Genomic DNA, 72,089 nt, shown 5'->3' on the forward strand with positions numbered 1-72,089 from the left:
TACTGATCCGTCCTGGTCCTGCTCTGCGCTGAACTATCTAGCCAACAGTAAACTGAACATCTGGGCTAAACTTCATCTTGCCAGCAAATCGATATTTTGCACTGGTGAATTTTCAAAAGCAAGACACGGGAGGGCTGAGCCTCCAATGGCAGGGGCTCATAAATGTCAGTTTGCCAAGAATCTCCCACAACCATCCCAGTGTGCATTGCTTGTATACATCATTGTCTATTCTTTTATATTGGAAAAGATCAGGCCTCTGCGTTTCTTGGTGGAATACAAATAAATACCATTGTTACGCATACGTCAGCCCAAACAGCTGAGAGCTGTGCAATTAAGGGGATGACTTAAGGGTGACTTTTGTACGGATTCAACAAACAAGATGCAGCATGTTAATTAGTGAACTCTGGAGGTGCTGGTCCGCAGGTTTTCCAGCTCCCTGTTTCCGCTTTTTATGCTAACCTCAGCTAACCATCTCTTGGCTCTAGATTCATATTTTATGAACAGACATGAGAGTCGTATCGATCTTCTTATGCAACTCTCAGCAAGAAAGCGAAAAAGTGTATGATGTACAATGTTATCTTGAACAAGGCTATATCTAAAATTGATATGGTGCAACATCTTTGAGAAAAACAACCGGAAAGAGGGCAGGATGTCAACATTTTCCGTCAGCAGCTATGGGTTCTGTCTCGTTAGAGTTTACATTTTTATCATTCAGAATGACGCTGAACTTTCCCCAAACCTCATCTGAGAGGCTTTAGTTGCCTAACCTTCACCAAACTTGAAGAATCTCTTCGTCCTTCTGCCGGTGTGATCTGAAGATCCATAAACCAAAAGTCTGTTGACAGGAAGCAGGTCGCAGTCAACAAGTGCCTGATTGTAATGTGGAGATGTTGTGGATGCACTGCACAGTGGGATGGATATGGAGGACTCAGGGCAACGCAGATGTCAGACCAGCCTTAATGAATCTCTGCCAACAACAGGATGCCAGCTGCTCTCAGAGTTCCTGTTGTCAGAGAGTTTTCTCTAAAGTTTGCAAAGTACAGCAATACTCATAAAAAAAAAAAGATCTGAATTTTTGATCTGTAAGGTGCCGGCATCATGTGGCATTGTGTCATATTAGAGCTCATAACCCTCCCTGATGCAAATGCATCAACCTACCTGAATATGAAACCCTGCTAAACAATGCCAGTGTGATTTAAATATCAGATGGCTCAGTCTAATAACAATACCTCTATTATGCAAACAGATGTTCCTTACAAAGATGGATCCAGATACGCGCAGCACTGTAAATGTAATGGTTATAAAATAAATGAAATAAATCCTCTTTTCCTTGTCCTCCCTTGCCTCCTTTCTCCTCTTGGGCCAATTACAGGCCGAGTGGAATTTGTTCTATCTCCGAGCATCTCTCTTCCTGTGACCCCTGGGCTCATTCTCATGCTAAACTACTTTTCATTTGCTAACGACGTGGCACGGCTTCAGTCGGCCCGTCTGAATATGTATGGGGAATGTGAGGAGAGAACAGGTTTTATGGAGATGCGGTTCCATCACTGTCGCTCTCGCTCCCATAGTCTGCTCCATTACTGATGACCCTGCACTCAGCACATACAGTAGACGACTGAGTGTGTTTGAGTTTGCTGCTGGTTGTGTGTGTGTATATGCCAGGGTCTATCTGCATGAGTACCTGTGTATGTGTGCATGTGTGTGTGCGTGGGCATGTGTTAACAGTAACCCCTCATTTAGTCGCCCCTCATTCGGTCATTACATCCACTAATGCAGAGTATGCATGGCTCTACTCATAATAGCACTTCTCTGATATGCAAAACAAGCTCTCCACTGCACCTGGCATCCAGACACACACTTCTCATCAGCAACAGTCTCCTCACCCTAATTTGCTTCCTGTTCAAATGTAATAGGAAACCACTCATACAGGAAAATGGTTTGTTTTGTCTGCCTTGATAATAATGTGTTGCGGGGTTTTGCTGAATGTGGCTGTGTGTGTTTGTGTGGAACAAAGGCTTTGTTAAGGTGCAGACAATGGAAAATTGGAAAATAGGGAACAGGCTACAGATGGGGATAATTCTGTTGCTACAGGTGTGTTAAATTTTGCACATTCTAACATTGGTATGATAATTTTTCTTTTGTTCTTGCCAATAATGAACAAATCAGTGTTACAATCATGCAAGCCAAGTTATACAGGAGGATCTAGATGACAACCCATTGCTCCGGTAAATGTATTAACTGAGCTAAATCATCTCCAATGCATGTGATAATTAATCATCCAGTGACGTTTCTATTACCCACCATGTCTTCAAGTGTTTTTGTGTGTACCTATTTGTGTGTGTGTGTCTCTGTGTGTGCATGTTTACGTGTTTGTGTGGGCAACTGATAGAACAGAAGGTGTGAAAAGCGGATGTGACCACAGGCTGTAGATAAGACAGTCAAGCCTGTCTATCCACACCTCTCTCTCCTCCCTTCTCCTCTCCCTCGGCTAAATCTAAATAAGATCAGTTGGGTGTTTAAAGTTTTGGCAGTGGCCAAGTCCTCATTTCTCCTCCTAATCGATTGCTAATGCCTGGCAATCAGAGTTATGCGCAGTTAAGTTGCACCTTAGGGGGTGGAGCGAGGTGGATTTATAAAAGAGGACAGGTCAAATGAGAAAAAATTTGAGTGAGGAAAGCCTATATTACTCAAAATAACTCAAAGGGAAATGTCATTTTAAAATTCAAATCCCTTCAAGATTTGCTTAGGTTTAACATTAGGTCTATCATAAGCCTGGGTATAAGTTTAGCTTGTCGCCATGAATTGAGGATAAATAAGTTTAGAATTTTGGTCCACAACGCTGCAAGCTGTCGACTTTTCCAATGAGTCTGTAATACGGTATATGTTCATGGTAGCTCTGCTGTATGTGTGTCAGATTGCAAAGGAGGAACAAACCCTGCATACCTATCTAAAAAAAGGTTGGGAAGGGACACATCACCATGACAACACTGGGAGGAGTAGGACGAACGCCATTAAAAAGATGGAAGCAATGTTGTGTATCCTGTTATCTCATCCCCACGCTGATGCAAAAACATACATTTGTGTGTATGGATAAAATGAAGTGTGCTCACGGAAAGGCACATACGGAATCACACGCACGTCACTCCTCCAACACACACCCACCGAGCACACACATTTCTGCTAATCCATTTATTCAGTCCTTGCCTAATTTGCCACAGCGATGACAAACTGAAGTAATTTCCTGCACATCTTTTTATTCCAGTTCAATGAACTCTTAAACAATTCAGCTTGAACTTTTATTACTTGCTGCTCATTTGCATACTCTTAGTTCAAGCCAATATGTCCTTACGCCAGCGAGGTGACCTTAGAGGAAATGTGAACAACACATGCACAAGTTGCACATTTATTCCTATAACAATTCCTTATGTCTTTAGGGGTGTTGGCAGAAATGCCAAAATCATAAGCTGCTTTGTAACCATTAAAACAATAGTTTACCTGAGGGGAGACTGTTGAAAACAACAGTGTAAAGCTGTGTGGCAAATTTGGCAACTGTTATCAGTGTGAGCCAAACAGCAAGGGCAAAGTGAGATTTAACATACAGATAATAGTGACATCTAGTGGTCACTCAGGAGAATTATGAGGCTGGTGTGTTATTTATGTGGATGACAGACAATAGCACTGCTTATTTCTCAGTTAAACTGTTTTCCAGGACTTTCTCTCCAGAACCTCAGCTGTGATTCTCCCTTGTCTTTTTTCCCTGGCAAGCCATGAGATCTTTTTCTTGTTCCTCTACATCTTACTCTCCTGTCTTTGATCACTGGATGTATGCACACACACACACACACACACACACACACACACACACACACACACACACACACACACACACACACACACACACACACACACACACAAAAAACACACACACACACACACACACACACACACACACACACACACACACACACACACACACACACACACACACACACTGTGTCTCTGGGAAGGCTGCTTTTCCTATGTGACATCAAATTTATTTAATCAATCCACCACAACCCCAGCTGTCCAACATGAAGTGTTTCCCAATTATCTTAATGTGATTTGCTCCCTGCTGTTGGCTGCTAGACTACTGATTACGACATAATAAGATGCTGAGTGTACACACACACACACAAGCACGCACATAAACATTTTTCTGTTTTCTGTACTCTCCTGTCATCGGATAGCTGGTGTGAGTAATGGTAGGACAAGCTGTGACAACGGGGGGGATGGGGAGACATAAACCCCAGGAGAGGAGGGATGGTGGGATGGAGGGACAGGATGGATGGAGGGATAAAAAGGCAGACAGACACAGAGCCCAGCGGGGCATTCAGCAGTGGTTCCACAGTCCTCGAATCCACAGTGCGCCCTGCAGAACGGCAGGGCAGACATCATCCTAACTATGTGGTGACAGGGCAGGCGAGACGTTAAAATACACATTAGGAGGCGCATCACAAGCCCTACAGGGAACAGGCAGAAGGAACAGAAGAAGACAGAAAGAGATGACAGACCGGTATATCAGTGCCTCGTCCTCAGAGGTCTTATGAATCCCAGGAGACAGCACTGATTCTCTCAGTCCCTCCCTTTGGTTTAATCCTGAAGGGTAGTATACAGGAGAGGTGACAGTTTTGCTGCCAAAGTGACTTTGTGATGACAGTGTGAACTCAGGTCAGATAAAAAAAATAGTACTGGGAAAAGGTGGGTCCGAGGTGTGGAGATGTGAACATACGGCACCTTGTGTGCAGAGGAGCACTCAGCTGACGGTGTGAGCAGTGCAGTGGGTTTGCTGTCAGCAGAGCAGCTCCCTGACAAACGAGGGGAAGGAGGGTTAAAAGAGGCAAAAGTTGTGGTTCTCCTGGGTATTCTTTGAAGACCAGGGCCCAGGAGATGATGTGACCCTTGGAGCAGCAACCACCCCTCCAACCCCCACTTGTAACCTGGGCACTGGAGAGAGGATGGAAATTTGTCATTGTGCTGTTTTTGGAGCCTTGAGGCTGCAGAGAGGAATAACATCTCTGAAGCCAAGAGCCTTAGATTAACAAGAGAACAGCAGGGAAAGGAAACATAAAGGATGAAAGAGTTCATCCATTATATATTAACTACTCTAGTGTATATGGTTATTATATAGACTTGGTTCAGCACAGTAGCATTAGTGCAGTACTATTATTTGATCACAGACAATATGCCTGGACTTTGTGTCTGTATTAAATTAAATTTCTAATTTTTTGTTTGTTTGTTTGTTGTCCACAGGATGCTGAACTTCTGCAACATTATGAGATCCCACTCTCGAGGTCTACTGAAATCCATGGGACACACTCCTTTGCTCTGTTTATTTCGGTTCCCCTCTGCCCTCTGTGCACAGGCCTGTAATCCTCCCCTAATTTCGTCAAAGAGCTCATTAGAAAAACCTTTTCAGTCTTTTTCTTGACTTTAATTATTTGTCTAATTAATTTCATGGCCCCTTTTCAGTCGAAACTGTGATTTGGTTAATTACTACTGCTACTCTGGCTCAGCAACTGCTTTTTCCCCTTATTCATATCAACCACTTGAATTTAAGCCCCACTGTTTGGAGCATTTGATGGGCAATTGCCTCTTCATTCAAGTAGCACATATTGTATCACTAAAAATGAGTTCTGCGGCAGCTACATTACTGAACTGTCCTAAACATTCACATTTCTACTATATATCTTACACCAGATGATGATTTCTTTATGTCACATCTATCAACATCAACTCTCAGCCAGAGAAAGCACTGACTCATCTCTTCATATGTGTCAAAAATGTTGATTTGGGACTGGTTGCCTGCACGAGGACTATCTGATCTTATGCCAAACTGCCTTTAAGAAGTTACAGCACTGACATTATAATGGTGTTCCTGTCCCTGTTTTCAATTTCACACTCAATGGCTTCCATGTGGTAGAACTTAATTGGGGCATCATCAGGGGAGTCTTTGAAACTGTATGTCTGTGTGTGTGCATATAGGTGTTGTGTGTGTGTGTGTGTGTGTGTGTGTGTGTGTGTGTGTGTGTGTGTGTGTGTGTGTGTGTGTGTATGCCACATACAGAGTCCTACTGTTTTATTGCCAGAGAAGCTTTGCTAACACACTTTTAAAGCAACCACAAAAGCAGGTCTTTTACAGAGTTTTACCCTTAGTGAGCACACTTAGCATGCTCCAAAAACATCAATGAGTTTCTGCATCAAAAACAGAAACCCTCTATAATGAAGCAACGATCTGAAAGTAAAAACAACAAATCAGCAAGTGTTAAACTGTGATTTCTGCAAAGTTTTCCGGCCTGGGTTATCAAGAATAACGTGTAACTTCATCTACCATTAAAAAACAACATCAAATACAATAAAAACACTTTATATTATATTTGTGTGATGACACATTGTAATAAGACGCCACTGTAGATAATTCTGCTGCAAAAATATTGTGCAAAGGAAGACAGACTTCCAGCAGGAGAGAAAACAAAGGGAGTTAGATGGCTTTAGTGCAGCTGCTTCTGTTATCTTTGACTCTTTTGTAAGTGTTTATAAAGAGTTAGGTGTCCTCAGCTTTTGTTTCATCTCAGGATGAGAGAGGGTAATAAAGTGCTTGATCTGCATTAATAAAGAACGTTTCAAAAGGCTGCGTTGAAATAGTTTCTAATGTCCCAGTAAATTTTGCATCAGCATTCAGACATATTGTATCATCTTGTCTGCTTCTTTTTGTTGATTCAAGTGACCTCTACGATGGCCCATTGTGCAAGATTTTGTGATTAAGTGCCCTCTTCTCTGCCTTTCCAGTGAGAAAATGCAACACAGTGCCACATAGGCAGCTAGAAACTAATAGTATTTAATAGTTCTGGTTTCTTTTCACCTCTGCCTCAGACAGCTTCTGTCACTGGACTCGATTATGCATGGAATAAACTTTTTCAGAAATCTGACTAAAGTATGTGGGCTTTATTGTGTATGGATTTGCAGTATCCTTTGATATAATATCTATTTTACAGTGTTCCAGGTGTGTGCTCTGAGTTTGACTGTTTGGCCTGCCAGGCTCAGCCCAGCTCACTGACATCAAACACATCAATCTGAAGCTCTATTACTAACCACACATCAAAGGTCCCACTTCTTTTTGGCTCCATCTGTCCTTTCATTCCTTCCAGCACCTCCCCAGGCCCAGAGGGACTGTGTCAGCTCTTTGGGACAGGCAGTCAACAGACCATTTCCTTTTAAAGGTAATACTAAAATTCACTGGTCTAAAGTGGAGATTGAAAATAGGTTTACAACACTGACATTCATTGATAGAGTGTACAAAATTGCTGTCGCTTAAGTCAGCAGGGGTACAGCTTAGAGATTTTGTCAACAGCCCAAAGACAGCTCTAACACAATTGAGATCTATAATCCCTGGCATGTCCATCTTGGGGCCGTTGAATTGTTCCAGCGCCCTTTCGCACCGGCACCCTTGAAAGGTAGCAATCAACCATCACCACATTTTCCTTTGTACTGTACAGCATCCAGTGATGACTCATGAAAGAGCTCCATTTGTTTTCATCTTTTAATGGGGAGATGACATTACAAGCCTCAGTCTCGATAAGTGTGTTATCATAACCAATATTTTACTTTTAGGGCTCAACTTTAAGAAAGTGGAACAGATGTAACGCGTAGACACTGACCACATGGATAGCCAGGTGGCTCGAGGTTTTTATTATAGCCAGGGCAAGGAGCAAACAGCTGTTTTTGATTGCCTTTAAGCTTCAACAAATAAGAGTGCAAAATACACTAAATCCACAAATCCAGAGTCGCAGCTTGTTTTGCTCATGCTCACTTTTACATCTTAACTGTATAAAAGTTTAGATATTCTTCTTTTAGTCTGCGTCTCTGTATCTACATCTGTTTCTCTGTTGTCGATACCACAGTGTGTAGGTATGTGTAGTTCTTTTGGCTCCTTTACTGGTGAATCCATCATTCAAATGCAAGTTTCAAGGCTACTCTCACAGACACTCATTTCATATTCTCAACTCGTAGTTCAACCTGCATAGTGAGCATTGCAAAGTTACCAAAAATGTCAATGCTGAATCCCACAATTTTGCAAAATATTCGTAAAATGATGTTGATTTCATTTGGTGCAGCCACAAAAAATGACAGTGTGGGTTTTAATATTTTGCTGGATTTTAAGAAATATTTTGATAGTTTGAGAAATACACTTATTTGCTTTTGTGCCGGGGCAGCACGGTGGGGCAGCAGGTAGTGCACATACCTCACAGCAAGAAGGTCGCTGGTTCGATACCCAGGTCGGGCCTTTCTGTGTGAAGTTTGCATGTTCTTCCCATGCATGCGTGGGTTTTCTCCAGGCACTCCGGCTTCCTTCCACAGACCAAAAACATGCTCATTAGGTTAATTGTCCTTAGGTGTGAGTGTGAGCGTGAATGGTTGTTTGTCATGTGTGTTGCCCTGCGATTGACTGGCAACCGGTCCAGGGTGTACCCCGCCTCTCGCCCGTTGACAGCTGGGATAGGCTCCAGCCCCCCGCAACCCTGAAAAGGGATAGTCAGGTATAGAAAATGGATGGATGGATGGCTTTTGTGCCTTGCTATATTCAAAGGTAACAAAACACCCATACCAGCACTTTCCAAGCTCCCCTAATTAACAAATTATGTATTTTTTGTTTAATCCAAACAAAAAGCAGTGAGGCAAATCAGGAAGTGACTGAAATCAAGATATAGTCCTGCACAAATTCCCCCCTCTAATACCAAAACTTGTCTCTCAGACACTTCAATCTTTGCAGGGTTTATACAAAAGAGATATAAAGTTAATTAGGGAGCTTTAGCGGTGCTGTCAGGAGATCTTTTATCACCTCTGGACAGAGCCAGACTTCTTGTTTTTCCCATTTAGATTTTTTGTTAAGCCAAGATAGTGGCATTGATTTTCTCATCTAACTCTTATGTAGTGTATTTCCTAAATTATTGAACTATTCCTGCAGGTCTAAGATATAACTCATATCCTGGAACAAGTTCAGCACAAACAATATGTGTTACAAGTGACATTGTTGTTGTTTTACTGACTTTGGGGCTTACGTGAAGAAATTCAAGGGCAACATTAGGGTCAAAGAAGTTTAGACAACACAGCTCTCAGGGAATTCACCCCATCACTGTATGAAAAGGGTAAGTGACTAACATTTTATACATTCACTGTGTTTTGGATGGTTAATTTGACAGCATGTCCTACACTTCCTCAGACCTGTACGAGAACTGACGTTAATGGAAACGCTATGAAAACAATCTGCTCCATGACTTGGATTCTATCACACTAAAACACATAATGTACACACATCTGCATTACGGTAAAGAGGCAGGATGAAAGGAGGATGTGTCACATATGATGATACGGTACATTAACCATAGCTACCAGCTATATCCTTTAGAAGGGCCTGACAAAAAAGGCTTAAAGAGAGGAAGAGAAAGGCAGACAGAGGGTTGGGGTATTTGAGAGCAAAGCTATAAACAGCAGGAGAGTGTGCATTTACAGACCTGCTCTGTTCTTTCATTCGCCCAATGTGTCAGTGGAACAGGTGTGGAGTATCAAGCTGCATATGACTTAACATGAACGCTATAATAATTTCCAGAGCAGTTCCCTTAAAAATACAAGCATCTTTCCAGGCATGTAAGATGTGTGTGAGAGCATGCATCTGCATGTTGTGTGTGTGTGCGCGCTCGTGAAAGCAGGAAGCTAATCAAATGAAATACATTCCATATTAATGTGATTTATTACTGCTGTGTAGCCAAAATCTGATATTGCAGACCGTCAGCAGAGGGAATGAATCTATTTCAATTCTAACTAACGACACATGCCACAGGCCCCAGGACGTGTTGTTTTCCTCTTTGCTGACAGCCTGTGTTCTTGTGTTCTGCCCTAAGGGATTGTGGGATTGAAGAAGTCTGCTCTAGTTTTACTGTGAATGATGAACATGAGCACATAGTCTCTTGTTAGAATAAAAGGTGTAAGGGTAAGTAAAGATTCAAAACTGCAGACTGAGTCTTCATAACAAAGTTAGCCTCAGTCAGACATGAGTCAAGTGGTTTTCAATGCATTGAAAACTGAACCATCCCCACAAATTTGAAACTTAAGGGATTAAGAGAAGTTAATCAGTAAAAACTAAAAGAGAAACAGTGGAAAACAATACTGACATAAAATCCAATCCTGCTCCACCGTCGGAGGGAGAGAAGGCTGTGAAGCTGCGAGAGTATGAGCACTCATACTGTGTCTACCTGTCAGTCACAACATTGTCACTAATTGGACTGTGCCATGTTGTAACCTTGGAAACAAGGGGTCGTATTATATTCACAAACCACAACATCAGCAAGAAGGGTCACTGAAAAATATGCTTTTCATAAAGGTTATTTCCAGTGACTGAATATCAGTTATAATGAGGTTTCCTGTCGGGGTGGGTCCGAATTTCAGTGAAGCCAAAACTGAGCTGGTGGTTGCTGTGGCAGCATAAGTGTCTCACTGGCTTTGTTGTTGTACACATGTTGGACAAGGTCATATCTTATATACTGGCCATTCCCAAACTCAGAGACCTTGATACTATGTGTTGGAAACAACGAAGGCTTTAAACACGCACTCACGCACATACACATGCAGGTGACCTCACGCCAGACACCTCATGATTGATTACCAGCCTCGGGCTATCCCTCTGTCTGAACTTCCTGGTTTTTAACTCTTGTTTCCTGCGAGGATCATTGCTTTTTGTGATGTGATTAACTCACCAGAATGAGGTCATGATTCATGCTGGGGTCTTCAAACAGATAGAGGTTGGACCAGAGACTAGGGACGGTTTCCCAGGTGGTCTGGCTTAGAGGGTGAGGGGCCTGAAAGGACTGGGACAAAGCCACTGAATATTTGTTGGGGTTTAAGGTTAAGGTCTGATTAGAGGTCAGGGAAATAGGGTGGACTTGAAGGGGCATCCTTTTCATCGAGGGGGCAAAGGGTTAGTAAAAAAATAGGCCTCTCCAGTTTGTTAGTTTCTTAATTAACATGAGAGGATGAAACTTTGTGAACAACTTCTATCATCTGGGTTTGAAAACCAGTTTCAGAATCCTATAATGAAAAGTCTGTCACTGATGGGAATATGCTTACCACACTCATAACTGTATGCTAAAGATGAGGCTACAGCCAAGAGACAGTAAGCATAGCTTAGCAAAAGGGCTGGAAGAGAAAGAGGCTGTGTCCAGAAAGGTAGAAAAAAAAATTGACAATCAACACCTCTAAAGCGCACTCATTAACGCTTCTAGTCTTTATTCCAAGCTTTTTTTCTTTTGCGTCATTTTCATCCTAAAAACAAGAGAATGGCATGGATCGTCTTAGCTAATTCTCACCAAGATAGCAAACACGTCTTCTCCCTCAAATGTCAAAAAAAAAAAAGAAAAAAGAAAATCCTTGCTCATTTATATTTTGTATCTCATTTGTGGAGATCCTCAGAAGCACATAGCATGACGACGTCTCTAGCTTCCTCTTTTCTGTCTGTCCATCTAAACCCAATGCCCTCATATGACCCTGTTAGCTTGCTAATTGAGTTTCTTCCGTTAACAACCATATGGTATTGGTTTCAGTTGCACTGCTCCAATCTAATGAGCTATCCCATGTGGAAAAAAATAAAACCCTTTAGATTTATAACCGGCTCCTTCTAGTGATTCTAAGGAATGACCCCGTGATTTGAGAGGTTAAAAAATTCACTGAAAGCTAGCACAAACTCAGCTAATGACCATTCCTGCAAATGAAAAGCAGATAAAGGGTTTCACTTTCCAGACTTTATCACTGCTTTACCCCTTTCTCTCCTCCCCAGTTATTGTCCATTTCTCATGTTATGGGTGTCAAAGTCAGACAGCTTAGTGCCCCAGACTCCCAAGTGCTACCGACACACAACCAGCCTCGACTTGCAGCAAAGAAACTTATTCATACATCAGGATTACAATAATATGATTACAAAACAAGCAACTTCTGAAGATTTACCATGCATGTAAATAAACTTTGGATTAAAGTGGGTGAAATTCTCTTTGACTCCATGTCTGTTGTTGGCATTAGGCCTACTGAAACTTATTCACACCACATGTTTTCTATGTGCTTCCACACACTGCTCTGTTCATGTAATCAGCCATTAGAGATTATTGTTGCATGACACAATTAGGTGTTACCAGCCTGTGACAGTGTTGAAGAGGGAGGTGTGCTAACGTGGAGCAATGGGGAGAATGGTGCCAGAGAGTGAAATTCCATATTTAAAACTTTGGTCTGCTACTTTTATCAGCCCCATACGCAGCCACACACAGAGCGACGCCAAGGCTACAAGTTGCTTCCTGTTTCAACACCAACACTGTACAGGTTAATAAGCACCATGGTGGATGGAAACACTGCCACTACTTCTAGCAGACATCCCTGGCTTGTCCCAGTGCCACTTCTACTTCACAGTGAGTCATTGTACCAATCACTCCTCATTTCCTCTCCAGTGAAGGCTTTTGCTATGTGGTAGAAGCCAGAGTGCAGTATCCAGCAGTCTGACACAGCTCTCATTATGGCCTAATGGAGGTGAAGGTGTTTTTATGGCTCAGTCTGACCCATTCAGTCAATCAGGTGCCACACAAGACTCTCTGAGGGCCTTATTACAAATGTCCGTACACTAATACTTACAGATACACACATACCTGTAATTACTCATGTCTCCCACCTTGCTGAGACCCTGGGATTTTATACCCTTCCACCCAGCACTGTGTTATGTGCCTCCATCACAGGCCCCTACTGAACCACTCTATAAGTGGCCTTACTTTTATTGATACTCCAAACTGCTGCAAATTGTTTCCAATTAGTCTAAATTGGTCTGTTAAATCGTAGGTTTATAGTGAAAGTAAGTGACTTACTGAACCACCTCAGCATTGATTGTGACCATATTAGCATTGAACTACCCTATAATGATGCTGAGGTTCCTCAATAAGCACAATGTGTTGATAATTGGGTGCTTAACTGCTCTTAATTGTTCTCAATTGTTTGAAATACTGTAATAGAGTGATTTATAGCTTCCAACAGGCAAGCCAGCACTAGACATCAACACTGAGTGTTCCCCAAAGTGAAGCCGTAGATTAAAAACACACTTGAGGTGCACTTTTGGGATAGGAAACTCATGCTTCACTGGCACGCACATTATCGTCAATACATTCCTCTGAGACCTAATGAAAGTCATGTAAATGCATTCCATTGTTACAATGAATAGGTGCAGAAATGCAAGCCCAATAATAACTAGCTGAATGGGGGAGTCAGCGGTGCGGTAAAGAAGATTAGAAATAACAGCGGTGTTGATGCTGTATCAGTAATTCGATCATATAGTCTAACTTGGCTACGGTATGTTGGCATGTCTCTTCTAACTTCAGTGAAGGGATGGCAGGTTGTACAAGAGGAACTTTGGTTCATTATATTGCTGAATAAATCACTGATTTTCTGGTGTTTACTGACAGGATTCAAAAATTTGGACAGCAGAAAAAAAGAGGTAAATTCTTCACAAAGCAGAGAAAGTTCATTCTGACGGCCAGAGTGAGCAGTGAGGTTATCGTAGAATCCATCTCCCTTTCTATTTTGTGCTTTTTTCCTCTGTCTGCCCCTCTCTCTTGCTCTTTATGCTTGACTGACTGCAATTACAAGCTGCAGCCAGCACAGGATGCGGCAGTGATTTAAAATGATTCATTTTGGAAATGCAGAGAGCTGACACACTGAAACGCATACTCCCACCGCAGACCTGCATCCCACCCTATACACCAAAAAAGCCTGAACGTAGAGCTACACTAAAACTGTTCTGTATCCAGAACAGGTATTGATTGAGTACACTCAAATCCTATCCAAAGGCCCATGTTAAAAATGCTGCCCGTTTAGATGTGATTAACAAGGAAATGTGGTTTTCTTCTATTCCAAAATTATATTTTTTTCTCTCAGGTTAACACACACAACCTAACATTGTTTACTCTGGCATTTCAAGTCCCGACTCCATCTTTAAGGCGACCTGTCTCAGTGTTTGTGAATGTGGGACCACCCCTGGGATGAAGCCCCCCTCCTTTACCACCCCTGACTGACTGAGTGAACTGTGATGTTTGATAAGCTGTGAGAACTCTGCAGTAAATTCAGCCTTGTTGGGCCACAGGCATTGCTAGGCTTCTATCTGCAGTCCTCTCGCTCCCCTTGGGCTTTCTCTATCTATCCTACCCCCACTGTTTGATGGCCTAAAAGTGTAGATATGAATCACATGTCAACAATGTAACAGTAAAAAAAAACTTGTGGAGATGGAGAGAGGGGAGGTTTATGAGAGAGAGAAAAAACTCCACTGTCCCCGCTGGCACACAACAATTAAACCTTCTGACAGGAAGTTGAGTGCACAGGCCTCCTGTTTCCATTTCCTTTCCTTGCTGCCAACATTTGACCCTCTCTGATGACAACACAAGCTGAAACCACTGCATGACCAATGAATAACATCATGGTGTCAAGCCTATTGACTCAGAGCTTTGTGTGGGTCTCTGTATATCTGGTTCTGATTTGTCTGATTCATGTGGCAATATATCACACAAAACACAGAAGAGGTGAAGAGAGCCATGAGATGTGGACACAGCTTAAATTGATTGGCTCACATATATTTATTGGCTGAACACCTTCAACGAGAGTGAAAGATAATGGGATGAGCAAACTGAAAACCTCCTGTGTTTGTATCATTACTGTAGATTTGGATTTATTTTTCACAGTGAGAACAGCTGATCGAGGGAGGAGAGGTCTCCCTGATAAAGTCACACATAGCACAGCTGCGCTGCGTCATGCGGACACACACTCACAAACTGCACAGGGGAGGATGTTGTTAAATGTGTTTTGTTCAAAGGCTCACAGACCATCTGAGGAGGCACATCAGCCTCCTCCCCGAAGGTCTAATTTACGCTCTCTCCTTCTATCAGTCCCTCGTTCTGTCTCTCTTCTCTTCCTAAGAAGTGCTATTGGCTTACCCAATCAGATGCACAGATGTTTATTTCACTAAGGAGGAATGTGAGGGCCTATCAAGATCTCAGAGAGACGTCAGCTCAGCTATTTAGTCTGGCTACAATGCCAAAAGAAATGCACAGTTTTGAAGAGTTTGACTGAATTTGACTTGAAAGGAATTGCCTTTTGTTGCCTGGTCAGGGTGATAGTAGAGACAATTTCGGGGTTAAACCAAACCCTCAAGATCCTGTCTATTCTGTGGAATATGAGGCTCAAAATAACATCCGTGATCCATGAGTTTTCATCTCTGATACACCCTGGTACGACTCATGATTTTCCTTAGAATAACATTGATTTTTACAAGTCATGGCACAATAACAGTCATCCAATTCCTGAGGCAGACACTCCCTCCTTCATGATCTCCGTGATTTTGGTGCTTTCCTCCTCTCTCCTGCAAAGGAAAGATAAATGCTTCAGCGAAAGTGATGCTGATGTTGGCAGCTCTTCACTTGGAAACATTTAGGATAACCTGAGTGAGACATGTGTGGTTTTCCTTTGGTTATTTCCTGCACAGAATAATTTCAGGTGCAGAACAATTTCACCATCTTTAACTATTCACAGTGGAATAGTGTGTTAACCAGCTGGTATCCAGCACAGACATGAGACTGCAGAAGAGAAATAAAAAACATACTGTACAAGTCACGTTTTTTCTGTCTTCATGTTTAAAATAACTGCACTCCATTGGAAGAACACTTTTCATTTCACTCTTATGTGTGGGGAACAAGGACCGATTTTAATATGTTTGGTTTTTATTTGCTCTTTTCTTTTGAAGTAAATGTTTTCTTTTCATGCAATAACACACACCTCTCGATGTGTCACACTCTGTCCTCCTCTCCCAGCTGATGGACATCCCACCTGTTTCCACTTTCAGCCCACTTCACTCCTACTGTAGAGCTTGTTCCTGGTGGAAATAAATAAATAATCCCACGCTCAGACACTTGACAAACACTAACAAACTCAGAACATAAATAAACAAAATGGAGACAGTGAGATAAAGTAACCCCTTTTCTCAGCTTACTGAAATGCTTACTTTCTACATCCCTGGTTGTGTCGTGTTTAGTGTTTACCTTTGGCAGTATGGCTTGATGAATTTTGTGTGTGTGTGTGTGTGTTTGTTTGGAAAATACATTTAATTGGGGTGTGGGCTTATTGTTTAGACTGCGCGAGTGCGGTGCTTGAAGCTGTGATTGTTTGTCTCCCATTTAGTCAGAAAAAAGCAGTCTGGTGCTGTTTTGTTTGGGTCATTGTGTGAGTGAGAGGAAGAGGGAACACTGAGGCGGCGACACAGAAAATGATTTTTATGCCTGAGATGAGCCGGCGTTTGTTAAAAAATTACAGAACTATTGAGGTGAAAAGGAGGATTTATGGGAAGTTGCACATAGAAAATAAACAAAAGTAAAAAACAAACAAACAACAAAAACAGACATCTTAAAACCTTTAAATGCATTACAAATACATTGCAACAGAGAACGTGCGTGGTTAACAGCGGGCCACCTCTAAATTCATGCTGCCATCTACCAGCTACCTGCTACACATTGCAGGGACGCAGTTACAGTTAGATCTGTGAGTTGCGAAGTGACACCCATGGCTTAAGAAAAAAAAAAAAAAAAAAGCCAGCGTGATATACACTGTACTGAAGATGTCATCCCAACACAGCCATAACCAAGAAGTATGGTTTGAATGTTGCCCATATAATTTTATTGTGCTCACTGTCATTCATAACTTTCATGGTACATTAAATAGCTTTATGGTTACCTGTCTGAAGAAGAGGAAGCTTAAGGTAGACTCACTGTGTCTGTGAGTGTGTAATATGTATGCTGGTGTCCTTGGACAAAGAGGCAAAGAACATTGATATAGATCAGGGGTGGATTGAAGATTTTTCTAAATCAGGAGCCTTACAAGGGACACATTTTACACAGAGGGGCCAAGTTATGTCTAACATCCATGCGGATTTCCTTACTAAGAAAGGTGTTCATTTCACCAGTCATTCCTTGTTTGCCAGTGGCTCTCTAACTTTGAGTGAAGACACACATCATTGTGCAAATGGAGCCTTGTTCAAGCACATGGCGTACCTCAGAAAAACAGAGATTTTCATATTTATTGCATTTTAACCCCTTTCCAGTCCTAAAATGTCCCTACCCAAAGTAAATTGATAGCTGTTCTTGATTCATTTGGAGAACTAGCATGCTTTTGATCTCTTTTGAAAGAAACACTCTGAACTTTCCCCAGTTAGACTCAGTGTAAGTGCTACTGGCATTGAGTAACAGAAGTCTGATCACACTGAAGTAGCCTGGATATTTTTGTGCAAATAGAAGCTTGCAGATGACTATATTTGAGATTCATTAGCCAGAAAACACGATGGGACCACAGCATGAAGCCTTAGCCTAGTTCAATAAAAACTGATAACAATAGCACACAAAGTGAATATCTTCATGTTGTCTCTAATGGCATATTTAGATGAAAAGGGGCAATTTTCCATATATTCATCTACATAAATATCTATATTTAGCGTAAACAGGCCCCTGCTGTGACCCCACCACTGGATCTGCCCATGGGATATATAGATGTACAAGTATGATCCAACCAATGATCCATCTGATTGACTTTGTCACTTATATGGAAATAACCAGGAAACAGTCAAGTAAATAAGATGCATCACAACATCACATCCTTGTCTATATATCTATTTTTGTGTGTGCGTATTTGTAGCCTGCTGCTCTTTTGTATAGTCAATTTTCTGGGGATACAAAAAGTCCTTCCATGCTTGTTGACATGTCTAGTTGAGATCTAATTAATGATCCTTATCCCTAATCATCGATAAGTAACAACCATTGATAATTAGCTTTGCTCCAGTTGTTTTAGAGCCCTACGAGCCTGGTGGCAGCTCGAGTAATCAAGATAAGTTAATCAGTACAAGTCTATTGGCACTAAAGCTTGGAGCCCTGTGTGTGTGTGTGTGTGTGTGTGTGTGTGTGTGTGTGTGTGTGTGTGTGTGTATGAATCCCAAGTAGAGTAGGAGCTCCCTGGGTGACCCGGCCTGGCTGACTGCCCTCTCGTTGGAGATCTTTACGATTACCGCTAGAAATTACTCACAGATTGTGCTGCATTCTGTGCACTAACATGCACTGTTTGTGTGATTGTGAACAGGGCCCTGTCCCTCATGAATACCACAAGCATGTGAACATTAACTAATGGAACATTAGTGCCCAAGTTTATAAGAAGTTCTGCTCTCCCACCTCATTTCACAGAGCGTTTCAGCCTTCCGGAGACTATAACTTAAGGCTCAGTGTTTTACCAGCTGCCAAGAGCTTTAACCAAACTTTAAGACGACGGGACAGGGAATATGGACCGAACACTGTGAAATGATATATTGGCCACTTACACATCCCAAACACATAATGTACTCCTGAAAGTGTGTCCATTTTGTTCAGAGTTAATCCCTTTGAATGAGAGATTTCACATCCTTGCAGAGATATTTCTGCTGCTCCAGGACTTCAGATAACATATTCTCCCTCCTCCAATGTCCGTGATCTTCTGCTATTTACATTTCAGCAATACCATTACAATTTAAAAGAGAATAATCACATCCATGCATGACGTATACTCTTCTGAAAACCACTAACTGCTGATCTCACATTTCTGCAGCTTCCCACCTCATCCAGAGTGAATGGTTGATCCTCCTTAATGGAGGATCAGCTGGATAACAACATTGTAGAAATCACTGGGGATTAAGGGGCTATTCTTTGGTTTGCTTTATCATGCCTTGCACTGCAAATCCTCTCTGTTCACTCATGCTCTATATATCAAGGGATATGGATAGAAAAAACACAAAACAAGCTAGGCACCGTGTAAGTAGTTCACATGGGGAGAAAGCAAATATTGCATGATATTTGCGCTTGTGTTTGTGTGTATGTCGTGTAAGCCATTGCATATACATTCACAGACTTTCTCTTTATGTATACACCGAAAATTCACTTTGAAGTGAAATCCCATTTTTGTAACCGCAAAACACTAAAATGAAATGAAAAAAAAAGAAAAAAAAAAGAAATCAGAATCAGAATTGTAACCATAGTTTAACCACACTTCTCACTTTGCTGTATGGCTGAGCAGACATTTGATGGGGACAAATGTCTCTTCAAGGAGGAAGAACAATAGATGATCAACAATTTTGTCCTTTTCCATCCAGACCTCGATTAACTGATCCTGCCCCTAATTGGATGAATGGACCACTTGCTGGGCTGTCATCTCTGCTGTTGGTGTTTGCTTCTGATTTTTAAATAACTTGGCAGTCGTTCTGGGAACTTTGCCAAAATCCTCTTAAACTATCTACTGAAAATAGTTTCTTACTTAGTTTAAACAAAAAATAGCCAACTGCAACTGCAACACCTCCAGTTGGAAACTGACCTTTGTGGCCTATCTCTGTCCCTCATTCCCTGTCATTTTTCTCCTGATTAAAGAGGCCATAGTCTCTATTTTCAGGTTCATACTTTTATTTTTATTCTTTCTTTCTTTCTTTCTTTCTTTCTTTCTTTCTTTCTTTCTTTCTTTCTTTCTTTCTTTCTTTCTTTCTTTCTGCTCCAGTCCTTCTTACTAACTTGCCTCAAATTAGGCTTTATATTTACATAATTATGTGTGTATATATGTTGCCCTGTGATCGACTGGCGACCGGTCCAGGGTGTACCCCACCTCTCACCCATTGACAGCTGGGATAGGCTCCAGCCCCCCGTGACCCCAAAAGGGATAAGTGGCATAGAAAATGGATGGATGGATGGATGGATGGATGGATTTACATAATTAGTCTTAACTGTCACCCAGTATTACAAAATTTGTCAAACTTTGCTCGCAGTCTGTGGGAGTAGCCATATTAATTGTACAACATGCTAGCACCAAGTTAAACAGGCCAACCAACAAAATAAACACTAAGAGAACATAAAACGTGACGATACTTACAGCTCTTGGTACTGATCCCTCCTTGAGCTTGCGGTGTTACTGGCCCTCGTTGACAAAGCAGTCTGGCCGAGTAAATTTGAAATGCGCACACACAGTTTTCCAGGCATTGTGAGGACGTTTCTGTTACATTTCCATCAAAAATAAAGACTGGGTCTGGACATCCTCAGATGGTGGATTAGATAACAACTTTTGTACTGGCCGTCAAAGCAGCCAACAACAAAGAAATTGTTACTTTGTTCTGAACGTTACCTTCCATGTCTTTGTAACAGCAGGCAGCGAGGTGAGTGGGTTACATGGGTGGAGGATGGTCACGATGCTGAAGGTGGTGCTGTGTACGTGTGACGTAGATAAGTAACAGAGTGTGTTTTGTGTAGGACAGAATAACTCCCTTGTCATAGACTTTTAGCTTTGTAACTTGCCAGATGCTTCACAAAAGATATATAGCACTCTGAAAGAAAGGGAACAACCCAAAAAGCGTAGTAGGGCGTCTCTGAGGCATATCTTATGGCCCTTAGTCCATGTGCTGGAATGACAACTGTCAGTTTTTGCTTTTATTTGTTTGGAAATTTGGTCCTCATAGTGATACAAGTACAGGAGCGTACTCTCTCTCTCTCTCTCTCTCTCTCTCTCTCTCACACACACACACACACACACACACACACACACACACACACACACACACACACACACACACACACACACACACACACACACACAATGTTTAACAGCTCTCAGGAGAATGGGCATGGATGGGATGGACACTGGACAGTATGCACAGTTTATGTCATCAATGCAGCTCATCACTAATGGTTTTACTGTGTGTCTGTGTGTGTGTGTGTGTGTGTGTGTGTGTGTGTGTGTGTGTGTGTGTGTGTGTGTGTGTGTGTGTGTGAGGGACTTGTCCTGAGGAAGTGCACACCCTGACAATGAACCTCCTGCTGGAGAGGGAGTACACTGTTTTAACCTGTTAACCTGTAACCTATCCTCTTGGACCCAGTACACACCCAGAGCCGGAGCAGCAATAGGTTAATTACCACCAAAATGCGAATACAAATGTTTATATCCCATTTCACTTTCTGAGTGGGACACCCAGCAACTCTCTTCTGGGTCCAGCATTACAGCCATCACCTCAGCTGAACGTGACCTCTGTGTGTACTTGGCTCTGACCCTTCCACAGCTTCTGCTAAAAGAAAAAAAGGAAAGTGTGGATTTGGACAGACTCATGTCTGTGTGTACATGTAGGACAGTGCCAAACAAATCAACATTTACTTCAAACTCATTGGGACTGCACCCTCCTGGCTAAAAGACACATGGCCAAGGCCTCCCACCCAGAAAGATATGCTGCCTGAACCCAAATACAGCTGTTTTTTCCTTGCACCGGCAGCGCCTGAGGGAATCCCAGAAGAGCAAACACCAGGTTTAGAAAGATGATCAGCATCGACCTTGGCTGGACATGCATGCTCACATAACCCAGACTTAGACAATTAGAGGATTATCATGACACACATTTCCATGATCAAATCCATCTGAGTGACTCCCATTTATCTGGAAATATGTCATGCAAGGTCATTTATCACTCCACCCTATAATAGTCTGATATTCTTCTTCTTATCCCATGTCTGTGGCTGCTTCCAAATAAATCAGCTCATTGCATTTTATCTGTCACATTCCTGTTATGCTTCAGTACCACTTTCTAATAACTCTTTGTTTAAGAGTTATATGTTGTAATTAAGGCCTTTATTCACATCATTTACTAATGCTTTGTAGATCAGGTATAAGCAAATAACACAAATTTTGGGTTGCCAGGTTTTTGAAAATCCCCCAGCGGGCACTTTCTTCGTACTTTTCATCAATCGCCTGGAGGAGCACTGCAGAACATCTGTCCCAGAATCCATTTGTAAACAAGTTTACTGGAAAACCTATATGCATATTCTATAGAGTATCCGTATAATTCTACTTTTGGCATTTGTTTCTGTTGTAAGCACTGTCAAACAAAATACACAATGATAGAAGCACAAGCGTGTCATCTCTCGTGGTTGGATAAAATCTGAGGATGTGTAGTGACCGGTCCCAGCCCAGTTCTGGCTGGCAGCGGTGCAGATGCTGAGGGCCCCTCCTCTCCAGCAGCAGCAGCAGCAGGATAATTGGGAGTTTGCCGGGGCGAGCTGCCACAGAGAAACCAGCCATCCAACACACACACACACACACACACACACACACACACACACACACACACACACACACACACACACAGAGAGAGAGAGAGAGAGAGAGAGAGAGAGAGAGAGAGAGAGAGAGAGAGAGAGAGTGCACCAGGAGTTCAAGAGCGATAGTTTGCGCTTAACTACAATTAAGGGGAGTGGACATATTTGGGGGAAATATTCGACCCATCCATTTGTGTTTTTTTTAGGACGGGAAGAGGTAGCGCGATACTTTCGCTCACTTTTCTCTGCGCGTCAGGCAATTAAGGAGAGCGACGCGGCTGTCCGCACCTTGGCCATGCGTCGCCTGTGAGAGGAGACGAGTTGAGTGCGCAGGTAAGGTGAAACAGGAAATATCGATAATGTAAGTCCTGTGCAGTTAAAACCAGCAAGACTGTGTGGAGTTCAAATTCCTGTGCTGTTTAGTTCTTGGTATTTACTCGGCCATTGTTTCCAATCTGTTGCATTATACTAAGTAACCGAAGTTACTTGATGTTATCAGTCCGAATTTTTCTTAAATTACTGAATGTTTTCGACACGTTACAGTTTGTACATTTGGTCGTGTGGCTTTGTGTATTTATTAGAATTTGTTGTTCAGATTTACACAGTTTTTGATACTTTGTGTCTTCAGCCACTTCTCCAACTTCAAGTTCTGCCTTCCCAAACCAGGATTTTAACTGCTTCTCCAAAATTGTCAGCGTTTTAGAAAATCTGAAGAGCTTCTTTTTCAACCATGGTGCCAACTAACTTTTGACATGATGCAATGGACTCTTACAGGATTTTATGATTCTAAAATGTTACCAGTCCAGAAGTGGCAGGGAGGTTTTTTTTTTTTTTTTTTTCTTCAGATTACTGCGATTGTAAAACTCATGACTCTTTGTGGATCTTGCTGTTCATCAGCTGTGATGTTTTTTCTTAACTGTGCATTGATAGTGTTTAAATGAATAAAATAACATTAATGCGATATTAATCCATTTAAAACCTCTGAATTTAAAACCTTTAAATCAATGTCTCACAGTGCAGTAATGTTTTATTTTACTCAGAGATATATAGAGCTACAGAGATACAGATGTGTATACTGTAGTTACTTGGTTGAGTGGCAGAGTGTTGGGAAACCAAATGTGTTTGAGAGTATTTTGAGGAGGGGGGCGAGTGTGAGGCTCCGAATGCTCTCAAACTGAACGTGACCAGGTGCACTTAAACAGCCAAGGCATTTTCCCTGATCCCTGATTCACTTTGCAGATCTGCAGCACATCAAACATACTGCAGTGAACCCGGCTTGCTTCCGGAGCTCACTGCAGTGTATGTAGGCCTATTTCTGTTGCTTTACTGCGCGGCATAAAGGGGAAAAAACAGTCCCATGGGTTTAGTGGTGTAGTTATTTAGCCATCCTTCCTCTGCCTGTGTATCTAACAGTCTCAAGGACCTGCTCTCCACTCACTGCGCCTCTAAAGGTTTATCTAACTCCCTACAACGAGCTCTGGGTTGAGAGGGTGTTGTGAGAGAGGCAAAGAGGAGAGGCAGAGAGATGGGAGTTGTGTGGATATTGATTTCTCTGGCAGTGTTTCGGGACTTTCGATCACTGTGAATGAGGTATATAAGTGATTCCTGCTTCGGGCCACAGAAACACTAGTCGGAGAATCGTGTCTGATTTTCTCCTTTAAACACTGTCCAGTTGTTACGTCACTGAGGCGGTGTCTGTGAGGCATTAATGCAGACTGCTGTATACACAGGCAGTTACAGGCTCACTCGACTGGAGATGGGGCAGGCTGAGGACTGCTGCTGAAGTCATCTATACTTGTGAGCTCTGAGGACTTCGGGGGGAATTTTGAAATGCGACAACATGCTTTGCATATGAACTGTGTCCTAATCTCATTTCTTTGAATGCTGTGGTATATTTGGGAAGGTGGATTTGATAATAAGTTACAATGTGAAACTAACTGAAAGGTTTTGGCAGATGTATGAGTTCCTTTGTTCCCTACATCAATCGATTCAAGGCCGTGCTGTGCTAACCTTGAGCCTCCCTGGCGCTTTGACTCGCTCCTGTTCTGTATGGCGTGTCTGGACTGATCCAACATTACCCTAGAAATCACAGCATCAATATTCAGCTGTGTTTTGAATGGCCTACAGCATCATTCCTGCGCTGTGTGACAACGTCATGCAGTTCATGCTGAGGCTTTTTCCTGGACGGTGATGAAATCTAAAAACTGAAAGAGTGCTTTCTCAAAACTCAACAGGTTTTGGGTGGAAAGTGTTATTAAAACATACTTGTCGCCATGCTACACACTAGCATAACCTTATATGGTCGTGTTTCCAGAATTCTTCATTGCAGACAGACAAAACAGCTAAGGCACCTTTGCTGCAGTTAGTGTGTTTAGAGAGTCTACAACGGCTAGGTGCCAATGACTTGCAGACAGACAGCCCGGCTGGGTTTGCCTGCCCTGCAGCTCTGTGTTTCCTCTGCCTGTATTAAACTGGAGCCGGTGCAGAGCTAACCGCGTAACAAAAACCTCCCCAGAACTTAGAAGGAACAATAGTGTCCCACATTTGTAGAAGACTTACATGCTCTTGAGAGGAGTTGTTGCATAGCATGCACGGGTGTTCCTCTGTGTCCTCAGGCCATCAGGAGGCAAGAGAGAGCACTTCCAACTGTCAGTTTTCATGCCTTATTGCTCCCATCTGCCTACCTCAGGATGGTATTGGCTTACACACACATATGTTCACACATGCAGGCTCTCATACACATTCAGAGTTGCACGCCCGCCCAGGTCATGCCCTGTTCAGCATGTGTAGAGTTACTTGTTTTGTTGTCCTTATCAACAAACCCATGTTTATCTATATGCCGCTGGCTCAGTTACATGGTTGCTTCTCTGTTTTGAATAGCCACTCGACTTTGTTTCCACTTGTTGTTTTTCCGTTTCCATCCTCCCTATTGAAAAGAGTCAAACCACAGATCCAGTATCACTTCTCACATCCACTCTCCCGCCTTTCCATTCCTTGGTGTGATAGCAGACCTGAGCTGGCACTGTTCCATTTTTATATAGTTGAGTAGAGGAGGTGTGGGCTCCGTCTTTCACCAGCAAAGATCGGAGGATTAAACATATAACATAACATTAAACATAAACCGTCTTTAACAAAGGCAGCACAAGCACCATTATGTGTCTTTGGTGTATTTGGTTACCATACCAGCAGTTGGCCGGAGTATTCTCTTACCAGTGTTTTCAGATAACAGCTTAGGGAAGGACAAAATGTGGACAGACAGGACCTCAGGGTTGGAATTTCCCCCCATCTCCTTTGGCTTTTCCCCATAGACATGCTCCTCACTTCCAAAACAGAAGGAATTCCATAATGTGATTGTCATGAGATGCCTGTCATTTTTAATGTGGCGTTGTTAATGTGTTAATCCTCATATAAACTCTTTTAATAGGGCAGTGGAGTTAACTGTCAGTGCTCCTCTGCTGTTTAGTTATGTGAGAGGTGCTCTCAGTAATCAGACAGCCTGTGGATTTCTGATTTATAGGGTTTATTAGAAGGCAAAGCAGGAAAATAGGAGGAAATACAGGCTTTCCTAATGGCAAGGGATCAAATGATCCCTGTTCTAGTGCACAGAGAGGCATTAGATATCCTTGCCTAAGATGTTCTGTACTATACATTTATTCATTATTTAGGGGTAATTTACTGCAGCGTTTTCAACTTCAAAGCCCATCTCTATCTCTATCACCATGTTTGCATGATTAAATTGTGTGCGTAAGGAGTTATCTTGGCAATTTATTTTGCACTCATTTTTTGGAATGATATGTAATTTCCCAAGAGATACACCCATGCTGTGCGGATAGATTTGGTGTTTCACTCCGATAAGGTGGAGTTATGTTTGTGTTTAAAATGTAAAATGAATCACAGCTTGCTGCCTTGATGTTTACTTTATGACCCGAGTAAAGAAATTACAGAAAAAATGAGGAAGTGATGCTATCAGGGTTGCCAATAAGCTTTAGTATGATAGTATGGGATCACCTGTTTCATATTTATTTACTTTCCTATTCTTGTTTCTTTTCCCACAGTGAGATCTGCACTAAGTGTGTGTAATGTTAAGGCAAAATAGTTTAGACAGAAGGTAGAACATATTCTGTAGATGTTGGACCCTTCAGATCAATATTACCATTGTTTATTAGTAGCCTTTGGACACAGAGCTGACAGTGCTATTTTACTTTGTTTCCAGAAGTCTTTTAGCTTGTTATGGAAAGTGAAATAAATGACCCTTTCTTTAAAAATATATCCTGTATTACAGTGCCAAGACATAAAGAAAATGAGTCATGTTGTGTTTCTTCTTTACTGCCATCTATAACTGGAGTTATAGCCAACAGAAGAACTTTAAAATTTAATGCTCCTTTTACATGCTTTATAGTTTGTGTTTAGTGAAAACACAAACAGTGTGGCCTGGTGGCTGTCCTGCACTGAGACATGGACTCACACAGACTCACGGGGGAGTTACATGCTTGCTCAGTTGAAAAAAAGATGATTGACTGTTGCCAAGAAAAACAACTAATGTCTTGAGAGCTAGAAACAATTACCTATGTTGTTCTGCCAGGTCAGTGCCTGTGGTCAGGGAATAAAGACAAATAGCCGTGCTAATGCACTCTGTCCCATGGAGATGGAAGGGTTTGATAATAGTGTACTCTGCAGGGCACCTGGGTGTTGCTAAATGCCTCATTAGGGGTGGTCTCTGTGTGAGAATGCCCATGGCCAGAGCACTTCTTCACCATCTGCTCCTTCCTCATGTTGCTGACAACCTCTACAGGGAATATTGTGTCTTTTAACACTTCAACTGCTTTAGATTTCTTATATTTCAAGATTTTTGATTGTGGTTAATTGATAGCTGCTGCTGAATTGTTGTTTTATGCCACGTAAATACGCTGCATTTGTTTGACGTTGAGTCCAAAGATGTTACATTTGAGGAGTTGACATCCATAAGGTGCTATATGTTGGGCTGAAATCCAAAGCCAGAAGCACCATATTGGCTGCTTTCTTTAAATCTGTCACCATCACCATCAGGATTGTTTCCCATCACCCCCTGCACCGTGTGCTGGTCATGCTGCCAAAGACAACAGGGACTATGGCCGCCAGGAAACAGGGGTGTTAGCTTAACCCACGTGGCACAAGCTGTCTGTTTCTTCTCCTTCTCACCTCTCTCTCCCTCTTTTTCCTTTATCTCTAGTATTCACTCTTTCCAAATCATTGACTCACTGGTTACACATATCACGATTCCCCCTTGTCATCCTTTTCTCAACACATGGAGAGATTTTAATGCTCCTTTTGTAACACTTGAGTTTACTCCTTTGTTTGTGCTGTAGTCTTCTGGAGGGGAGCTGCACCAACCTGCTGATAGATGTGGGCACTCAAGCAGTTCAGAGAGATACATTACTTGGGTGCTACTCACATGGGTGAATTCGTGTCACTGCTTCCCTGAACATACCGTGGGGAGGATGAACCCCCCCACCAGCACTATCACTGTGGCTCAGAGAGTGCATGGATTTAAACCTGCTCGCTGTCTCACTCTCATTGCTGATTAGCCATCCATCACACACACAGCTCTATATCTGTATTTCTAACCCTGAAGGTGTGAAGGTGCCTCAATTTGTCATCTTAGATAAACGGCAGGCTGTTTATCTGGGTCTAATCCTCTGCAGTTTAAAGCAGCAGGGCGCTTGAATGGGTGCCACTCTGCCCTGATTCTTAGTGATGAGCTCAAGTTTCAAACACCAGATGACAAAACTGGACAGGGAAAATAAATGAGGTGACATGAATGTTACTTTTACAGCTTGTATTTGTCTGGCAGTCTGGCAATTTACATTTTGTCATGCAGTCCAAATCTGTGTGCGTAGACAGGAGTGAATGTATGTGCTCAGAATGTCATCTTCTAGAATTTTCTAGCCGCTACAGGCACAGTATTTCTCTCAAACACCGATTGTGTCTTTTCATGTCTATAAGTGCAATTGCTTCAACTGGAAGCAACATGCTCGGTTTCAGTATTTGAGATATGCAAGTGTGAGCGTGTGTGGCACATTGGATCTATTAATCTAGGCTGACATTGTTTATGTTGTCGCAGGACAGGTTGATGTGTGTTATCTGACATGGGGGTGGAAGGAAAGTAATGAGAGAGATGTAGCAATAAGGTCGAAGGGGGAGGCATTCTTTTGATACATTCATTAATTTCCTCATCGATTGTCTGGTTAATTAGTAGCTCGGCGGTAGAGGAATGTGCAGGAATGCAGGTTTAAAAACACTGTTAGTAATCAGTTGGCAGGTGTGTAGGGCGATGCTGTAATAAGATTATCATGAGGTAATGGTGCATTCTGAGTAACGGTATGATGCAACATGTTTCTTGAGGTGGCACAAGCATATTGCTAATATGCATGTAATTGTGCTGATTAGTTCCTGATTCAGACCAAATCAGGAATAGTTAATTAGATTTATTACCTATAAATCACCGGCTATTGGTTCTTTGCATTTGTATCTAGCTTTTGTGGTTTTTAGGTATTGTTGTGAACATATACTTTGCCTACTCTCTATAAACTGCTTCACACAGTCCCCCGTCTCTATTGATTGTATCTTGTTTTTATCTTGTATTTTATATCACTGTTTGTATATTTTCTGTACAGCAACCTTGGGTGTCCTGAAAGGTGCTTTCAAATAACATGTATTATTATTATTATTATTATTATATAATCCCTGATTAGGAGTTGTTCAAGCACTACTTGTTATCTAATCATTTATAAAGGCGTCTCTCAGTCACCAAAGAACAGATAAAAACTGGCAGTTGCATGCCCCACAACACATCCTGTGTCCTCTGATGATCACATATTCGTGTTTGGAAGAAGGTGCTATTCAAAACGAGGATGAGCGAGAAGAATAAAGTCTGCCACTAACTCTAAACCACAAATTTACTTAAAAGGACAACTTTTCAATCCCAGTTAGATCTTTGCCAAATTGACTGGGACTGAAATTTGTCACATCTGTTCCCTGCTGACCATAACCAAAAATAAAGTCCAGTTCATGCCACAGTCACTTCACTTTGTCCCGTGTTCAATTAGTGCACATCGCTCAAGTTCTCCTTGCTTATTAGTAACAGAAAAGCCAGTGAATGTTCCCATGACTGTTCACTCATTCGATGCACTTTATTGAGTGTGAACCAGTGTCTGTGCCACAGGCCTCTTTAATGCACTGTGAAGTCCTAGACAGGACATGGACCATTTTTTTACAGGACATAAAGGAGGAGCTGACAGGCTCATCAGCCAATGCTAAAACTATTTGCAAGTATCATTTAGCTAAAGAATTAAATGAGTTATCCAAGTCAAAAGAGGATGGAGGGAAATTGAAAGAGGCATGTGGAGTGAAAGATAGTAGAATGCAACTGTTTTGTTAGCCTGACCTTTGTTGTGGACAAACAGATTTAAAGGCGACACAAAAGGAAAGCCAGTGACGGGCAACAGCTGATGTAGGACGGGTAAAGAGAGGGGACATGCCTGTAGGGCTCCATGGTGAAACAGCTGAATAGTCACAACAGAAACCTGTGTACATATTCTGCATGCAGTTAGAGGAGACCGCACACACACACACACACACACACACACACACACACACACACACACACACACACACACACACACACACACACACACACACACACACACACACACACACACACACACACAGACACTTATGATTGCTCCTCCCTAGCTTCACTCTTTTCTCTGGTCTCCCTTAAGGGTTTCAGAAAAGGACCGAGTGAAAACGGAACAAGACCACTTCACTCACCATGAAGACAGAGGGCTCTGTAAATCAGAGTCTGGATGAAGGAGGCGCTCCACTCTGCATGTCTGGCAGTAATTATGGCGGCAAAGGGAAGAGGATTAAGGTACTATACCATCCAGGAGTCCCATTAGTGGGATTGATGTTGTTGGCCACCCTCCCTTTTGGAGCAAGCATCAAACAAAGTGTCCCCAGGGTCAAACTCAGCCACAGAGGTAAGAACTGAAATATTGTTGATTTGTCTCTTAATTTTTATTGTTGTTATATGTGTACATTTGCTTTAATAATGTCATATTACTACAGTATGTGCAGGGCAGCCTGAGAGCAAAATAAAGTTTGGGTAATTTGAAGTAATTTGGGATATTTTATCTCATGCCATCGACCTTCATCTGTGCACTTGTATGTAACTGGAGTTATAGTTAAAGGGATGTATGCTCACTCATGCCTATAATTCCCTTGAATTTTTCACCCATTTTTGTCTGGTTGTGTTTCAGCCATTCAGTGTGCATGTCGAGCACACGTCTAGCTTTGTCTGTCTTTCTCTGTAACACTTACACTTGTCTTACACGGCCCAAAGGAAAAGTGAAAAGAGAGATTAGTAGACTCAGTTGCACTGTTAAAGTAAATGACCTTTGAAACATCACTGTAAAGTAGAACAAGAGATTTAAGACTCAGCTACCGATCCATTAGCCCACTTCATAATAAGTTTGTCACATGTCATGTATTCTTAATATATAAACGTGTTTTAATAAAATACAGTGCTGCTTCAGCCCAGTCCTACATGTCTTATTCACATGCAGGACTTGTTGATGCTCTCGGTCCATTATAGACTGTCATTCAATCTGTTGTGTGTATATTAGCTGGTCCCGGCAATGTGCACTCTGTCCATGTGTTTAGTTTCGCGTCAACTGAGTCTGTTTGCTTTGTGCCACTGGGGGAAAGCTAAATTATTGCTCCCTTTAAAACCCATTCTAAACCCCAGTGCAAACTTTACTTCAAAGTCTCCATCCCTCACGCTATGTATCAGCAACAAGAAACCACACAAATGAACTTCAGTCTTGCTCCATAAAATCGAATCCCGACTGTGACCTAAAAGTAAACTCACTCTGCCTTCAACCTCCAAAGGCTCTTTTCTGGTTAAAGGCTACTAAAACCCAGTATGGCTGGAAATAGATACACATGTATGTCCTGAGTGTCCAACATAAATATATGTAAGTAGCTGCAGGAATAATGATTGCTAGGGACAGTGTTTACTTAGCAGTTAGGCTGTACAGTTTGTCCCACTTCATGTTTGTTCCAAACCTACCAGATGATGAAATAAAGAAGTTCATCATTTCATAGATGATTGCATTTTAATGGGGCCATATATCTGAAGCAGCTTTTTTGATACTCTATCAGGGTGTGTCTCTTGGCTTTGGCTACGAGCACAGCTGATTAAACTGTTCATTCAAGAGAACGGCCATCTGACTATGCAGTGGTTTCCTTTGGATCTCGGATTAACAGCAGAAGAACAATGTACATGTTTGGCTCTCTCAGGCTGAGTGACTGAAGCAAAGAAGAATCTATCAAAAGCAAAATCACCCCCAACCCAGTGCACCCATCATGCACACAACTTGTCATCATCTCATCAGCGCACACGCTTCAAAAGCAACACCACCCAGCGCTGATCACTCTTCAAACATCACGTCGCTTCACCCTCCTGTGAAAGCAAGGCTTCAGTGAGTGAGGGGTGAAACGAGCGATCAAAGTGAAATCATCCCTGATTGAGTGAACACCTCCAAAACAACTGCCTTCTACTCCAAAAACACATCACGTGGCACAAGTTCAAGTTTCATCCAGAGCCGCAACACAGGCAGTGTGGCCTTCTGCCGATGAACAGTAAAATCATCTGGTCATGATAGAATATATTTTAATATGATGGACATTCATATTGTTTTTATGCCTTTGTTCTTAATGTGTGACCAAAAGGACTAAGTTACACCACATGTATTCATAGTCTTGTGGCCTGTATTACTCAAAAGCTAGAGTTTATTAGTCATGCATAGTAGAGAGAACAATTTATTGGATGTTTTCCTTCTACATGTAAACAGGCTCAATACCGTACTGCAATTTACTGAACAAATTCACTCAGTAACAGCATTTCAGTGAATTAAATCAGAGTGTTCTGTGAGCTTATCTTTAGTAGGTCTTTATCAACATTATGTTTTGAATATTTGATACTTGTTATGACGTTACTCTGTGTATTTTGATACCATGGGCAGAACATCCTATACTGTATATTAATGGCAGACCGAGGCTGTGATAATGCAACATGAAAACAGTGACCTCACCTCAGCTGGCTTAAGTACAGTGATCAGTAGGTTACTTCTCATGAATACCGTTCTAATTCATGCTTAAATGATGTGACTTGTCCCAGCACATGTGGCAGATTTATATGCAATTTATCTAATCTAAGCAATTTAAGCATGACTTCACTCATCCATTGTTGGGTGGTCTGCTTGTCTATAACAGCAGATATTGTAGTATTATAGAGAGCTTAAATCTGGCCTATCAGCAGAGCCTGAACTTGTCAGCAGCAAGCGAGCACAGTGACATGGGGATGTCTTACTCAAATAAATGTGAGGATGAGAGCGCCTCTGAGCTCCAGCAGCAGAGCTAATCAAGAGTTGTTCAGGGGTTTGAGAGCTCTCTTCTTTGGAGAAAGGTGTAGAGCGCTTTGCCAAGCAGCAACAGCTAAGCAGGCTGTTTCAATGGGCTCATAGTGTTGTGTGTTTACAGAACAGATTAGTGTTAGCCAAGGGCTAGCAGGCCTAATCTCTCTGGAAGGTTTAGTCTGCTTGGGGCATGATGTGTGTGTAGGGTTGAGAGATATGAGCATGTGGGGGTGCTGTGCCGTGTGTGTGAGCTTGTGTATAGGAGGAGGTATTAAGCAGGATTGCGTGGTGTGGAGGGGTCCCAGAAGTTCAAATATTGAGGGTTGGTAACCTCTCCAATCCTTCACACCAAGAGGGTAATCACAATGTCAATCCTTTCAGAGTGACTCCCACAGGACTCCTCCGCATTGAGCCTGTGTTTATTCAAGGCATGTTGCTATACTGGCAGACTGAAAAGAGCCTAGTGATAGAAGAGATTTCCTCAAATCAAAGACATCAAGGACACAGCGCTGAGCTGAGAATTTAGTCAGTATTCAGCTCCCAGACACGAACCTTGGAAACTGGGAGTACAAAGACCAACCGATACTAATGGAAACAGGCAGAATGCAGTGTATTTTCACTCTTTATATACAGTGTCATCAAAGTGCAACAACTATAAATTATCTGTAAGTCAACAGCAAACCATACCATCATCTAATGGGTGAGCGACAAGTAATCCACCTGCTTCTAATCATGGTAATCTCATATTACCCAGAACAGGCATATACTCCAGCCACAGCTCATGTTTATGAAGATGTTCATCTGAAAAGGAGGTCTAGTCAGGAAAGGACCGGTAGAGAGACGGGTAGTTTTAAAATAAATAACCTCCTCTCATCTCTTTTTAAATAGCTGCCTTTAAACTGAGAGATACAATTAATGAAGTCGTCATGGAAATACCCTGATAAAGATCTCCCATAATGCATCCACTGAAGTAACAAGCGGTTGACTTCTGTGCAACTGTATCTCCTCTTTATCAGCATGTGTGGCTAAGGTGTTGAACCACAGAGGATTAAGCAGTTCCAACTCAAGCCAAGACACGTTCTTCTGTAGAAAAGGAAACCCAGTGCTTGTTTAGGGGATTTCGTCATGAGTGAGCTGCAGAGAAGAAGTTAAACTTGGCAGCGTAATCCTGCTGATACAATTTTTAAAATGTACTGTAATTCAATGCTATATATGCTGGGAATAATCTCTTTGTTTGTCTCTATGTCTGTATCACTCTGTCTGGGCCAGAACTGCTGCAAGCCGGCAGTGTATCTCTGTTTTTAGGCCCTTCGGATGGTCTCCACTCCCACTCGCTGCTGTTGGATGAGGAGAGAGGTCGTCTTCTGTTGGGAGCCAGGGATCACATCTACCTGCTTGACCCTGACAATCTGGCCAGAGCCCCCAGAAAGGTACACTATGCTGTGAAGAGCACAGAGTGGGAATGTGCAGGACAGAAGAATATAAAATGGAAAAACAAATCCAAGAATGAGTTTATTGCAATAAATGAACTGCAGGTTTTAGTTTTGTATCTATTCAGGCCATTTATTATACTTGAGAGGTTGTTTAGGTAGATGTTGAAGTGTAAGAGTCCCCACACCCTCTGACAGAAGGATAGTGCTGGAAGAAATTCAAGTCAGAACAGGAGATGGAGTATCTCCTCCACACACAATAACCGGCCCAATCCCCAGACGTGCAAACTCATGCTTTAAGTCACTTGAGACGTCCTAATAACCTCTGTTTTTTTTGCTGTGAGCAGCATTATAGAGAGAGTCATTTGGTTACAACTCATCACACTTATACCTGTCGTGCCATTAAGTGGGGTGATGTCAGGTATTTTTTTTTTCATATTGTTTTAGAGGAGGGCTCACCTTTGAGTCAACAGCAGTCTGAAACTGTCTGTCTGGTGAGGTTAGGGTCATCATGTTGGAGGGCATGCGCACACACACACACACACACACACACGCACACATCTATACACAAACACACGTATGCATTTGGACGGATGCCATATGTTAAAGTTTGGAGATGTGAGGGTGTGTTTACGCAGCTGAGGTTGATCCGCAACTTGGACGACAGTGTGTTTATTTGATTTTTATCTGGTTGTTTTAACTCTTAGTCTTGCTCTCAAAGTGTTGCCTTTCTGTTGCCTCTCTGGTCATTGATACTGATGCTGGAGAGATATGCATCAAAAGATTAATTCTCTCTGCCTTTTGGGACCAGTCCTGAGCAGCGAATAGGGTCTAGAGACACAACGTGGTGTTTATCAAGAGGCATGGAAGAGGCATACCTGGAAAGGGACCCTCGGGCACCAAAACACAACCAGATATTCAGCTGAAAAGCATTCCAGTTGTTCCTACCTTGATTTTCAGCTGATAGCTGCTCTGTTGTAAACTTTTTGCTACAGTCCTTAAATATCCCCATATGCTGTGGTAAAACTAGGCCACTGATCATTCTATATTCAACGTTTCATAACCAGTTTAAGCCCTTACTCAGGCCACACGCCAGTTAGTCAACAGATCACGTTGTAACGCTGGTTTTCTGTATGAATTCCTCAGCGGCATGCGATGATTTGGAATCATGAGATGTTTGATATTTGTGCCACTGTGTTTGTATGCGTATTGAGGCTCTGTCGACCCATGAATAAGACTGGCGATGGCTCTCCTTGGTAGGATTTAGGGGAGGTAACACGCTAAGCACATAAGCCTGTTATAACACATGTGCGAACATGGTGGGGTACATTGAAGGGACCTGGATGTTAAAGGTCCATTGCTCTCGCGTACCAGCACCTGGAGCTGTTAATTATTCTATAAATGAGATCAAATAATCCTAAGATGTTGCGGAGGGAGGCGAGGAGGAGACTGGACAAAGCACAGCAGAAAGTAAACTGTGTAAGTCTCCAGGTGGATGCAGGAATCTACAAAAATTACTGGAAAAGCAAAATATTGTGTCTTAAAGAAATGATTTGATAAAGTCAAGGGGTGGCTTGCCAGAACTTCTCCTGTAGTTATTCCAGAGTTGAGGGGCCCTGATGGCCTAACAGCCACTAAAAAAGGACCTTCTGGAGGATCTTGGGCTGCACTTTTGCTCCTATCAATTTAGAGGATCATGAGCTTACTAGATGGTACCCTTTAAAGTAATACAAAACATTTTACAGCATATTCTACCTTAAATGCACAAGTAGGCAGTGTAGAGATGCTAAAACGTGAGTATTAGACTCTCTCCTCTCAGATATTGTGAGTCTGGCTGCTGCATTATTGCAGCTTGAACACATTATATTGTTATTTTACTGACTTCTAAAAAACTTGAATTATAGAAGCATTTGAATGAAAATAACTGTATGAGGATGGTTTTATGATCTAAAGTGAAAGGCTCACATGCTGCATTAGGAGATTCAAAATGTTTCTATTATTATTATTTCATTAGATTTACTGGCCTGCTTCCCGGGACCGCATCGAAATGTGCAAACTGGCAGGCAAAATTGCAAATGTAAGTAACTTCTAAAGAAAGTATGTCATGACAAAAAAATCAAAGACCCTTTTTTGATTTTTTTGTATATTGTGTGTTACCTATTCAATCAGACTATAATAGTTCATCCCTGACCCTTCTCTGTCCCTGCTGGTCCTAGCTGGAGTGTGCTAACTTTGTCAGGGTCCTCCACAACTACAATCGAACACATGTCTATGCCTGCGGGACAGGAGCCTTCCACCCTCACTGTGCTTTCATTGAAACCACTGGCCGCAGAGAGGTAAAGTAGATATGAGTGCAGGAATAATTTGTGAGTTCAGGAGTTGAATTTTTGAAAGTGTAATATTATCTTCCTTCTTGTCCTCAGGATGGTGTGTTCCAATTGCTGTCTAGCACAGTGGAGTCTGGCAGATTGAAATGTCCTTTTGACCCCATGCAGCCCTTTACCTCAGTCCTCTCAGGTAAGATGAGCCACCACACAAAACTCTGGCAGTCCTCTGTCTGCCTTCTCATTCACCAGAATTTTATAGTTGCACAACACCACTTACCCACGAATAAATTATGTTTCAGTTCTCTACTCGGTTGTTTGAGTGAATCTGTATTCATGTATCTGCTTTCTGAGCACTTTTCTGCAAATTATATTGGTCAAGAAAGACACAAGCAGGCATTTCTGACTCAAAAACAAAGTTACTTGGCAGAGAATTGTAAACAACAAGTGTTTTGGGTCCTTATCTCTCTTGCATATGTGTGATCTTGAACTCTTTCTCAGTCTGTGTTGTTATACATGGGTTCACTGAGGTAAGCCAATGAAATGGTAAAAGCCAAAGGATCTGTTTTATGATATGTTTTAATGCTGTATGTATTGTATTAAACTGTAAATGTTATTTGACTTTTTGGTCATGATTAATTGACTCGTCCCTATAATTGGTCCAGATCAGTACCTGTATGCGGGCACATCTTCCGACTTCCTGGGCAAAGACACAACATTCACACGCTCCCTTGGCCCTCCACCTGACCAGCACTACATACGCACAGACATCTCCGAAGACTACTGGATCAATGGTACACACGTGCTTGCGCATATCCACGTTACATGTCGAATGCACTCAAAACTTGTCATTGCTTTTCCCCCAAACTTCCAGCCTCTGCAGACACAAAGAGCCTCCCTGTGCCCTCAGGATGGTTATTGGCATTCCAATGCAGAGGAAACAGCCCACTTATTCATTTAGCTGGAACTTTTATATGAATGCCATAGCTGAACAGGGACCACACCTACAGGGGAATTTACAGTGTGCCACAAAGTTCACGGTCTTAGTCACACAGCCGCATAGCCACACACACACACACACATACACTCACACACACACACACCAGCATGCACAGTCATCACTGAGGAGGGAGTCTCCTCCCTCTGTATACATCTCCAGTCTCCAGTGTTTTACAGCCACTGATGGGTTGTCGTGTATCAGCAGTTGTCACCAGGACCTAAATCCTTACACATGGTCTCCACATTTCACAACCATGCAGTCAGAGATGTTTGGAGTAATTATGTCCCCCTCTCTCTCTGTCTCAGTGTGTGTATACAGCATGTGTTGGCGTAGGGCAGGCGGAGAGAGAGAGCACATGATTTCTTGCAGTGTTTCTGTTCCTGCGAGCCTGTGGAACATCTCTCCAGTGCCGCAGGACTAACAATGACCTTCTGTTGAGTGTGTTAGCAGGCATACATTAAGCTGTTCCAGTTGGGGAATCACCCTCTGGTGGTTGGCTTGGCATCTAGGGGTTGAGATAATGTTGATGTAATGTCAGTGCAACACTTAAGCCTTTGGACAAGTTCCCCCTTTAATCAGGACACCGGTGGCAACATGCTGTTAACAGTCTCTCCTCTATTTCCTGCATCACATATAGTTTTTATTGTCCTTGTTCTACCACCACCTTGTCACACTTTTCAGCTTCGTGAGAAAAGCAATTACTCACAGTTCTTAGCATTTGTTTTTCTGATGTCACATGAGATGAGTGCAGAAGCCCTTTGATAGTTTTGATATTTGTAAAATCACATTTTTTTAAGTATTGTATTATATATTATATAAGCATATATTCACAATTAACTAGTTGTTTATATAAGTGACTGATTATCAGCCAAACCTCAGCTCTACAGAGTGTTTTAACATATTTAACCTCCTTATTTATTTATTTGTATTGGTTCACTTTCAGCAGCTTTAATTGATGACAAAGTTAGCAACTAGCTGGCGAACATAATGGAACATTTTGTGGATAACAAGCCAGATTTTTCCTTTGTTGCCATTAAGACCGAAACAGAGCAAGACAGAGAATGACTCTTGGCCTTACATCCATTGTGCTTCCAGAGAAAAAACTCTAAATGAATGCTAATGTTACTCTGTGTCTGCTTGATGTGGGAAACGCTCTGAACATGTTCAACTTAACAATGTGGTTCTATGTCAATGTTGTGTTTACAGCTTGTTCTGCTGGCCAAGAATCAATTAATCCTGCTTTTAGAAAGGTTTTGAATGCAGGACTTTTAGTTGTAATGAAATATGTACATGGCATTGCTTTCAATTCAGGATATGTATACTGTTTCAAACATGATTAGGGTAGATATTTAAGCCTTTGTGTTCCAGCTAAAGGATGATCTCTGTGCCTCACTGCTGCATAACAGATTCTGCCAGACAGGCTGAAAATCATAGAAAAGTAAACAGAACTGCTTTTAAACTAGCCTAAATATTCTGGCAATCAGTGTTTATTAGTCCATGAATCAAGCTGGACAGCAAGTCGAAGAGTTATGTACAGCCCCACACTTTAGCTTACTAAATAGAAATGGTAGTAAATCAGACATTTCTGTAAAAACAGATCGAGACTGTAAATAAACATGTGCTGTGTGCAGTGTTAATGCCACCTCAGGGCTGCAGGGCATGGCAAAGCCATTACCTGACTTATTTTAACACTCTCTCTTTTCCTCTCTGTGTCTTCAGAGGCCAGGTTTATATCTGCTCATCCCATTGCAGACACCTACAATCCCGATGATGATAAGATATACTTTTTCTTCCGTGAGGTGTCGTGGGAAGGCAACGACAAGAGCATCGTGTCCCGAGTGGCTCGTGTGTGCAAGGTGAGATATTATAGAAGAGAGGTGTGGAAAGCGGGATCTGTACAGAGGCATGGAGGGGAGGGGAGGGTATGGCAGATGAGTGGGGAGAAAGAGGAGGGTGGAAGAATGAACACCCCAACTCAGGTACTTGTAATGAGAGAAATGGTGCTTCAGTGGTTGAATTAAAGTGGATGCAACCTGCTGGCACAAGACCTCTTACAGTGTGTGGGGAAGTCGTAGCTCCTACAACGATCTGATCAGATAAAGATCTCTGTGTCGGACACTGCAGAGGTGTTTTATGTCCCCCGGGAGGAGGCCTTCCTGATTCATTCTTCTTTTGTAGCCATCTGAAGGAGTCTGTCAGGAGCAGTAAATCATAGTCTTAGCCCCTTTGTGCGCTGCTGACAGGGCAGTCATAGTGCTGCTGCTTACATTGTCACAAAGGTTGATGTAGCTGAAAGACCTTTATGGCATCTCATTGGCTTTATTAAAAGTGTAAGGAAAGAATATTTCGTGGCGGTACCAGTCAAATCTCAGGGACATATTTTGGCTTTGGGGAGATTTCATTTTCGTGAGAGCTTGCACGTGTGGCACCATTACATTACATTACATGAGATTATGTTTATTTGGCAGATGCTTGCGTCCAATGCAGTGAGAGCATTCAGCCTTGACTGGAAAAAGGGCCAGTCATCATTCAATGGTCTTTTGTTGGAAGCACATTGTCACACTTCAAAGTCATACCTAAACCCTATAATTTTGACAATATAAGCATTCTCTTTGTTTAAATGTGAGATGCTATGACATTTGAGAAATCTGTCATGTTTCAATGGCCATTAAGTTTTATTTGACAACGTGTCAGACGAGCCGTGAGCTTGGACAGCCCTGCCCAGCTGACTGAGGACAGGATCATGTTAGATTCAAGACTGGGGACCTTTTTTATGACTTACAGTGTGTCATCAGTCATTCCCAATGGGACTAGCCCACACAGCAGTGTGCTATTAGCATTTGAAGGTCTATTGCTACATTCTTTGAGAAAAGCTTTCAGTGTATTTATGACTTGGGAGTAAGCTGTAAGGCAGACTGGAAGGAGATTCCTCTGGATTACAGCCCTCTCTTTTTCTTACAGCTAACTCTCTCTTGCTCTTTGTGTTTTTCACTTCCATTATCTGTAAGTGCCCTTTTTTTGCCTGTGTGTAAAAGGAATGAGGGCACTTCACTTCAATCCTCTTTGAAGATTATCACCACTGTGAAACGTCCTCATTAAGTGCTTACATTTTTTTTCTTGTTGTCGTCTCTTAAACACAAGTGCGTTTTTGTGTGTGTTGAGCCTTTTCTGTATCACTTAGATAGTGCACAGGCCCAGTTTAATGGGGAGGTTCTTTTAAGTTTTCTACGCGTTATGAAGAAGTGCACTTGAATGCTCTCATCATAGTGCAATCAAAGGTTGCTACTTAAAACAGCAATTCATATGCTAAGATGAAACCTGCATTATCAGTCAGCAGCTTCATTTGATTTTTCTTCTCACAAGCTGCACTTCCATTTGTTTCTCCATGATGTTTTCCCCGCTTCTCTCGCTGTTGTACTCTCTTTCCTCTCCCTTTTCAATTACTCCTGACTGTCATTATACTAACAAAGAAGGTCTTCTTTGTGTCGGTTAAATAAGCAGATCCATACTAGAGGCATGTGGTTCACCTGTTTAATTAGTGCAGGAAATCTGAGTCAGACTGCGATGCTATGTGCCGTGTCTGCGTGTAAGTCCACTAGATCAATTGCAGTTGGATTGTGGTTAAGCACACTGTGTGTTATTAATTGTGGTCGTCCTTTAGCTGTGTTGGAGAGCTGCGCTGTGCTGACTGTGGTTTTGTTGTGTATGTGGTTGTGTTTCAGAATGACGTGGGTGGGCTGAGGAGTCTGACCAATAAATGGACCACCTTCCTCAAAGCCAGACTTGTGTGTTCCATCCCCGGCCCCAATGGAGTGGACACACACTTTGATGAGCTCCGTAAGTGACTGGCAGAATAAAAAGTGAAAATGTAGGCCAATAAACTGAGTTTTATCTTCCAGACACTACCTTCGGATTGCACTTCAGACAGGGATTCATTTTACAATTACACCAGCAGTGGCACAATGGTAGCAGTAGTCCATATTCGATTGTAGTTGCTGGTTCATATAAATAAGATGGAGCTGCAGCAAAATATTTATGTGCAGATAACGGTAGTAAAAAGAAATAACCTTTATGTTTTTTTCCTCCTCTCTTATAGAGGACATCTTTCTGCTCCCTACCAGAGATGACAAAAACCCCATAGTGTACGCAGTCTTCACCACCTCTAGGTAAGTTCATTCTTCATCACACCATCATCAAAACCACCTGTGGTCTCTCCTTTTTTTCCCTAGCCTTAATCTGGTCTCTTGTTTCCACTTTCCCCTCAGCTCCATTTTCCGTGGCTCAGCAGTGTGTGTGTACAGCATGGCAGACATAAGGGCAGCTTTTAACGGACCCTACGCCCACAAGGAGGGGCCGGACCATAGATGGGTTGAATACGAGGGGAGGGTACCGTATCCCCGTCCTGGAACGGTGCGTTGCCCACTGAAGAGAGAAACAGATGAATAAAATCCTCAGCATCCTTGCTAATTACAAAATAATAAACATGGCCTAATTTAAAAGAGTGCCTTGGTGGATTCAAGGGTGAAATGTTCAAGATGCTGTAGGGTGTGCACACATCGCATGTGCACATGCAGCCCATGATGTATGACATAACCTTGGCTTTGATGAGGTCGCTCGACATGTTAATCAGATTCTTGTTTCATTTTGTTTAAAAAACGTAATCAAGGGAGAGAAGCAGGAATATGGTGCATGCTTCAGGTGTACAGCTGAGTGAGTGCTGTGTTTGAGCTATAGTGTAGAAAAAGGGCAGCAGATGTTCCAGATGTGCTTTGCCTGCTGCTGATTTTTATTTGACCAGCAGAGGGAGACATGCACCAGTAAACTTTAAGAGCGGAACAGCAGACATGGGAAAAATAACACACTCAGGGAGTTGAGTTATCTTGCCATTGTGAAATTTGGCACAAGATCAACACTTTTTATTTGTCCTTCAGTGTCCCAGCAAGACATATGACGCAAGGATCAAGACCACCAAAGACTTCCCGGATGAAGTCATCAGTTTTATTCGATTCCACCCTCTAATGTATCGCTCAGTCTATCCTCTGACTGGCCGACCTGTGTTCACACGCGTCCGAGTGGACTACACACTGACTCAGATTGTGGTGGACAGAGTTCTTGCAGAGGATGGACAATATGATGTCATGTTCCTGGGAACAGGTGAGACATGTGCCTTGAAGTTCTGTATTTACCCAGCAGAGGGCACTAGATGATTAACTGTTGTCCTCAGCCTTAAATAGTTTTGCTGATGCTGTATGGTCTAACTTTGGGAAAATTAATAAATGTAAGGTTGCACTTAGAGCCTGCATCCAGACTTAGGTCTCAGAAATGACCCACAGAAATTCTTGGTCCATTGTTTTCTGTGTTTGTTATTTGCTAGTGCTTTAGAGGTGGGTGTGAGTAGAGGTACTCACTTTCGTTGGCTGCGAAAAGAATACAGTGCTCAAACCTAGCAAGTTTACATTATTCACTTCTGAATGAAAAATACATGTGTGTGTGGCTCGCTCGATTTATTCCATCACTCCCTGTCGCAGATGCCGGCTCAATTCTGAAGGTGGTGAGCATCACTCAAGAGAACTGGTCAACGGAGGAAGTAGTGCTCGAAGAACTTCAAGTTTTCCAGGTTTTTTGCTCCGCACATCTATACACATAAATACTGAAACACAAGCACGCACACATTCATTCGCTGGGAGCGTTGCACTTTGATAGACGATGCCAACTGTTCTGTAGTCATCCTCAGTGGGACAGTTGACTCATCAAACAGTGAAATATTCATCAAGCCTCTGTTGTACAAACTTTTCCAAGCTATAAATCAACAAAGTCATCTGTTGTCTTTATTCAAACAAAAATTAATGTTTATTGATGTGTTGAAGCTGGTGAAGTTTGTTTGTTTTACTTTTTGCAGGATCCCACTCCCATCCTCAGCCTGGAGTTGTCTTCAAAACAGGTTTGGCCTGATCCACGTTATTTCCACACTCTTCCCACATTATTTCTGCATGTCTTCTCTCCTCTCTGCCTTCATTTGTGTCACACGCATTCAGTCGTGTGCATAATGCCTCACGTGGCACAAGACATATTGTTTTCTATCCCCATTTCATTCATGTATTCAATTTTCCTGTCTCTCTTTAGTCTTCCCCATTTTCTCATAGCTCTCTCTCCCCCTTCTGCCTCATTATCTTAGGGTCAGGGGTGTCAGTAGACACTTCAACCCCAATCACAGCTTCCATTAATCTCCAGCAGCGTTTGACCTAGTGCTTTCACCGGGGGTTTTGAAGCTCTGTTTAGGAATCTCTCTAACTTAAGACGAGTCAGAGCAAGCAAGCAGATCCTTTGAGTCACATTTGTAAAAATTCCTCAAAGTGAGAAGTCCTTAAATCCCTGTGGTTTGTTTCAAATGTCTGTTTAAGGTTTGGACATTTTAAATGAGTCTTATCGCGATAACATCTTCACCCATAGTTATTCTTGACCTTAATTCACACCCTGGGGAAATTTTGATGAAGATATGATGATGATATGTATAAGGGAAAAAAAATCTTTCTGTGTGTATTTTTTTGCACTTCTAACCAAATGGATTTCCTGTACAGATAATAAACTTGAACTTGAAATTGATCTGCATGTCTACCCTCCCTAAAGCAGAGTGTGGTGTGCGTTTCATTGTAGCAACAGCTCTACGTGGGTTCAAGAGAAGGAATAGCCCAGGTTTCACTCAGCAGATGTCACTTATATGGCCAAGCCTGTGCTGAATGCTGCCTGGCACGAGACCCATACTGTGCCTGGGATGGACACACATGCTCACGATACATCCCTGCATCCAAGAGGTATGATAGAAATTTACTGAGTTGCAGCCATTCTGTGGCATTATCCAAAACAGAGCCTGCAGCTGCGTACATTCATGGTAAAAATGGAAAACTGTCAAAGGTCAAGTCACAGTCTGCACACTCAAAGGACAAAATTAAAGGTGTAACCATTTGTAAACACACATGGACGCACTTCATCTACATGAGTGAGCACAAAACTCACATTGCAAATTAAAAAAGGTGCTACTTTAAATTCACTTTTAAATGTATTTCCTCTCAGGTGTGAGCTGGTGCACAATGATGCCATAGTGCCATTTGAAAATATTTTGATGTGGCAGAGCATGATTTACAGCAATAAACATGCAAATATGTGTTGCTTTCAACTGCGTTGACCCTTTGTTGCCTTACTTCTCGTGTGTGTGTGTGTGTGTGTGTGTGTGTGTGTGTGTGTCCCAGAGTTTCCTTTTTCAGTTCTCTTGTCCTCTTCAGCATTTTTCCATGCCAGAGGGTGTTAGCCCATTTGAGGCATTGATTAGAGATGCTGTTCCTCAGCTGATTAATATTACTGTCATTCCACACCTCTGGAGTTTAGTCCTTGATTTGCAAAAGCATGTGTGCATACAATATGTGTTTGTTTCTTTTTTGTTTTTGCCCTTGCTTGCACGTATCAAGGCTTTACAGAATCTATACCCTACAGTTAGAGGTCACACTGCCAGATTATTGGCCAGTGGGGATGCTATTATGGTTTATGGACTAGTGGAGGCCCTGCTTTTGGTCTCCAGGGCTCCTTGAAAGCTGATCTTCACAGTGTCAGTGAGTACAGGCTATCACACAGGGCTGACAGGAGGTGGAGGAGGTGAAATCAATACAAACTGAAGGAGCCCAAGTGAGTAACACCCAGCTAAAGGCCAAAAAAATGGGATAACATTTATGCAAACGAATTTCTGAATGAGGTGGGGCAATTTCACTGCTGCTTTCACTCCAGTTTCCCTTGTTTCAAGCATTTAGAAAGTGTCAACGTGTTGAACCAAGACAGTAAGGCCCATTTCTGGACATCAGGAAAATGACGTGATTGGAGACCATAGGACTCAATAATAGACGTAATGACTTGAGAAGTTTTGTAATGCATTTATGTTTTATACGTGTTGACCAGAGAGTACCTCAGGATTTGTACTTAAGTACAGTACTTGAATAAATTTACACAGTTACATTACACCACTGCTATCAGTATTGTGCAATATACGTTGTGTGCTAACTAAGAATAAGATATATTAAAAAAAACACTCAAAACACACCACATGCCACAAAATAATCTTGATAAACTTTGTGTGTTTGTTCTCCAGGCGAGCCAGAAGACAGGACATCAAGCATGGAGACCCTGCCCGTCAGTGCTGGGACACAGAAGACAGTACGTACATTTTTCTCTCTTAAGTTCAGCCTCTGTCTGTGTTTGTAACAAAGCCTGTTGTTTTCATAAAAAAAACAACAACCCACTTTTGGATCAGTAACCATTGTGTTTTTTTAGGCCTAGTTCGGGGACGAGTGGAGGAGAGGGTCCTCTTTGGGGTGCAGAGCAACTCCACATTCCTCGAGTGTATCCCCAAATCTCAACAGGCCCAGATCCGGTGGTACATACAGAGACCTGGATCTGAACGCAGGGAGGAGGTGAGAGAGTTCGCTCATCCACACACTTCATCCAACCAAACGTAAATTCTCGAGCACCCTGTTTGCTCTCCTAAATTCCCTTTCTTTCTCCACAAGGTGGACCTTGTTTTTTGCTTTTGGGGTCACATTTTTTTCATGCCAGGTCAGGAAGCAGGGAAATTACAGGGCCACATAACATTCATCTCTTACATAAGTACTTCAAAACATCCAAAAACATCATTTCTGACTTCAGCCTCACAGACTGTGACGTCTGAGCCTTGAACCTGTCCGCATCTGTTAGTGCCATAAATCACACGGCTGCAGGTCCTGCTTATCTTGGTGAAAATCAAAACCATGCTTGGACCCAGAGGATACTGTGTATACAAAGTAGAACACCCAAAAGTCACATCCTTTGTGAAATTATAGCTAATAAGGGAGCAATCCAGGATCTCACTAGTTCCTTGAAGAAGGACATTATTGATGTTTATGGGTGTCTGGGGCTTTCTGAAATTTTCTGTGGCTTTTTTGACTTAAACCAGACCCACCAGAGGGAATAGGGTTGCGACATTACCTGTCATATAGAAAATATGGAGCATGAGTCCATTTTGTTTTTTCCTTTTTGCATTTTCTCAGTAGCCAACCACTTTTCCCTGTAGGCCACTGTAATGTATTCACGCAACATTATAGATTCTTTCAGTTTTGTTCCTGACAGCAAAATGGAGTGGTGGATCAGAAATACACACTAAAGCCTGACAAAATAATGCCTTCACACAAAGCATCACTTTAATTGAAACAAGTGATGGATTAGTTGGTGAAAGAGTGTAGAAAGTTGCTCTTTTTAAGGTACATCTAACACCCAATTTCATGCAGTTGTAAAGCAGAAGCTAGAACAGATATAAGCAGCAAATATCTTAGTCTTTACTTATAAAATCATAAACACAAAAAGAGAATGTATTTTTTGTATTTGCTCATTTATGCATGAGGTTGTTTGTTACAAAGAGCTGTCAGGGCAGTCATCCTTGGAAGCTGTTTGGAAAAGGGAAGACATTTTCACAAATATTTGGCAATTGGATGAACCATCTGTCTCTGTCTATCAGCTAACTTCAACCAATCAGCAATCAATCAACCAATGCTCTGCTTTGAAGAAATACTCTCCAGTTGTGATATAAGTGATGTTATAGCAGCATCTATAACCTTTTTCTATTAAGGGCAATTTAAATTTTTTAACATCCTTCAAGGGCCATACATCTGGTCGGATGGTAATGATGATGATTGTACTTGCACTTGGCAAGTTTTCTTATTTTTTTGTTTCCTCAAAAGACACTGATAAGTCTGAACCATTGTGGTTTATTGGGGCACATAGCTTGAAGCCTGGAAAGATATATTCTTGCCTTGCGTGATCTGGCGAATCCAGCTGCATTGCAAGGTTAGCATAGACCAAAGTCCCTTTAAAACTCACATCCTGGGAGGCAGGATGGTGGACAGCGGGGGATATACAGGGACAGAGAGGTAATGTGCTTGTATTTGAGGTGTTGAAAGGAACTCCTTGATGATGACACCCGTGTCCTGATTGAGACAACAGAGACCTGCTTACTATGTGTCCTCCCTTCCCCTATCAAAACATACAAACATCCTCCACCCACTGCGAGTGGCTTGCTTACTACTCAACCCACTCACTCCCCCCCCCCCCCCCCCCCACTTCCTACTAAACTTATTTACTCCCACAACTGGTCCCCTGTCCTCTCTCAGGGGTGAATGTAAACACACTGACAGGTGCAGAGGTCAGAAAAGACCCATGTGGTCCTTTATAGCCCTGCAAAGCAAAAAGCCCTGTGTTTTCCCCTATGTGTGTGTGTCTGTATGTGCATGTTTCTTTATGATCCCCTACAGCAGAAATCATAACAGAGCGCTCCCTAGGGACAACCATGTGTTTTGGGGTAATGAACACAATGGGGTGTTTTCTGTGTTTGTGTGTCCAGGCATGCAATGATATGTGACCTATTGTACTCTAGACAAAGTGATGAAGGAGTGAATGCAGGAGTTCTTCCTCCCTCGGGATTGTTATGTGATGGATGCAGAAGCTAAACAAATAAAGCAGAACGTGCACAAAATGATGGATCAACAGCAAGTTTAGTGGTGTTTATAAAGGCAAATGTTGGGAGTGTGTACATAAACATGTCTAGGTGACTGAAATGTTAGCTTGCTGTCTTTTCTGTTAATGATAAGAAAGAGCAAGTCACCACCTGGCCACTAGCTGGTGGCCCAATATATATACATATTTTTATTTTGCAATTTTTTCATGCATCATAATTCAATGATTACTAAGTTATTATTAATGCTGAGCTACAGCAAAAACTTTTGACGCCTACCATGATATATGTAAGATGCTGCTTTAGTGTTGAACGACTGAAGCCAACAGAAACCAGATGGTGATGATCTGTTCTGATTCAAACAATGTTCTGGGAAAAATAACAGAAATATTTAAATGGGTAAACACAGCTTTATCCCACACTGGAATTTACATAAATAAATAGATGTAATTCTTTGTCATGGCAGCCAGTGAACATCCCAGATCTTTGCAGACATAAGATATCAAAGACAAAAGGAAACTACATCAAAATGGTTGGATTTTTAGGTAATTGCACACAGGGGTGAAAGAAATGTTGTTTCTACTAATGGGCTAATAAATTAACATTTAATGAGCATGTCAGACTACAAACATGGCTTTTAAAGTGAAAGCAAAAGCAGGAAGTAGTCTGAGAGAAGTATGTTCTAAATCCTGGCAAGACTGTGTTTGAACACATCTCCTGTCTTAATTGTGCTCACATGTGTTTAGCTATAAAATAAGTGCTTAGTTAGTTCCATTTTGCTTCTTTCTCATGTGTGTTACTGTTAACGATCAAGCACATGATTGATTGTTTTCTTGGCTGAACCCCAGGAATGCTGCTGACGGTCAACACAATGTAAAGCAACTCAAGCTAACCCCACCAACTGGAGGTCAAAAGAAAACTCTGTGTACTTTTTCAGGTGGTGGGAGAGATTAGCTATGGTATGTTTTCAGAGTGTCTTTGATTTAGGCGTATTACTTGGAAGATATTCAAATAGCAGTCTTGTAATTGATGCTGCTTGATTTTTTTCCTCTTCTCTGTGTGGGGACATGGCTTCACTGTTGCTGTTGCTTATAGTCTTTTCAGTATTAGTCATTGTTTTCTCTCATTGTTGGCCATTACCACCTATCGCTAATGTTGAGTTTACTGGCAGCTGGATCCTGTTTAACTAGAATATTAAAACCACACCCCTGTGAAACCAAAACATCCAAAGATTATCATTGTGAACAAAGAAAATTTTGGTTTTTAGATTTATTTATCACACAGCCCTAAATGAATGACCTTTACAGCACAGACACAGGAGTTACGAATTAGCTGTCTGTTGATTTGATGTTCCATCTTGTAGTTGGGTTTGTTGGCGTAGGGTTTCCCTCTTGTGGGACAAGGTGGTCGACCAGCTTTCACAGCTGGACGTGTGGTGTTGGAGCAGGTGATGTGTGAAGTGTCCGGCTCATTTCAACCTCTCACTCGCTGTGCTTTTCTTCCTACTCTGCTTCCTTCTGTCTGTCATCCCTTTTCCTCTCCTGTCCCTCAACCTCCCTCATCAGTTTTACCTTAACCTCTCCTCACCTAATCCCTGCCTTCACGCTCCGTACTCTGTCCGCTTTGTATCTACATGCTTTTCCTGTTATCTCCACTATTTCCCACAGTCTCTTCCCTTCTGGATCTACACACTTTCTGCCTCCTGATGGGTTTTGATAAAAGCATCCTTGACCAGCTGCTCCTGCACCTGCAGCCCACTCACGATACTCACGATACACTCATACACACACTCCCCTCCTCTTATACCCTCATAAAGGTCAGCTATTAAAGATGTGAGCTGGAAGAGATCCCTCTATCTTTCTCACAGCATGATTGTGTGTGTGTGTGTGTGTGTGTGTGTGTGTGTGTGTGTGTGTGTGTGTGTGTGTGTTTATTGTGTGTATTCACCTCCTGGAGCCTGGAATGCTGGCCCATTACAAAATTTGTAATAAGAAAAGCATGGATGATGTGAGTTTCATCCATGGTGTTTATTAGAACAAAGCACAGCCTTCCTGTGTGCATGGGAAGTTCTTAACCTGTTACTTAAGCTTTGAAAGCACTTACCAACACTAGTGATTCTTTTGAGTGTTAAAAGGTTTCATTGGGTTGCTCACTTGTACACATGCACACTTGTTCACACATACACATGTGCATCCAATTGTCCCCAGAGACACAGAACCCCAACAATACGCTCAAAAGCTTCAGTCACATGCCCAGAAACACACAGACACACATGCACACACAGGTACACAAATAAAGACAGACCATCTGGGTGAGTTTAAGAGTCTGGCATTGCCATTTAGTCACAGATGCCTTGATTTTGGATGGTGGGGGTGGGGGCTTCACAAAATAAAGGCATAAATAGTACTTGAATGAATGGAGAATAGAATATATAGAAATATCCCAACGATTTCGCAGAGACTTCGCATGAGTTAGATTTTATGCTTTTCATGCATATCTCATGCATTTTGTCACATCAAACAGGTGTGTCAGGAAATGGGAACATGATAGGAGGCTAGACAGCCTAATGTGGGCAAAGGTCAAGGTCCAGAGAGGCTCTGAGGCCTGTGGGTCTGCCTTGGGCTGGACAACACATCATCAGTGTCAGACTGACCACCACAGAGCTATATAGACATGCACACACATATACACACACAGGAAACTGAAGTTTATGCCGGACCCCCTTCTCTAGCTCTCTTATCAGTTGCACTTCTGGGGGGTTGGAAGGGCCTGTGGGAGGTATGCTTTTGAAGCTTCCACACATGCTCGGACACACACACTGGACACACACACACACACACACACACACACACGCTGGACACACACACACACACACACACACGCTCTTTCTCTATCCTCTGAACAGCTGTATTGTTTTAGGACCTGACAGTAGTCACTCCACCTGATGAATTGTGGTGGCTTATAAGCAGGAGCACACTACTTACGTTCACACCTTAACAACAATGGCATGCATTCTCCACACACACACGCACGCACGCACACACACACACCAAACACCTTTGCTTACTGCTGACACTCATCATGCATCTAAAGATCTCTCCACACCACATAATGACCCCCGGCCCCCTTCTCTGTGGGTGACACTCACCACACCCAATTCAATATGTTTCCTGTTTCAGGGGTCATTACCAAGTTCAATGCACCTTGGATACAAATCAGGTGTGAAAATGTATGTGTGCAAACAGGGTGGCAGGTACCAAGCCAGTGTCATTCTGATGGATTGTTTTGGGGTAGAGAGACACAGAATATCTTGCTGGTTCATTGTAAAACATTGAATCTTGATTTATGGCAAAAATTGAAAGGGCAATTTAAGAAAGGACTATCGCACTTTTTGTGTTGTATTGTGTAATAGCTTATCGGCCTAAGGTCGCATGATTTTGTCCTTTGTGATGAAGCTCTTGCTGTATGTGTTCATTTTTGTGTTCCAGGTCCGGCTGGATGATCGTGTTGTACACACAGATCGAGGTCTCCTGATTCGTTCCCTCCACGCCTCTGATGCTGGCGTGTACATCTGTGTGGCCCAGGAGCACACACACTTTACCCACACTCTCCTCCGTCTCACGCTACAACTTGTTACACATGGCCAATTGGATGGGAAGCCTAAGCCCAGTGAAGACCCCGTGGTGGAGCTACGCACTGAGTCCCGCCAGCGTTACAAAGACTACCTGAGAGTGATGACCTCTCCCTTCAGCACTCTGGAGGAGTACTGTGATTCGCTGTGGCTGGAGAAGAGGCCGTCAAGGGCACGAGGACGAGGCTTAGGAGTTGGCAAATGGAAACATATCCAGGAAATGAAGAAGAGCAGGAACAGGAGACACCACAGAGAGAGGGAGGACAAGTGGGAAAAACGAGGGAGGGTGGTGAGGACAGCAAAGCAGTGAGGGATGTGGTAAAAAAACAAAAACATTCAGGTTTATCTGTCTGCAGAATTGTAAAATTGCAATGACAGATCAACTCAGAGTTAGTGAGGTATGATAGACTAACACTGAAATACACAGTTCAGGAGTTCAAAATAAAATTAATTTCAACAAGCATTCATTCATTAACAACCTCGTGAAAATGGTTCAAATTGCTGTGGATACAATCTTACATAGTCATCCACTGACTTCTGTTTCAGCTACACTGCTACAGGGGATTAGCTGACCAAATGAAGGATTGCAACATGACTGGTGTTTCGTACAGCGCTCACTGGCAAACATTACACACTGATGATTAATAGATGCGATCATTTGATGATATTGAAACATGGTGGAAATAATGAGAGTGGAGGCAAACAGTTTGCTTGTGGTGATGACAATGCATTCATGTTGAATGACTGTAAATATTTATAAAACATGTACAGGAGATACAGCATGCTCACTTTAGTCTTATTATTGATCTATATAACTATAACGATAATCATGTATTATGTTTGGGTTGGCAAAATGACATATTTTTGTACAAGCATTTCACTCTTATATGCTGTAGGTTCCATAGATATTTTCTTTATTTCTGTTTTGGAAAGCTATTTAAATAAATTTATCTTGGCGCCTCTGTTACCTGAATTGCTTGCTTATATTCAGTGAAGAAATAAAATCATTTTAGAGGAAATCTATGACTGTGGAAGTGCAGTTCCAGGCACTCTCAGGCAAACAGCAGACAGGTTGAGATGGGTTAGGGTTAGTTCAGCTGAGCCTCTCCTGATATAGCAACACAAGTCCCTGTGCACTGTATGCAGATGTCAGAATGATTCAGGACCAGCTGCTCTCTTGTTTAGCGTTAGTGTGTGTGTGCGAGCGTGTGTGTGTAAAAGAGAAAGAGAGTGTCTTCAGGAGAAACCATGCAGAATATAAAAGCTTGTGATCATACTAGCAAAGTTACAGGTTTCATAGAATAGACTTGTAAAGCTGTAAAGGCTTTAACCCTGAGCCTGACTGAACAGTATGTTTACACTTACATAACAATGCAGATAACATCATACTCTGTATCATGCTGACAATAACATGACAAGGATCTCTCTGTGAAAGACAATATCAGAGTCATGGGAGTCTTCTGTTTTGAATCACTTAGTGGTGACCACTGAAATTAGATTTGCTGAAATACTGCAGGTATCACAGGGCACATGCTGTCCCATACTAATATTAAGATATCGAAAAACATATTCTTCAATAGCCTTTACTGGTCTCATATGCAGTCCTTCCCATTACGCAACATTTTATTGCTTTAACTTTTGCAGAAACCACCATGCCTCTCATGTCATTATCTTTACTTGCCCTCTGTATGCGCACATACATACTGTACGAAGGGCATTCAAGTCTCCCATTTTGTGTTCTTCCACAGTGATTTCTCCCTGTTTCTTCTAACAAAGACAATAAATATTTCAAGCACTTCCTCCTCGTCTATAGTTTATTTATCAGTCAGCGAACAAACAGTCTACATCTCCCCAAAAAGGGAAACAGTGAAGGAACACCAGAAAAGGACTAGAACAGGCTTTAAAACAGTGCTCACCTAGAAACATAAAACGAAAGCCACTTTTTTTCCACTATCGTCACGATATAATTTGTTGGAGAAACACAGCAGCAAGTGTATAATCTTAGAGAAAAAAATCAGTGCTACATCTTGAATGTATGTTAACCGGGTTGCCACACCTGGTTAATAGCACGATTCATCAATGTAAAGGTGGTACCAGATTGTATAGAAGTCAGTGACATAGCAAGAAATCATTTCTCATGCAGGTAACTTTTCCAGGAATCTCATATTTGCATTTACATATGCTTTGACGCAACTGTCTTTTCCTACATAAAGCATCCTTTGTTAGATGTTATCTTCCCTCACATAGCACAAGATATAGTTGTGCGTCAGACAGTTAGACAGACACTACTGTGCGCAGACTTAACTTGACCTTCACATTTGGCTGGAGAGGAACCAATGAGTGAAGATGATCTGCTGCGATAGACAGGCACACAGAAGCAGTGGGGGGTCAACCGAGGAAACAGAATTCAGGGAAAGAAACCAGATTTTATGGAAAGAAGTGCTTAATTTGATGTGATTGGTGTAATGAGCAAGCAAGTCTGCTCAGGACCCCTGCAGGGGCCTTACAGGATACTCACACAAAGACAAAGGCACATGCACACAGTATACTCTCTTTCCACTGTGTCCATTTTAAATGGTTTCCCAGTGTCCAGTGACCCAGGTGGGCATGTCAAGATCCGATACAGTGCATGGGACCGGATTCTTCCCAGCAGGTGGCACAGGTTGGACTCTCTCTCTCTCTCTCTCTCTCTCTCTCTCTCTCTCTCTCTCTCTCTCTCTCTCTCTCTCTCTCTCTCTCTCTCTCTCTCTCTCTCTCTAGCTATTTTCATGTCCTGCTGCATCAGGAATACAGTGCTGTAATGTCATGTGCTATAGTATATCTGGTCCCCTCAGCAAGAGCTTAGTCAGAGCTTCCATGGCCCTATTATTTTAGATGAAGTATCTGGCAATACATAGTGGAGTTTCTTTTTTCAATTGAAATAAAACATGTGCCTTACACATATATCAGTGTCTCTGGTTTAAAGGGGTTAAAGAGAGGTTCAAACATCAAAACAAGCCTCAGAAAACTATTACCATGAGTGCAAGTGTTACTGCTGGCCGTTAGTTGGCACATAGACCAGGAAGCACATATTTGTGTTGGGTTTATGCAAGTGTGCCCAGGTGCAAGAAATTAAAGCCAAGCTGTTTTCCAATAAACACCGTCCCACAGCTCTATTCCAGAATGAAGATATCAAACACTGTGACAGGAAGACGAGAGGGAGAGAAAAAAGGAGAAGAGAGCGGAATTGAGGTGTCAGACTACAGAGGTGTCTTTGGTTCTATATTACAGGGTATTTACAGCTGTGCAGATGTGTGTGTTTGTCAGGTGTTGACACTGAACCTCTGGGCCCGGGTGCAGACAGCCTAGTGTTGCATGGGAGATGTTGGGCTGGGCGATATTGATGGTCGCCTGAGGGTTTCGGCAGGTAAGAGGTATGTGTGTATGAGGCAGAAACAGTTGTTCCCTCAGAGTAATGACTACCTTCGTTCCCTCTGCCTGATTTACGGACGTCCATGATCCCTCCTCACTCCAGGATTTGTGGCAGGACAGGCAGGATGCAGCGAATATCTTAACCACACCCTATGATAGATGGTTTCATTTGCTGTGTAAAGAGCTGCTTTGAAAATCCATGTAAATGAGATGTCTCCTCTGAATGCTCCTTGTCCCGTCGTTCTCCCCCGCTGTGGCAAATCCTTTGTAGATGTGGCATGTGACTGAATCGGGATGCAAGTGCTGGCCGTGCAGTCATCACTGCTGATTGGATATCGGATGTCATTTGGCGCTGTGCATCCGAGCATATCTGCTTTCACAGGGGTTTTGATCATGCCCATGTTTTTCTCATTAGGGGTCCGGGGTCACAAAAGAGGCTGTCAGGCTCAGACATCTCTGGTATCAAAGTACCAGAATTTAGGGAATAGTGCTTCAGATTTTATCAAAGTGGCAAGTTCAAAAGCCATATTCACTGTACTCATGTGTTTTGTATATAACCAGATATAAAACATATGTAAATGAACTCATACAGCTCAAACTTGTGTCTGTGACAGTTTACGGTAGTTGGTCTGGCCTGTGGTTGTAAAATTCAGTTTAGTCTTTCTCTACTGGGACATGGGAAGTTTCTCATTTCATGTGGCATGGAAATGTCAGTCACACAAACCTCGTGAGACATTATCAAGCATGAGAAAATTTTCTGATTATATAACCACTGAATATGAGTTTCTGAAGTCTGTAAACGCATTCATTGTGATGGCAGGCTGCTGCCAATATGACTGCGTTTTTAACAGCTGTGAAATCAATTCCTAATTGCCTCTAAGGATCAAGGATCAGTCACTAAATCATTTTATTATTGTTGATGGAATAAATATAACTTTTAATAACTATAATGCCTCAAAAATACTACAGAACTGCAAAGGGAAAAGATAATGTGATTACATCCAAAACAGTTTGTAATGTCCATTTTGAGAGAAAACTACTAATTTTTTAAATAATGTCCTTCACCGCCCTAATCACTTATGGAGGTTTGCACATCCCCCATGCTGCAGACACATTAAAAGGATTTTAGAGTAGCAGACCTCGACATGCTGTGATCAGGTTTCCAGTCCTGTATGCCTGATTAGATTAAATAAATCTAAGGTTTGTTTTGCTGTCTTTAAGGAAGAAGTTAATTAAAATGGTCTCCTTTCTAGAGCTCAGTCTGAGGACATATGATCTGGGGATATGGGGATTGCTCTCCCCTGTTTTTTTCAGACCTTCCTCACCAGAAAAATCACCATTGTAGGTTGTCTGTGCAAGTAGATTATTATGACCTGTAATAATTGTGACGGGAGAAAAAGGAGGGAGACAGGTGACGTAGTAGGAAGAGCAAAAAAGTCCACACATGGCAGAGGGTGGGGTGGATACATGGGCCAAACAGGAGGTTGCTGGTCGTGCGCTGTATGAAACTATAAGTCAGCATTGACCTTTTTAACTTGTGTAACATACTTAAATTATGTAATGTATATAAGAGTACTATTTTTAATCTGAACATTGATCTTTTCCTAAACTTAACCAAGTTGCTTAAACTTTGTCAAGTAGTTTTGGTTTCTAAACTGAACCAAGTAATTTTTTCCCCAAACCTACTGGGATGGTACAATGCATAAATTTGACTGATGGTTGTCTAGCTCTACCGTCACGCATGGAGGAGCAAGTACTACGGTTTCTCAAGCACTCTCTTGCTCGTGTCCAGGTGGGAAGGTTTACATAAGGTCTGTTGGCTACCATTGTTCCACAGGTGAACTTTGAATTTTCCTCAATAACCTTCTTTGGCCTTTTCCTTTTCTCTCATCACTTCTCTCTGTTTCCATAGTAACTTTGGTATTTTCCATGCATCTGTATAGATTTATCTCTAAGGCATGATCATAAAGACATTGGTTTTCCTTGGGAAAGAGGAAAAAGCCTCATAAGACTTAAAAGAAATCCTAAGTGAGGGTAAAGAGAGAGTGCTGTGCATGATTAGCAACAACGTATGTGGCTGTCCCATGCCCGCCGTGTACCGTGGAAACCCAAGCCCACAAGAGGGTACCTTGGGCCATGAAGGTTAATGAGCTCAGTAAACATGGAAATCGTCCAGAACATTGTGGACCAGGGAGGATTTTCAGCTATTTTCCATGCCATGAAGAAAGCACTCGCATTTCAAGCTGGTTTTGAAGATCAGCATACAAAGAGCCCCCCTAATTTTCATAAAATACCCCTTCCAAACAGCTTTGGGTTACCTTGTTTTCCAGTCCAGGTGAACATGTAATGAATTTTGCACCATCAAACTATAGACGTAGTATATAGCAAATTTCAGTGGATACACATTCCTGCATTATGTTGTAGTGTGCTTTCATGCTGTGCTGATCTAACTTTGATCCATAAGGTTCACATATAACAGGACTAGATATGACTGACTATTTACATCATTTACCCCCTTCAAAATAATCCAAAGTGTTTGGCTGTGTCTTGTTTTTGGTCAACATTGGAACATAACTTATTATATTAAAATCACTCAGTGGATATGGATGAACGTATTCCCCAAAATAGTTGCATTGTCTATGTCAGTTTTAAATTGTTTTTACACTCTGCACAGAAAGAGGACATGTTTAACATATCAAAGATATGTTGGTGCAGCTCAGTCACAAAACTTGCATTAAATTTGAACAAATACTCCACAGACAGGCCATTAAATTTGTGAATTTCTCCATAGGAGCCTCGAATGATCACGAGTTAATTATTTCTGAAGATAACAAGGCGCTCATCCTTGTGGTAATGTGTTGGTTTGTCACATTTCCCTTGGGGATGAATGAAGTATCTATCTCTATCTATCATCTCCAAAAAATAACAGGCAGAGTTTTTGAGATAACAGGACAATCAACCCGTTATTAGGAGGAAACAAAAGGTGGTTTCTTCTTATGACTTCAAATGTTTATCAGAGATCAGGATGCCAGCATGCATCAATAGAATCTTGACAACTGTAGAAACTGATTTAAGTTTAAAGTGTCAGATCATGAAGAGCCTATAATTGATCAAAGCATCAGACTACTTCAATGTGACTTATTTATATACATACAGTACTTCATTATAGCATTCAAACACCCACACACAGCACGTGTGCAGTTTCTTTTGCAGTTCCCCTCTGCTACTGAAGATCCTTTTGTTTGTAGTCTCCTGGACAGTAAACACTGCTTGAAGTTAACCGCTGTAGTACGTAAGCCTATCCCCCACAATAATTAACCTTAATGTAAATGCCAACATTCTTCCACATTCTTACAACAAACTGTAAAAGTCCATAAAAGGTCATATGGTTTGCTTTGAAACTCCCAAACCCACTCCACAGAGCAGTGTGTGTGTGTGTGTGTGTGTGTGTGTGTGTGTGTGTGTGTGTGTCATGGTCCACTCTTATGAATGTCATGAAGTTGTTTTCTCATGAATAACGATCTTGTTATCCAAGAAACCGGCCTTTTGTTTTGTTGAGATAACAAGATAAATTAACTTGTGATCTGGAGATAATGGCATTACAAAAAAAATTGCATGCGCGCCCGTTCGTGACTTTCAATTTCGTCACAGACGGAAAACCAAATTTTCCATCCTATTCTCAGACAGTATATCCATTTTCCTACAATAGAAATGAAAACAACATGCAGTATGAATTAAGACAAGAGTGGTTATTAAACCTTAAGTAAAAGCAATCCTCAGCAACATAATAAACATCAAAACTCTATCAACACATCACTATAAGGAACAATAAAACAATGATAATAAATAAGGCAACATGTTCATAATTATGAATCTGCACACTAAAAGGTGGCTGATATCACAGGTAAGTATCTGTGCTCATTAAACAATTCAAACTTTATTCATACATTAATGTGTACACATTCATGCTTCCATTTATCTGATACTTAACAAATTAACATCACATTGCTTATGTGTCTTCACCTTCATACAATTTACTCCCACAACAGTCAATTTAATTACAGTAATAAAGTAGCATCACCATCCTCCCCTGATACTCACAAGCAAGGAACAAGCCAACACAAACTATAATAATAGCTCTTACAGACTGTTGTGATTTACATGATGAAGGTTGACAGAGATGACTTTTCCATTAGTAATTACTCCACCGGTCTGCAATTTGAACCTAATCATTTCGAACAATTTACATAAGCTCTGTTAAAAATATCTGAGGACAGTGAATGGCACTGACTGTGTCTGCTGATGGACAGATTATACTGCTGTTTCACAGTTTAGACTGTGGACATGGTGTCCGAAGGGAGCAGAACTGTTGATAGAGAGAGAGAGGATGATTCATACATCTGCAGACAATGCTTTTAAATTACACAGCTAATTTAATATACTTAATGAATTGGCATATTCAGTTGAGTGTCTACATCAGCATAAGCCTTATTGCATTAGGGATTAGAGTGTGTTGATATAACTTGGTGTATGTGTGTACTTGCAAAACCAGAACAGCGCCTTAACGGTATGTGTTTCGGTACGAGTATGTGTGTTTGCATGTCTCTGTGTGTGTGTGTCTCATGTTGCTGCTGGCATTCACAGATCCCAGAGGCGAACACCGCGTGCGTATCCATGACATGGATATGGCTTTCAGTTCAGTTTGATGCCACGCCTCATTGACCTTTAGCCTTTCAATTGGTTTTTCCAATTGGTCACATATCTTTACTTTATCCTTGCTTTGCTCTGCAGCCACATGGACTGCACTAATCTCATTTGGAAAATATTTCCCTGATTCATAAAGCAGATATCAACTGTAAGGAAAGGAATACCACACCACCATACATCATACATACAATACACTGCTTGTGATTGGTCACTGCATCAGAAGGGCTGTAAAAAGTGACTTGACTTGTATTCACCACCATAAATCTGGCAGATGGGGACAGATGGACAGGCCAGCTCTATCTATCTATCTATCTATCTATCTATCTATCTATCTATCTATCTATCTATCTATCTATCTATCTATCTATCTATCTATCTATCTATCTATCTATCTATCTATCTATCTATCTATCTATGACACAGAGATACGGGCACTGAAAAGGATGCAGATATAAAAAGTGTGAGGTTTTCATCATATTGATCTGAGACACAGAGTAGGATACCTGGCAAGTGGTCAGAGCTATCATATGTTAGGGTGAGGAGAGGCAGAGGAAGGATGCAGCAGAGTGGGACAGAGAGGTGAGAGAGAAAAGTGGATACTTGAATTGGATTAGTATCCCTCTACAGCCTGATGGCATGCGATGGCATCTCTTCCTTCTTCAGTCATACCACATCACATCATACCACGGAGGATTTGGCGTCTGAAACTGAACACCCCTGCAACGCTGCCCTTAGACTCGACTCCCTCTGCTTGACTCCAGGGTGAGAAAAATTCCTCCTCCTTTTGAAAGCCCATTTGTTATGCATTATAACCAACAACAATAGGCTTGAAAGGTGAATTTTCCCTGACCTGGTCAGACTTTTGCCTGTTGGGGTCACTAATTCACTTGTTCATTCAGGAACAGTGAGATGAGGGACAGTGTGTGAGATTGCTGTGCAAAGCAGCCTGTATCATGCAGTTTTTGGTGGACTTTTCTCTGTTTTTCCTTAACTGTGTTTCTTGTATGGTTATTGACATTGATTGTGATTCCTTCACTACTTACACCGTACTATAGCATGAAGCAACAGTATTTCACTGGGTTTTGTATTTCTAGAATGAGGTTATGCACAAGAAACAATATTACAAATATTTGGCAAGCACTGCAATACACTACATTACAGCACCATGATGCTGCCAAAACCTGATTTCATACTTTTATTTCTGGTGCTTGAAAATTAAGTTATTTTGACTTATTTACATTTAATTGTGGGACCAAAATGCATGCAAATCTATCTGCACTGTATTGGTCTGGAAGGGCCTGGATGGACTTGATGCAAATATTGTCCCCTTTAACGGCCTCAGTTAAATCTGTTTTGTTTAACCCTTTACAGTTATCAAGTGCAGTAATGACAGTGGCTAAACAGTTCTTAACATTTCCAAAAATATAACAAATCACGCAACAAGATGTGATAGAGTGCTAGTGGTGGCTACGAGAAGAGGGATTTCAGCTGTGTAACCCAGGAAAGGCATCATAGCCCTGTTTAACACATTAACAAACAAGGTGGCGTAGAGACTGCAGAGTGCTTTTAAGACTACACGTGTGTTTCCGTGTGTGTACATGCTTGGTATGTTCTAAGTATTTTCCAGAGGTGTGAATGGTGATGAGTTGCCAGCATCGGGAGATCAAAAGCTTAGATGAAATGTTTGTCACTATAACAGCTGCAGCACTGTGGATTTCCACTTGATACTTTGAAGCACAGTTGAGACTGCAGGCAAACTCTATACTTATGTCTCTGCTAAATGAACAGGAAGAGACTGTTTTCCTTTAACTCAAAACATTTGCAAAACTTATTAAGACATTTCTGCATGTTTACCTTGGTTCGACTCTTCCATTTTACAAGGTCCATACTGGCGGTTTTGCAAACAATCTGTTGTTCTTTTGCAGCAACACACACAATGTTCCTCTCTGTTTTACTGTGGATAACTTCCAAACAGAACTGTTTTATTAAGACCAAGGGGTATTTGATATAAATCCCCAGGTGCCAAGCCAAATTCACAACAACATTACATAAGACCAAATCTGGGCAAAGTTTACATCCGGATAAAGCAGTAAAAGGGGAGGACGACAGTAACAGGCTGAATAATAACACAAATCTGACTATCAACCTCAGAGGGCAGATTTGCAGTGACCTTAAGAGCTTCTAACCGCACTGCAGGCAAAGTGCAACATCATCACCAGACTAAGATATTTATAGAAGGACATTTGACGTGTCACATTTCTATTTACGATTGCTAACAAGACTTGGTGCTGGCACCCCGGCAAAAAACAACAGCACAGCAGTGCAAAGGCAGTAAATATTGGGATTCTCAGTAATAACCAGCTTCAGCTGAAAAGATGAATGGAAGGGCCATGCTCCTATTGAGTGAAAATTCCTTTTCAGATTTGGGGCCATTCAGACGTCCCAGTAATGAATGCCAGTCATCAGCAGCCTAGCTGTCCGGTTAGCCTGGCCTATTGTGTACAGCTGGAAATGAAAAATGACATCCACAGCTCTACATCCCATACGTTTCTTCATCATTCATAAAACTGATGTCATGGCCCGGTGATCACAGCAGGTCTTCACATGGCTTCCTTGTATTTTAAACTGATTTGTATGAGGGATGATTCAGTGCTTTCCTAAAGGAGAGGCTGCCTGTGCCTCCTCGACTGTGATAAGCACCCGTCTTCTAGCATTTGTCTTAATGAGCCCATTCTACATTCATTGCTGGCTAATTACTTTCCTTAATCATCACCAGACACATGGTAGTCTATTATGATTATTATTTATTGTAGACTGTAAAATGGGCTGTTTTTTTTAATATCTTTTTTTTTTTTATATCTTATGGAGTTTCTTTCTTTCTTTCTTTCTTTCTTTCTTTCTTTCTTTCTTTCTTTCTTTCTTTCTTTCTTTCTTTCTTTCTTTCTTTCCTTCCTTCCTTCCTTCCTTCCTTCCTTCCTTCCTTCCTGCCTGTGGCTTTGGAAACCTTACCCATATGGCTTGGTCTTTGATGTCTTTCCCAAATCCATGTGCATGTTGGTTGTCATGTTGCTTCATGGCAGGCACATTCCTGTCTTCCAGCGTGGGGGCCTCCCAACACACAAACACACGTACACACACACACACACACACACACACTGGCAGTGTCTCAGTCAAATCAAAAAGGAAATATTCTGTCCCATATGTCTCACATGTAAACATGTCAATGCTGGTGAATTATGATTTGCATTTAAGAAAAAATGTGAAATCCCACTGTTGTCACAACTATTCACTCTGGCCACAGGTGTTAGTCTTTCATTCAGTCTCCCAGCTGAATCAGACAGTCTCATGATCAGCAGATGCACACCTTAACCTTTATCCCAACACCAGCTCCTTTCTGCTTGCATACAGAGAGGTACTGAGGCACCAGTTTTGGCAAGCATGAAGGGCACTGCTATCATCAGGACAGAGGATGTTCGGTAGCCTTCTACAAGTGACAGATGACTGCACTCACTGCCACCTTGAGCCATGCTTAAAGTTGAAATATGTGAGAGAATAAGCAGAGAATATATTTCACACTAGACAGGGAGGTCACATCCAACTTGCTATGAATTTTATGGTGGATCAGATTCCTCCTCGCTAGATATACTGTGTATGTGTGTGTGTGTGTGTGTGTGTGTGTGTGTGTGTGTTACCTAGATAGAGAGAAAGGGCGAGAGATGAAATAAAAGTCACAATCAACTTGATAAATGGTATCACATGGTATAACATTCTCAGCGGAAAGTGTCATTTCATAAGATTCATGAGTCTCAGTCCTTCCAGCTGTTCAGGTCTGCACGCTGCAACTCAACTATTGCTGTCGGTGGTGTCTGATATCTATCTTGGGAGTGCTTGACAGTTTAAAAGACTGAACTTCATTGAAGTGTACTTTTTGCCTCATTAATAGAAGAGCATTTATTACTGTTTGTACTGTAATCACATCACTGAAGACACTTGTGAATTCTCTCTTAAACAAATGTGGCATTTTTTTAAAGGGAAAATGTCATAGAAATGATGTTAATGTGTAATATAAAAGACAAACTATTTAATGGTGGAGGGATAATTTTTAACAACTGGTAATTTGGTTTGATCATATTTTATAGACACAAATGTGCTCAGCACCCTTTGCTGCCTTTGTTTATGCAAAGTGTATGCTAATGGCTATTTGTTCTTGTGTGTGACTGTGTGAGTGTGTCTGTATATGAAAGAGTGCAAGAGAGAGATAAAGAGAGGGAGATTGATCACAGAGAGATATTACCCCTTTGTGAGTGTTGTAAGGGCTGCACTATTATGCAGATGAGGGTGTTAAATGTGGTTGGACACCACCCAGCATGTCATTAAATATATAATAGCAGTGGGACCTTAATGTTAGGCTGCTATTTTAATGGGCTCCATCTTTCCCCGTTATGCGTTGAACCACCACCCACCACCATTTACCACCTGGCAAAGCCTCTCGGCCACTGACGGCAAATTTATATATATATATATATAAATTTGCTGCTATAATTCTTCTCTGTTTTTTCCTCATCATCTTGTTCTCTTTGCTCTTGTCCTCAAATCTGGATTTTTTGTCTGCCTCAGTATGCTCTCTCTCTCTCTCTCTCTCTCTCTCTCTCTCTCTCTCTCTCTCTCTCTCTCTCTGTCTTGCATTGAAGCCCAAAAATTACCTCTGGCTCATCCTGTTATGCCATTGGGCAGCTAGTGTAGATGGCCTACATATATCTGTCCATACCTGTTTGTAATGATGAGCTCAGACTACTACAGTGAAACCCATTACTACAATTACCCAATTATCTCAAATGATGGGTGATTATCAGACATCAATACTGCTGTAGCACCACCTCTAGAGTAGATGTTTTTCTGGTCTGAATATGGCTGTTCACGTCTCTATTTTCTTAGTGTCAACACACACACACACACACACACACACACACACACACACACACACACACACACACACACACACACACACACACACACACACGTATTTGGTCTTTGGTCGGCTGTCATACACCTATTTTGACAGGTCATTCAGTGCAGTATTTCCTTTTCTGAACCATTCTGGGATCCTGGACGAGGCTCTCGTATTCAATGGCAAAGGAAACAGAGCTGTTAGTGCAGGGTCACAACCTCTCAGCTGACATGTGAGAGGGTTGTGTGTGTGTTTGAGACATGCGAGGAGCGCAGATCACACTGTTCAATACCAAGTGATATGTTGTTTTTGTAGCCCCTCTGCCACTCCCTGCCCATCCATCAGTCCACAAAACCAGGGCCAACAACGCTCAATAAACAGGGCTCTGTCAGGCCTTCAGAGAAATAAAAATTCTTTTGAAATGACAGCAGTAAGCCAACAGTGATACAGATTGCATTTCTGTCCTTTAATCAGCGATAATAGCCCTAGGTCCTCATGAGTCTAAAGTCAAGAATGTGCCTAAGCTCCCCGGCAATCCTACTTCCTGATGATTATCCATCTCCTCCTCCTGTTCCCTCCTCCTCGTCCTCATCTTCTCCACCCACCTCCTACAATTCATGGCATCACACTCAGTGATGATGGACATCTCAAGTACAGACCACTGTTTACTCAGTCTAAAAATAAGAGGTTAGGCTCCAAACGCCATAACTGGTGCATGCCTGACATGTAAGGTGCAGCAGCAGCTTGCATTTCGGCGTGTGTGTGTGTGTGTGTATGTGTATGTTTCTCTTTGAAAGGTTGAAGGGCTCAACCTATCTATGCAGGTAAAAGAGATGTCTAATGAAGGATGAAGGCTCCTGTGTCTGCTGGTCATCTCCCATGTGGCATGGTGTCACTTGCCCCCCTCTTCTCCCCCCTCACCCCCTCTCTCCCCCCGACTGGTGGTAATACAGTCAGCACTATTCTTAGCTTCTGTGTCAAGCCTGTCTCTGGGGAGCAGTCGAGGGGTCTCTGTTACATGACACACATACACACAGACACACACATGCACACAGGTGTCTTGAGACATCTTTATTTGATCTTTATTAAGCACTGTAAGTCTAAAAGCAATTTGAAGAACAGCAGCCCTCTAAGTATGAGATCATGTTCCACCACAACTGAAAATTCAGTTAATTGAGTGGTATGCAGATTGGGTTGCATCAGCAGGACGCCTGCAGTTGACATGTCACTGGTTACAGCTTCATCCATGATATAATCACAAGAGTTAGAGTATTTATGGACTGTAATTTTAAGTTTTGCAAGTATGACTTTTAATACAGATGGCTGACTTTGGTAGCTATTTTTGGTAGGTATTTTAGTAGCTCTATATTTTAGATGAGGAGTAAAAATGTTGTATTATGTAAATGAATTTTATTCTAAAAGTTTTCCATGCAGCCCTCAAATCTGGCATTGGAAAACAAAAGATCAGTTTCACAGTTTTAACTTAAAAATTATACTTGGTGCTGTTGCAGAGGAAAAGTACAGTTCATCTACAGCCTGACAGAGAGCTGCCCCAGGGTGACTCTGCATGTGACACATCAACACAAAAACTGATGCTACTGCCCCTTTTTTCAACCTTAGTAACTCTATAGCTAGCCTCTCCTTGATAGCTTGATGGCGGTAACTCAATCCTCCTTTTAGATGTGTGTGGCTTTAATCTACTTTCTATGACAAATATATTACTCCTATCGCACACTGCGTGAAAATAACCCTGTCTGTGTTCATTAGTGAGACGTTACCACCTGGCTTTTGGTGGCAGTTGTGAGTGAGTGTGTGTGTGTGTGTGTGTGTGTGTGTGTGTGTGTGTGTGTGTGTGTGTGTGTGTGTGTGTGTGTGTGTGTGTGTGTTTGTGTGTTTGTGGGTTCACATGTCCAGATCAGGAGTACAGTTGAGACTTCCCTCTCATGTAAATCCTGAGGTAAGTGTCTCGAGCACGCAGCACTTCATAACAAGGGCATTGCCTTACGGACCACACGCAGGATCGGCACCCAGCTAACGCCTCACAGAGGGTAGAAAATCCTGTCAGTGTGGCTCTGTGTGTGGCAGAGGAGGGGACATGAAGACAAAGGTCTGGGTTAGTCCTCAGTACAGCTGTCCTGCCCGGGGTGAGGGCCAAGTAATTCTGCACTCGTTCAGTCAACTTCACACACATTACACGCATGAACACCCACAAATACTGCACTCTCTGCGCAACAGGTTCTCGTGAAAGGTTGTTTGAAGTAATTTCACTTTCATAAGTAAATCATTGGTGGAACGTAAATGAACGTACTGCATGAGCCTTGATCGAGGATATTGTGACATTTTGTAACTCAAATCAGCATTAAACAGTGTGAGAAATTAAGCAAAGGTTAGTTTGAAAATAATTGTGACCAACAACATTTCACGTTTCAAATTGCAATTTCCCTTAATTTATGTGTTTGCCAGTATCTTTCAACAGAATCACAGATGGAACAGTTTGTCCTTATTGCCAAATTAGATTTGCCAAATGCATAGTAATTGACCTTTCAGTCATAATTTTATCTCTTAAAATGCCTTGTGATGAATCAAATGATCCTCTCTGACCGTGGAGAATTTGTCAAATACCAGAGCTTTTGGCAATACGTCTCTGCAACAAACAAATGTGCAGTAATCCAATGGTATTCTTTAAAGCCCTTACTTAAAAGCTTAAGTCACTGCACCAGAAAGGGCCATTCTTATTCAGTTCCCTGGGTGCTGAGTAATGTAGGATGCCCTGAATTACAACATTAGGCGCCTGTGATTGTCTGTCTGCCAAGTGACCAGCTCCTTCGTTAAACCCTGGTCCCCCGCAACAGAATTACATCTCACAACTGCAGATTCAAAGGCTCATTGGCTTTATGCTCTGCACTGCAAGAAGCAGCTATCGTCATTTTACAGCACAGTTTTGTTTTCTTGTTTTTTTTTTATTTTTTTACTTTAAAATATTTTTCGACTGAGTGATCTTGAGATCACAAGACATAGACTACTCATTCTATAAAAAGACATTCATCTAAATACAGCAGTTCAATGTGCAATGTTTTGTATTCCCTTAAAGTTTGCAAAAATGCATTCATAATTCTCTATAAGTCTCTACTGTTGATACAAAAATATCTATTTGACCTATAGCTGATCACTGTTCACAGTACGTAGCTGCAGGGCCATTCACTACACAGAACTGGTTTACCGTACTTGGTTCAGTGGTTGTACACAAGAGTCTGCAGTCGTTTTGCTCTGCAGCAGAGCTCTAATGCTGTGTTTCTGGTGGTTAATGGCCTCCCATGAGCCCGCTCCTGTTTTACTGCCCAGCCTGTGGGAGGGAGCTGGGGAAAGAGTGATGGTGCCTGGGGGAAAAAGAGGAACAGAAGCTCAGAGAGAGAGAGAGAGAGAGAGAGAGAGAGAGAGAGAGAGAGAGAGAGAGAGAGAGAGAGAGAGAGAGAGAGAGAGCAGTAAGGCAAAAGAGAGAGTTAGAGGGATGAAAGGAGGAATGATGCATTGATACGGGATGGGAAAGAAAGAAGTCGACAAGGGTAGAAAGGTAGAGAGGAACAGGGATTGTGGAGTGAGACGTGGTGTAAGGTGACCCGGAACCCTGTAGCCAGTCTGACTCCTGCTGATGGATGGGCTGTTCAACTGGAGATGTCGGACTACTGGAGCTAAAGACTTGACATTTATCCACACAGCATTCTGCTCATCAAATTATACTGGAACTAGGCTAAAATACCAAACTGAAACTGAGTATGTCATAATTTTCTAGCAACATTGTCTGAAGTTCTTTCAGCTCAAACGCAAATAGGAAGGCAACTCACACAGTCACCACCCTCGCAGCATGAGCTATTTATTTCACACGACAATTCTGTATGTGTGTGTGTGTGTGTGTGTGTGTGTGTGTGTGTGTGTGTGTGTGTGTGTATGTTTTACTGGTTTCTGTACGTGGCCTCCAGTGTACAAAGGTCCACCATCAAGTTCAGGGTCACATTCACACCCATTAATCACCAATGAGGCACCAGATTGAAGGAATGCCTCAGCTTCTCTGCCATTATCTCCCATTCACGCAAGCTGAGGTTGTAATTTGTCACTTCAAGGTTCAAAATCTACTTTTAACAGTCTGCTCTGAATGCTGATCCAGCAGGCCAGCAGTGAACCCATTTTTTAAATCTGTGTTACCTCTTCTGCACCATGATACACTCGTTTGCAGACAGAATGTGTTCCAAAATTTCTAAAGTTTGTCCAGATGTGTATGAAATTATTGAAAAGGAAGAAGAATTTTCATGTACAGATGCAACTATAAAATATAGTATCTCAAATATTTCACTTAATATGTGAATTCATAAAGTGCTGGAACAAGCCGAGCAGAACAAACAACGTTTTTCCTTTAAACAGAGGGAAACATTGTTTTATACAACCATGTACTTGCTATGGAAAAAAGGATATAAGGGATGTATAGATATGTGAATGAGTCTGAAAAGAGAGCGGGGCTTTCTGTCTCTTTTTAGCTTGGGCCTAATGAAAGCTTGCAGGAAACTGTGGTTGTACTTTAGTACTTCTGTAGTCAATAGAGTTGGAGTCAGTTATAGGGCAGAGTGATGAGCAGCCACACCAAAGCACCATTACTGCAGTTATATATAGAGGCTGTGCACCCCTGCCCTGCTCTGGAGGTGAATGGGCTGTATGCAAACACGTTCTACAGCTTACATGACCTGTTTTCACACCCACCTCCTTGGCTCTGCTTTTCTTCTCTCTTCCAATTTTCACATCTTCCATCCCTTGTTTTTAGTTAGTGGTTTGGCACAGCATGCACAGTGTGTGGTTGAAGAGAAAAATGAAAAGCACAAAGCAGTCTGGTGGGATAGCTATTAGCTTAACATATAAGTTCACTCCCTGTCATGATTGTTGCCTCAATTTATAATTTTATGTGCATAAATAGACTGTTTTTTTGACTTTCTGTCTCGGCAGAAACTTTCAAATTCACACCCAGGCTGCATCTGCAGCTGCAACAAGGACATTCCACATTTGCAGGGTTGGTTTGGAACAACAATTCAAGACGGGAATCTAATGTGAACCCTGGCCAAACTCACACACATTCACAACAGATATTATATACTGTAACCCTTAAATTGAGTATTTTTTTCTGTTCACTGTTGACACTGAAAACATAAAAAACAGTGTTCAACTGTTAATTCATGTATTGTGTATCGTGTTGATCATTGTGAAGCTCTGGAAACTCTCAGTAGCTGGAGGTGCTTCCACCTGACAGGAAAAAAGTATACAAATTTTTCTTAGGAGGTTTTTCTTTTAGGTGACTTCCTCGTTCTGGTGGGTTAAATGATTGCAATTTCAAGGAGAGAAAGTGTGAAAGGAAGTGAGAGAAAACAACAGAAAGAGAGCAAGTGAGAGCAGAAGGAGGGATGGGCGGGGGTGGGGGGTGGGGGGGGTGCTGACAGCAACAGGATGCATGGACAGTGTCACAGAGGCCGGTGCAGTGTGCTATTGGTGGAGGCCTCCCATGGTGCTGTGAGTGTATTTGGCTTGCTGGCTTTGAGTGCGTGAGAGGTCAGAGCTGGATGGATACTGTGGCCATTGTCCTGATATGGCTGAGCACTCATTTCCTCTCACTGACCAGGTGCTGAGGCCAGACAGATGACCTGCAAGGAGTCTGTGTGTGTGTGTGTGTGTGTGTGTGTGTGTGTGTGTGTGTGTGCAAGAACTGTCCCACATGCTGCTTTTACCATTAATAAACATTTTACTGCTAATGGGCCAGGCGTTAATCACAGCAGAAATGATATACAGTTATGACTCAAGATGTGATAGTATTATAGGTAGTGCCATTACGGTACAGTCTCAGCCCTATTACAAGTATATTATAAGTCCTGAGAAATGTTTAGGCTATTTAACTATCAATCATTACTGAGTTCTCGTCCCTCTCCTCATTCTCCTCCTGCTGTTTTCTCTCCAGAGTTAACTCACAAGGTGTTGTTTTTATTGCTCTTTCTTGGTGGGTCCTGGTCACCATGTGGAGCTCCTGCTGTGAGTGTAAATCAACAGCTTGTCGCACACACCAGCTCAGAGCCACCTGTGACAAAACGACCAGAGAAAAGAATCTGGTGGTGTAAAATAAAGAGAGAGAGAGAGAGAGAGAGAGAGAGAGAGAGAGAGAGAGAGAGAGATGTTCTCCTGTTCTTCCTTTTCATTATACTGTTCATCACATGACTCATCAATGACTGAACAACAACAACAGCGCCAGGAGACATTTTCCACTCACACACTTTCCATATCCCCGAGATGTACTGACAATCACACCCGTGCAGTCACCAGTCTGCAGTGTCACCAACAGCTGCCGCCCACAAACCTTGAGACAAAAAAAGGCTGGGAGAAACTCAAAGGTGGGAACAATGGGAGACCAGTGTTACCAGAGTCCAAAGTTAAACGATAAAAAGTCTACCTTATATGCATGTGGACGGAAGGCTAAAACACTAGAACACAGGATTTTCTTTTTTTTTTTGACAGATTTGATTGGTTTAGTGTGGACATGGCCTCAGTAACACCTTGACAAATCAAAGGCACACTTTCTCTTGCACTCTCTCTGTGGTCCAGCTGCTTTTTCCATTATGTGCCAGTCACCTGATCAATCACATTTACTCATACTGGATCACAAATGTCACACATCAATTCAATTCAATTCAATTCAATTCAATTCAATTCAATTCAATTCAATTCAATTCAATTCAATTCAATTCAATTCAATTCAATTCAATTCAGTATTCCTTTATTAGTCCCACGAGGGGAAATTCCAGTATACAGCAGCATCAATAAAGTGTATAAAGTATTAGAACAAGTGCAATGCAAATTCAAAACAAGTATATATACAAGAGTGGGATAAAAGATCAGCTGTCATCACTGCAGAATATCTTAATATGATATTGATCACAAACACTTAAAGACGAGAAAGTATTAATGATTCTGGAGGCTCAGACTAATTTTAGGGGGGGGGGGGCGCAAATAAAGCTGAAACTTAAACCTTGAAATTAAATACGTGCAGGCACACATTCTTGGCAGATGACTCTGATTACATGAACGCTGTAATTCTACAAGTATCTCATAATCGTTGCGACAAAAGAAACAATGTCCCCTGTGATAACTTCCCAGGGTTGTAAAATCCTGTCTCAGATTGATATTAATCACTGTCAGTGTTCTGGCATCAGCCTTCAAACTCGTGGAGCTGTTTCTCAAACTGGATTTCCTGCATCATATCTCATGTCTGACTGGTAGCTGAAGCAACACGTCTCTTGCGTTTTTTAAGTGTAAGGCTGTATTTGGTCTTAAAGCCTGCTCGGGGCCCAGAATTGGCTGTTTTTTAAGGGGTCTGTAATTGCTAGCAATGCTCGTGGACACAC

The 72,089-nt window shown here is 41.9% G+C and overlaps 1 protein-coding gene across 1 annotated transcript; it reads left to right on the top strand.

Annotated features, from left to right (window-relative positions):
* Positions 1 to 22,153: 22,153 nt before the first annotated feature.
* Positions 22,154 to 53,389, top strand: sema3d (sema domain, immunoglobulin domain (Ig), short basic domain, secreted, (semaphorin) 3D). Its single transcript, XM_070973196.1, has 18 exons — positions 22,154 to 22,562; positions 29,990 to 30,247; positions 33,956 to 34,116; positions 36,131 to 36,193; positions 36,333 to 36,452; positions 36,540 to 36,633; positions 37,106 to 37,234; positions 39,160 to 39,296; positions 41,163 to 41,277; positions 41,537 to 41,606; positions 41,706 to 41,850; positions 42,372 to 42,594; positions 42,969 to 43,057; positions 43,340 to 43,381; positions 44,095 to 44,252; positions 45,575 to 45,639; positions 45,757 to 45,896; positions 51,454 to 53,389. Exons 2-18 carry the CDS (start codon positions 30,040 to 30,042, stop codon positions 51,904 to 51,906), a joined length of 2,412 nt encoding a protein of 803 aa, XP_070829297.1. The 5' UTR covers positions 22,154 to 22,562; positions 29,990 to 30,039; the 3' UTR covers positions 51,907 to 53,389.
* The last annotated feature ends 18,700 nt before the right edge of the window (positions 53,390 to 72,089 follow it).

Source organism: Chaetodon trifascialis, chromosome 10, assembly GCF_039877785.1.
Source record: "Chaetodon trifascialis isolate fChaTrf1 chromosome 10, fChaTrf1.hap1, whole genome shotgun sequence".
NCBI lineage: Eukaryota > Metazoa > Chordata > Actinopteri > Chaetodontiformes > Chaetodontidae > Chaetodon > Chaetodon trifascialis.

Bases quoted from the DNA above. Each gene is read 5' to 3' on its own strand.
- sema3d (XM_070973196.1), top strand. From the start codon at position 30,040: ATGAAGACAGAGGGCTCTGTAAATCAGAGTCTGGATGAAGGAGGCGCT. The intron at 41,607-41,705 runs GTAAGTTCATTC...CTTTCCCCTCAG, and splicing joins GCAGTCTTCACCACCTCTAG to CTCCATTTTCCGTGGCTCAG. The intron at 44,253-45,574 runs GTATGATAGAAA...TTTGTTCTCCAG, and splicing joins TACATCCCTGCATCCAAGAG to GCGAGCCAGAAGACAGGACA.